At 35.7% G+C, this 63,060-nt stretch overlaps 14 protein-coding genes, 2 non-coding genes and 1 pseudogene across 23 annotated transcripts in view; 6 read left to right on the top strand and 11 right to left on the bottom strand.

Moving 5' to 3' along the window:
- LOC9312596 (ankyrin repeat protein SKIP35) overlaps positions 1–1,298 on the bottom strand; it is a 3,209-nt gene extending 1,911 nt beyond the window's left edge. Inside the window, exons 1-2 of one of the 2 annotated variants that reach the window (XM_021024737.1) lie at positions 1,193–1,298; positions 1–988 (exon numbers count right to left, since the gene is read on the bottom strand). The exon at positions 1–988 is cut by the window's left edge and continues 44 nt beyond it. In XM_021024737.1, coding sequence (XP_020880396.1) covers positions 1–561 — 561 coding nt within the window. In that variant the 5' untranslated portion in view covers positions 562–988; positions 1,193–1,298. The other variant, XM_021024738.1, reaches the window with a different exon arrangement.
- A 3,158-nt stretch (positions 1,299–4,456) lies between these two features.
- On the top strand, positions 4,457–7,996 carry LOC9314373 (guanosine nucleotide diphosphate dissociation inhibitor 2). The gene is made up of 12 exons (XM_021025613.1): positions 4,457–4,772; positions 5,097–5,243; positions 5,334–5,441; positions 5,535–5,707; positions 5,795–5,906; positions 6,003–6,083; positions 6,192–6,254; positions 6,386–6,487; positions 6,799–6,923; positions 7,242–7,452; positions 7,538–7,612; positions 7,724–7,996. Exons 1-12 carry the CDS (start codon positions 4,686–4,688, stop codon positions 7,772–7,774), a joined length of 1,335 nt encoding a protein of 444 aa, XP_020881272.1. The 5' UTR covers positions 4,457–4,685; the 3' UTR covers positions 7,775–7,996.
- A 665-nt stretch (positions 7,997–8,661) lies between these two features.
- On the top strand, positions 8,662–8,735 carry TRNAV-AAC. The gene has a single exon. It is a non-coding gene; the product is annotated as a tRNA-Val (tRNA).
- A 58-nt stretch (positions 8,736–8,793) lies between these two features.
- On the bottom strand, positions 8,794–8,865 carry TRNAD-GUC. Its single transcript has one exon. It is a non-coding gene; the product is annotated as a tRNA-Asp (tRNA).
- Positions 8,866–9,297: 432 nt separating this feature from the next.
- On the bottom strand, positions 9,298–10,596 carry LOC9312597 (defensin-like protein 206). The gene is made up of 2 exons (XM_002878259.2): positions 9,846–10,596; positions 9,298–9,693 (listed from the first exon to the last, which is right to left on the bottom strand). The coding sequence occupies exons 1-2, from the start codon at positions 9,910–9,912 to the stop codon at positions 9,518–9,520; spliced, it is 243 nt and encodes an 80-aa protein (XP_002878305.1). The 5' UTR covers positions 9,913–10,596; the 3' UTR covers positions 9,298–9,517.
- A 5,130-nt stretch (positions 10,597–15,726) lies between these two features.
- Positions 15,727–17,254, top strand: LOC9314374 (F-box/kelch-repeat protein SKIP20). The gene has a single exon (XM_021024590.1). The coding sequence runs from the start codon at positions 15,911–15,913 to the stop codon at positions 17,159–17,161; it is 1,251 nt and encodes a 416-aa protein (XP_020880249.1). The 5' UTR covers positions 15,727–15,910; the 3' UTR covers positions 17,162–17,254.
- LOC9312598 (cysteine protease ATG4b) lies at positions 17,221–20,791 on the bottom strand. 2 transcript variants are annotated; one of them, XM_021024589.1, is made up of 10 exons: positions 20,571–20,788; positions 19,891–19,965; positions 19,425–19,799; positions 19,265–19,350; positions 19,140–19,190; positions 18,641–19,020; positions 18,250–18,388; positions 17,934–17,989; positions 17,776–17,846; positions 17,221–17,553 (listed from the first exon to the last, which is right to left on the bottom strand). In XM_021024589.1, the coding sequence occupies exons 3-10, from the start codon at positions 19,630–19,632 to the stop codon at positions 17,369–17,371; spliced, it is 1,176 nt and encodes a 391-aa protein (XP_020880248.1). In that variant the 5' UTR covers positions 19,633–19,799; positions 19,891–19,965; positions 20,571–20,788; the 3' UTR covers positions 17,221–17,368. The 2 variants fall into 2 exon arrangements, with proteins under 2 accessions (XP_020880248.1, XP_020880247.1); XM_021024588.1 differs by having other exon boundaries at positions 19,425–19,965; positions 20,571–20,791.
- A 2,581-nt stretch (positions 20,792–23,372) lies between these two features.
- Positions 23,373–25,927, top strand: LOC9314375 (putative histone-lysine N-methyltransferase ASHH4). Of its 3 annotated transcripts, XM_021026274.1 has the most exons (12): positions 23,373–23,756; positions 23,836–23,959; positions 24,055–24,166; positions 24,263–24,362; positions 24,437–24,515; positions 24,602–24,773; positions 24,870–24,950; positions 25,036–25,186; positions 25,272–25,296; positions 25,350–25,440; positions 25,555–25,603; positions 25,694–25,927. In XM_021026274.1, the coding sequence occupies exons 1-12, from the start codon at positions 23,739–23,741 to the stop codon at positions 25,763–25,765; spliced, it is 1,074 nt and encodes a 357-aa protein (XP_020881933.1). In that variant the 5' UTR covers positions 23,373–23,738; the 3' UTR covers positions 25,766–25,927. The 3 variants fall into 3 exon arrangements, with proteins under 3 accessions (XP_020881933.1, XP_020881931.1, XP_020881932.1); XM_021026272.1 differs by having other exon boundaries at positions 25,350–25,603; XM_021026273.1 differs by lacking the exon at positions 25,694–25,927 and having other exon boundaries at positions 25,350–25,672.
- Positions 25,928–26,558: 631 nt separating this feature from the next.
- On the top strand, positions 26,559–29,733 carry LOC9312599 (methylenetetrahydrofolate reductase 1). The gene is made up of 10 exons (XM_002876485.2): positions 26,559–27,139; positions 27,217–27,299; positions 27,380–27,553; positions 27,773–27,946; positions 28,045–28,145; positions 28,247–28,358; positions 28,506–28,586; positions 28,683–28,860; positions 29,071–29,405; positions 29,498–29,733. The coding sequence occupies exons 1-10, from the start codon at positions 26,677–26,679 to the stop codon at positions 29,573–29,575; spliced, it is 1,779 nt and encodes a 592-aa protein (XP_002876531.1). The 5' UTR covers positions 26,559–26,676; the 3' UTR covers positions 29,576–29,733.
- Positions 29,599–30,877, bottom strand: LOC9312600 (aminoacyl tRNA synthase complex-interacting multifunctional protein 1). The gene is made up of 3 exons (XM_002878261.2): positions 30,324–30,877; positions 30,013–30,219; positions 29,599–29,923 (listed from the first exon to the last, which is right to left on the bottom strand). The coding sequence occupies exons 1-3, from the start codon at positions 30,795–30,797 to the stop codon at positions 29,780–29,782; spliced, it is 825 nt and encodes a 274-aa protein (XP_002878307.1). The 5' UTR covers positions 30,798–30,877; the 3' UTR covers positions 29,599–29,779.
- A 73-nt stretch (positions 30,878–30,950) lies between these two features.
- Positions 30,951–33,952, bottom strand: LOC9314376 (methionine aminopeptidase 2B). Of its 2 annotated transcripts, none has more exons than XM_021024168.1 (12): positions 33,886–33,952; positions 33,585–33,787; positions 33,327–33,369; positions 33,122–33,229; positions 32,890–32,989; positions 32,645–32,790; positions 32,474–32,565; positions 32,295–32,389; positions 31,935–32,031; positions 31,694–31,837; positions 31,380–31,597; positions 30,951–31,282 (listed from the first exon to the last, which is right to left on the bottom strand). In XM_021024168.1, exons 2-12 carry the CDS (start codon positions 33,751–33,753, stop codon positions 31,172–31,174), a joined length of 1,323 nt encoding a protein of 440 aa, XP_020879827.1. In that variant the 5' UTR covers positions 33,754–33,787; positions 33,886–33,952; the 3' UTR covers positions 30,951–31,171. The 2 variants fall into 2 exon arrangements, with proteins under 2 accessions (XP_020879827.1, XP_020879829.1); XM_021024170.1 differs by having other exon boundaries at positions 33,899–33,949.
- Positions 33,953–37,430: 3,478 nt separating this feature from the next.
- Positions 37,431–39,670, top strand: LOC9314377 (QWRF motif-containing protein 6). The gene is made up of 6 exons (XM_021024018.1): positions 37,431–38,607; positions 38,699–38,818; positions 38,908–39,024; positions 39,116–39,205; positions 39,321–39,428; positions 39,517–39,670. Exons 1-6 carry the CDS (start codon positions 37,723–37,725, stop codon positions 39,583–39,585), a joined length of 1,389 nt encoding a protein of 462 aa, XP_020879677.1. The 5' UTR covers positions 37,431–37,722; the 3' UTR covers positions 39,586–39,670.
- Positions 39,671–39,700: 30 nt separating this feature from the next.
- Positions 39,701–40,372, bottom strand: LOC9312601 (SKP1-like protein 13). Its single transcript, XM_002878263.2, has one exon. The coding sequence runs from the start codon at positions 40,236–40,238 to the stop codon at positions 39,777–39,779; it is 462 nt and encodes a 153-aa protein (XP_002878309.1). The 5' UTR covers positions 40,239–40,372; the 3' UTR covers positions 39,701–39,776.
- Positions 40,373–40,994: 622 nt separating this feature from the next.
- Positions 40,995–42,043, bottom strand: LOC9314378 (SKP1-like protein 5). Its single transcript, XM_002878264.2, has one exon. It carries the CDS (start codon positions 41,803–41,805, stop codon positions 41,341–41,343), a length of 465 nt encoding a protein of 154 aa, XP_002878310.1. The 5' UTR covers positions 41,806–42,043; the 3' UTR covers positions 40,995–41,340.
- A 104-nt stretch (positions 42,044–42,147) lies between these two features.
- On the bottom strand, positions 42,148–46,396 carry LOC9314379 (squamosa promoter-binding-like protein 12). 3 transcript variants are annotated; one of them, XM_021024806.1, is made up of 12 exons: positions 46,281–46,394; positions 46,174–46,204; positions 45,422–45,946; positions 45,139–45,320; positions 44,539–45,035; positions 44,374–44,448; positions 44,190–44,297; positions 43,984–44,101; positions 43,763–43,898; positions 43,541–43,691; positions 42,889–43,455; positions 42,148–42,801 (listed from the first exon to the last, which is right to left on the bottom strand). In XM_021024806.1, exons 3-12 carry the CDS (start codon positions 45,919–45,921, stop codon positions 42,370–42,372), a joined length of 2,766 nt encoding a protein of 921 aa, XP_020880465.1. In that variant the 5' UTR covers positions 45,922–45,946; positions 46,174–46,204; positions 46,281–46,394; the 3' UTR covers positions 42,148–42,369. The 3 variants fall into 3 exon arrangements, with proteins under 3 accessions (XP_020880465.1, XP_020880464.1, XP_002878311.1); XM_021024805.1 differs by having other exon boundaries at positions 46,174–46,396; XM_002878265.2 differs by having other exon boundaries at positions 45,422–46,396.
- Positions 46,397–54,735: 8,339 nt separating this feature from the next.
- On the bottom strand, positions 54,736–56,573 carry LOC9314381 (annotated as a pseudogene).
- Positions 56,574–58,306: 1,733 nt separating this feature from the next.
- LOC110228720 (F-box/LRR-repeat protein At1g06630-like) lies at positions 58,307–60,546 on the bottom strand. The gene is given in 5 exon segments (XM_021026821.1): positions 58,307–58,496; positions 58,498–58,668; positions 58,766–58,915; positions 58,992–59,913; positions 60,385–60,546. Coding segments are annotated over 4 exon segments (1,293 nt in total). The 5' UTR covers positions 59,895–59,913; positions 60,385–60,546; the 3' UTR covers positions 58,307–58,427.
- Between the last annotated feature and the right edge of the window lie 2,514 nt (positions 60,547–63,060).

The following is a 63,060-nucleotide window of genomic DNA, read 5'->3' on the forward strand; positions in this document are numbered from 1 at the left end:
GCTCTGGCAAGCAGAGACACATGAAGCGAGAAACGAAGTCCTAAGAGTAGCTCTTGTAAAGTCATGAGCACCATGACATATGATCTTCTTAATCAATCCGGTGATCCTCTGAAACTCAGGATTTGTACTCAAGAACCAAACTGAATCAAGACCAACACACAACAAGTCATTTAAAGTTTGTGGATCAGCCAACTGAATCAATCTGTCAGCAAGTTCCCAATCCAGTGAGGTAACAGCGCCTTGGAAGAGTCGTCCCAACTCTATTCTTTCTTGCCTATTAAGCTTTTTCAGCTGCTCAATATTTTCCTTTTCAATGAGATCATCATTCTCTTTGAAATTTAGTTTATTTGCACTACAACCGCAGCATTCACCCGAATTAGTTCCAGCTGGATCCTTTCCTATTAAAGGTGCCTCTCTCGAAAAAACCACATTACTCCCCTCGCCTCCTTCAGTTTTCTGAGATGAAGCAATGGTTTCAGTTTTCATCTCGGAACAGAAAGGCTCATCAGGGTGCATCTGATCAGTTAACTTGATGTTATCACACACACCTTCTTTCTCCATCCTTCTTAAATCGTAACTCTCCAAATCAAACTCGAAAAATTATTCATCCAAAAGCTATCCGGACAAGAGACCACTAAACAAAATCTATGTCATTTACAATACTGTATAGCAAATCCAATCCTTGTATGGTCTTTCAGATATCTCCAAAGTGCAGGCTACCCAGTGAATTGCAGGCAACAATCAAGAGATTTGAGAACCAAAGTATCCAAAAATGCTAGAAACAAATCACTAAGGTGTGAATCACAAGAACCAAAAAGGGTCTCATCAGAAGCATCGAAATCTACAAAATCAAAGGACGAAACTCAAAAGCCAAGCACTGATCCCTATCAGAATCCACCCACAGTTCCTTCTAATAAGCGTAAATCCTCGATGCCTTCCTTTAAGCGCACTATCTCTTGAACATGGCATAAGAAATCAACAACAAACCCTAAAAATGAAACAATACATCATCATCAGCAAAATCATCCAATTCGATTAACAGAGAACACCAAATCGGACACCCGATCAGAAAGAAAAAAAAAAAAAAACGAATCGAGAATCAGAAGAGAGCGAAGAACAACGTAATTAGCGTTATACAGATGAAGCAGCACATGAACCATAGAAGACAATAAGAGAGAGGAAATGGTGAAACCTGGACAAGAGTTCCATTGAGAGAGAGAGAGAGAGAGAAAGAGAAAGAGAGGCTGAGAAAAACCCTGTGCATCGGGTTCTGGTTTTTTATTTGACGGAATTTTTATTTACTGTTTTTTTTTTAAATATATTTTTTATAACAAAAATATTCTCTTGATTTATTTACATTTGTCGAATCTTTTAGTTTATTAATTCTAATTATAGATTCTCTCTTCTTTCTATCGCTGTTAATGTCCATTGTAATTCAGAATCTATGGGTGGGGAACTCAAACTAATGACTACAAATCATATGTAGGAGACAAAACGACTTGGAATTTTGATACGAACAATTAACTTGTGTTCTCATTTTTTTGTCCTTTTATTAAAGATTGATTAGAAGAAATACTTTATTTTTGTAATTAATAAGTAATAGAGAATTTATAGTAAATAGTCATGGATTCAAAAAGAATTAAGAAAATAGCCATGAGCTACAGTACTTTGTCTGTTGGATGTCGGAAAGCACGTGTAATTACACATATACCCTTTATAACATGTTTTTTTCTCGAATTACATGTGATAGAATAATATATCTCTTTTTATCATATTATTTTCCGGTTTTACACGTTATTTATAAAGAGCACATGATATTTTTTGAAAAAAACACTCTATTCAGTTTAATATCTTTCTCTATCATGTTATTTTATAGTAATACACGTTTTTTATTATGATCACATGTGATTTTCTTTAAAAAAAGATTCTTATTTTCTAATAATTTACGGTTTTTATTAAGATCACATGTTATTTCTTTGAAAAAACACTCTATTCAGTTTAATATCTTTCGCTATCATGTTATTTTGTAGTAATACACGTTTTTTATTATGATCACATGTAATTTCTTTAAAAAACGATTCTTATTTTCTAGTAATTCACGGTTTTTATTAAGATCACATGTTATTTATTTATAAAAAGTATCTATTCAAGTTTAATTTTTCCGTAATAATGTTTTTTTTTAAAAAAACACTACGTGACAATGTTTTTTCTTAAAAATTCACTATGTTTTTTTAAATAGCATGTATTTTAGTTAAATATAACATGTGAAATTTAGATCTTACGTGCTATTTTGAAAAATATCACGAAACAATGTCGCCTACTGTAGATCTCAAAACAAACGGAGGATGGTTTTGTTATTTCACCTCTTCAGACAAGGTGGGTCTATGCTGTTTTCCGACAGAATTTTCTCTCTCTGCTAGTTTCTTAATTTATGTGTCAAATTTGGCTAGTTAGTAATATTACCCTAATTAATAACTCTATTTTTCTTGAAATTTACAATTCATCCTCAATAATTACTTAAAAATGCATTTTTTTAAAACAAGTTTTTTTCTTAAAATTTTATTAATTAGAAACATAAAGAGTAAAATTATTGTGTTCACTCTGCAAAATAGCTTTACGGAATAAATATACTATAAAAGTATACAACACGATTAGAGTTTACAATAAAACATGATGAAAATACGAGTGCATAAATCTCAAGAACTAATAACTGTTGTTGATTTGTGCATGGGTGGATCTTAGTTTCTGCAAATCAGCAAGCAAGAATTGGATGGTCTCTTCATAGTAAAGACGGTAGTCATCAGCTGCCCATTAATATCAAGTCCATTGGAAACTGAAGCTGAAGCTTCACGAATAGTAGTGCAGCAAGTAAAGAAGTTGTTGAGCTTTACATGATATTCGAAGACAGCCCAACCGTTTGGAGCCACCATATGGAAACCCTCAACGTTTGTAACTTTGTATTTAGTTTAAATTCACCATTTTGCATTAATCAAAGTACATAACGAAATGACACATTGTTTAGAGAAAGAAAAAACAATGACACAAAATTATTCCTCTGTTTTTCTTATTTAACTAATCATATTTCATTTATCTTTAATCCTGCAGCTAGCATTCATCTTCATTTGTGAAAACATATGTAATCTTGTCGGCTGAGAATATATCAGATGTTATACTAGATTTTTTTTTTTTGTGCAAACTTTATATTCCATCTTTTCATAGATATTTGATGTTCAAGAGTTTTAGTTTGTTCCACAAAATTTGATTTTTTAGGTTTTTATTTTATTTTTATTGATTAAAATTAATATATTGTAAACTTCAAGGCGTAATGATTAAGTGTTTTTTAATACTATTGGTTCAAAGTTATAAAAAAATGTTTAGTATAAAAAAATAATTGACAAATAATTAAACAACGATTGCTTCTTAATATATGTAAAAACTTTAAAACATCAATCTTTTACGAATAGAGGGAGTACTAGATTTAAGATTCAATTTAACCATGGCATATGTGTTCTTGTTATAAAACTACAAATTCGAGGTAAAAACTCCAATATAGTATAAACTGAATCGTGTTCAATTTTTTATTCATCAATTACTAAACGCGTTTCAATCATGACTGGTAAACATATAACTATATATTTGTTACGTATTGAATGAATGATGATGTAATAGAATTGTACTAGTAGATGCTAAGTTAGCATTGCTAACATATAGGCTCACAATTATTTGAATAATTTTAATCAGAAAACATCTATAATGCGTGTAAGCTTGCATAAAAACAGTATATACTTTTATTTAAAATTATTAAGTATCAACATCAATCGGAAAAATGATTGGCTTTTGAAATTATTACAACTATAGTTATAAAATTGTTATCATCATCTCGATCTTAATAATGCTATACTTAGTCCTTTATTTATTGTTATTGTAATCTACGAAAATGACTTGTAACTGAGTTGCTTACTTTAAAAAAAAATTGAGTTGCTTTACGGACAAACCTGATAAAGATGTGGGAAGTTCCAAACTGAAATATATTTCTTCATTTTTTGAATAAATACTAATATTTGCATACTTTGCTGATTGAGTTTTTAAAAAATCATTATTGGACATATCTTATTAAAACAATTTGTTTCTAAATCAAGCATTTGGCAACTTCCAATTCTTTAAAATACATTACTTTTATTTTATTCATTGTCGAGTTATAATTTTAAAACAATAACTAACCTGTCATCCCAAAAATATACGGTAAATATAAATTTTTTTTTTGTCATCACGGTAAATATAAATTATAAAGGCATTTTCACTAGCTGTCAAAAAAAAAAAAAAAAAAAAAGAAGGCATTTTCACTAATAAAAATCCAGTTTATATATGTAGCATTGACTCATTTTAAGAAAATTTATAAATGGCTTCAAATTTTTTAAAATAATGTCTTAATTTAGGGAAAAAACAATATTATTAGTATTATTTAAGATATCTGGTATATATTGATATGTTTTTACGATTATGCCATCGAAAATTTATTACCCATTCCAGTTCCACAATCAAGGCATCTATTTTTTTGCTTCCTCTAATAGAATTGGTCACTGATCTCCCTCGACGATCTCCCTCGACGATCTCCCAAACTCATTTCTCTGCGTTCATCGATCTCTCTCTCTCGCGTTTGCTCTACGAAACTTTCGGAATCAGCCATGGATGAAGAGTACGAGGTTATTGTTCTCGGCACCGGTCTCAAGGAGTGTATCCTCAGCGGTCTCCTTTCCGTCGATGGTGTCAAGGTCTCCTTCTTCTTTCCCCGATTCCTTTTCCTTTTCTTCTCTCTTATTTGTTCACGGAACCTTTGAATTCACGATCGCGTTTTGGTTAATTGCTTTGATCCGGATTCAAAATAACGGATCTCGGTGAGATTAGATCTCTGATTGTATGAATTGAGCTCAGGTTTTCGATCTTGATAATGTTTATGAGATGTGATGAAAGTGATTATCGAGTTTGAGCATGGAGATGATTGAAAATGTTTTGGGGCTTTTACATATGTTTTCATGTTTCATTGACCTCTTAATTTTCCCACGATCTGATTATTAACGCATTGGTTTTCTGGATAGGTGCTTCACATGGACAGGAATGACTACTATGGTGGAGAATCAACTTCGCTTAATCTCAATCAGCTTTGGAAGAAGTTCAGGGGAGAAGAGAAGGCTCCTGAGCATTTAGGCGCTAGCCGGGATTACAATGTTGACATGATGCCTAAGGTATTATAGCTAGCTGCCTTTCGTTTTATTTTTATGCTAATTTTATCAATGCCATTTTCTAACTCCTTGTCTCTCAATACAATTGACCAGTTTATGATGGGAAATGGCAAGCTTGTTCGTACCCTTATTCATACAGATGTTACAAAGTATTTGTCATTCAAAGCTGTTGATGGAAGCTATGTTTTCGTTAAAGGGAAGGTAAAAACTTCTCATTTGATGTATCAGTTGCAGATAGTTTACAAAATCATTATGCTGATAACTCTATAATTGTTTATGAAAATTTTCTTGCAGGTTCAAAAGGTGCCAGCTACTCCTATGGAGGCCCTGAAATCTTCTCTCATGGGTATATTTGAGAAACGTCGAGCCGGCAAGTTTTTCAGTTTTGTTCAGGAATATGATGAGAAGGACCCTAAAACACACGATGGAATGGATTTGAGCAGAGTTACAACAAAGGAACTGATTGCGTAAGGCTGATGTTCTAATTCTTTCTAGTATTTTTGACTTTCAAGTGAGGATATACGTGGCTAACCATTTATGTGACACTTTGGCAGGAAATATGGTCTTGATGGCAACACTATTGACTTTATTGGTCATGCAGTGGCACTTCACACGAATGACCAACATCTCGATCAACCTGCCTTGGATACTGTACTGAGAATGAAGGTACACTTTTGTCAGACTTGTCACCCTTGTTATAACAGTTGTACATTTAGTTCTGAAGCAGCTAAGTTGACATTCTTGTCTTAAATGGCTGGCTAGCTCTATGCGGAATCTCTTGCACGTTTCCAAGGAACCTCTCCATATATTTATCCTCTCTATGGGTTGGGAGAACTACCTCAGGTTTTTCTGTCATTCTGATCTTTGCCTTTTGTTTGAATTTTTCAAGTTTTAGATGATTACTTTTTTTTATTGTTCTGTGACTTCTCTCTATATCTTCTCCGTATTCAGGCATTTGCACGACTTAGTGCTGTCTATGGTGGCACATATATGTTGAACAAACCTGAGTGCAAGGTATTTTCTCTTTGTCTTCATGACAACTCTTTGTTTTTTCTTGTTGTGCAAGTCTGCAAGAGGGGAATGCGGTGTGATATTGTGTTGGAGGAACGCTGTACTCATATATATCAATGTTAATCTTATGCCAGGTAGAGTTTGACGAGGAAGGTAAGGTTACTGGTGTTACATCTGAGGGAGAGACTGCCAAATGCAAAAAGATTGTGTGTGACCCTTCCTACCTGCCGAACAAGGTAATATTGCAGTTCTTAGCATGTTTAAATTTTCGATTATGATTTAACTGTGTCCATACTTATCCTCGAGAGCAGGACGATTATAAAGTAAGTAGCTGTCCGTGATACTTGTGACTTTTGCCGTTGGCTTGTTCATTATGTTGGTTGATTTCCATAGTTTTTATATTCATTCACACATTTAGTTCTTCTCTTCGTGTGATGACCAGACTGCGGTCTTTTCCAGGATTTTTGGAAAATCTATTCCTTTTTGTTGTTATTTATACATGAGTGTGGAATGTTTCATGATATGATGATTAATCACAATCAAACAGGTTAGGAAGATTGGCAGGGTTGCTCGGGCCATCGCCATTATGAGCCACCCAATTCCAAACACCAACGATTCTCACTCAGTGCAGGTCATCATACCCCAGAAACAGTTGGCCCGCAAATCGGATATGTAAGTTTTTTAACTTTAACTTTGATAAGTGGCTGAAAGGACTTGAAATACCTAGTGCATTTTTTTTTCTTTTTCTGTGTACATAAGCTCCGTCTCAATATCATTTTGAGATACGTTTTTAAGCTTGCTATAAATTATCCTTCGTACATGTAGCCAGAAAATGAAAGTAATATTATTCAGGAACCCTCTTTAGTCAATAGCTTGAATTGCATATACACAGAATAATTTCGCCGTAGTGATGTTTGTTTCGTCATATGTAATCATTACTCTCTCTTTTTTTGTTGGGTCTAATGTTGTGAAACCTCTACACTCTGACAGGTATGTCTTCTGTTGTTCGTACTCTCACAACGTTGCTCCCAAGGGGAAATTCATTGCATTTGTGTCTACAGATGCAGAGACTGATAACCCTCAAACCGAACTAAAGCCTGGAACTGATCTTTTGGGTCCTGTTGATGAGATATTCTTCGACATGTATGATAGGTACGAGCCTGTCAACGAGCCAGAGTTGGACAACTGCTTTATATCAACGGTGAGCGAGACTCTTTAGATTTGATGGCTGCCTACTTTAAGTTTGATGGTTTTTAAGTATCTAACCCTGTCCTTGGTCTTTACAGAGCTATGATGCTACAACACACTTTGAGACAACTGTTGCGGATGTGTTGAACATGTATACTCTAATCACTGGAAAGGTAAATGTTCTGAAATTCACAACCGATATATGTTGATGGGATCGAAAGACAAATCCCACAGGTTTCCTTTACATCTTTTACAAAAACTTTTGTGTTTTTCTTATGTTGCAGCAACTTGACCTAAGTGTTGACCTGAGTGCCGCAAGTGCTGCAGAGGAATGAGGAATCACCAGATCGCTCTCTCTCTCTCTCTCTAGTTGATTTTCTAAAGCTTGTTTTGCTCATTTCTCTGTTTCCGACTCTTGCTTTCGTGTTCTTTTTTGGTTTGAACTTTGAAGACAAAAATCAGAATGATCCTTCATGTTTAGCAACTAACGACCATGTGTCTCCGTTTAATATTGGATTCCTCGGTTTAAGACCTCATAAATGCTCTTTTAAACTCAATTCATTTTCAGCTGCTTACATTTTTTTTTTTGGGTCCTCTTGGAGGTTTTCAGTTAGAATGATGCTAAATATGTTTGTTTTGCCAACGAAATTTTCAGTTAACCAAGAGTGCCTTAATAGTGGTTCTCTTTTTTATGGTTGATAACTTGATATTATTTTGCTGTTGTGTAAATTAAACAAAATAATAATATGGTTCATCTAAATTCAATTTGATCTACACAGAACAGTATTTCGTTTATGTTTTTGTGTAAATTACTAAATTACATATGTAGTTTGTTTCCTCTTCTTTCGAGGCTTTACTTCGAGATGATTAAAAAAAGAGATATTTACCCTATACCACACTTTTTCAAGTTCTCTAACATTCTAGCACACTTTCTATTCTCAACAAACTTTTTAAGTGACGTGGAAGGTGGAAAAAAGAAGAAGATATCTAGGCAAACTATACAATATGCGCTTCTTGTTAAAGGGCAAAATAGTATTATTAAATTTGAACAGTTAAAAAAAGATGAAAATCACAGAATATGTGTCTTTTGTAAGAAAACTCAAGAAAAGTATCCCATTATGTAACTCGCCCTTAAAAAAAAACAAGAGGCGATGGCAGCAACCGCTCGCCATTCGATACTGACTTGGTTTAATAAATATTCTGTTTGATGTAAGAATAAAAAGGTTTCATAGTGTAGTTGATTATCACGTCAGTCTAACACACTGAAGGTCTCCGGTTCGAACCCGGGCGAAGCCAATATTTTTCTTGCTCTAAAATGTGATTAATTTTTAAATTGTAAAAAAATTAAAAATAACGCCGTTGCCGGGGATCGAATCCGGGTCACCCGCGTGACAGGCGGGAATACTTACCACTATACTACAACGACCTTGTTGATGAGTTACAAAATTATTTATTACTAATCGCGTTAATTGACCTAACAGTTTTGTGGCAAACGAAGTCAAAGACAACGTTCCAATTCTTAACTTTAGACTAGATGGCTAACATTATGGGTCATCGGATACTCAGTTGAAGTATAGGAAATTGTTGTCTTTCCGGTTAAGATATGCTTATTCTTTTTAAGGACAATAATCCAAATATAGTTCATGCTAATCATAGTAGCTGGAAAAATGTTGATCTGGGATTAAAATTTGCAAATGTGATCAATTCAAATGAAAGAAGATTACATACGTAACTGTCGTGGTTCTTGTGTGGACATATTGGGATACCTGATAATCATTCATACTCTTTATAATATTTGTAAAGAATTTCTAGTGACAGAAACTTGAATATAGCCGGGAATGAAATGAGGAACACACACTAAACACAAACACAAAACGAGTTTATTATTATTCAGAACTAATGAAAAGTGCATGCAGGAGCTTATACTTATGGGCAAGCAGTGACAAGCTTTGCCCTTGATGTTTTATTTGTAAGCAAAAGAAACTTGAACATTAACATACAGAGATGAAATGTCCTCACACCGAATGAAAACAAAAGTTACACTTGGTAATTATATGCGAGAGGTTATGTAAACCTCTTTAAGATTTGTAGCAGTGGCAGTGAGCCGGGTTTCCCTCAACACGTCCAGCACAAACTGGTGGACTACTGTAAAGTGCTACACAACAGGCCAAGCAATCAGCATTTGAACCTGTAAATGGCTCCGGCCCGCACTCGCCTAAGAACGTGAAGCATGCAGCATCGCTCTTCACGATTTCTACATTTTGATTACATATTCATTAAATTCATCAGCAAAAGATTATCTATGTAATTGTAACTTCTTGACATATTCATTTAATTCATCAGCACTATATATACATATACACACAAATGAAAAGTATATAATAGAGAACTTCGTTAAATTCATACCGGTGGAAGTCATCAAAAGAACAAGCAAGAGAACGGTGAAACTAACGGAGTTGATGTTTTTTGCCATTTCTTTAAAATGCTTTGCGTTTAGTAAGACTAATTTTTCTCTTTCAACTTAGTAAACTTTACTTCGATGAGACAAATCTATAAGTGTAGTGATCTATTTATAGTCAAAATTTTGTAGATTTGTTCTGATTGTTTAATCTACAAAATTTTATATATCAATTTTTTTATTTAGTTTAATCAACTACTGTTTGAAAAATGATAATGTTGTTGTCATCTATAGAGTAAACACGAATCTTGGCAACATTTTCAATCATATGATAAAAATAATTTGGTTTCATTAGTTCATTAATAAAGTTTAGGGTTCCAGCAGCAATGCAGTTATCATGGCGACACTATCTCGTTTTTTTAAAAGCATTTCCATTTCCGTGAAGGGATGTGATCTTATGTGGCTTTGGCTTCACAGAACCTAAAACATATCGTCTGTTTTTCAATCTAAGTTTCACATTGTTTTTATTTATTTTTCTGGCAAGGTAAAACTAATCACCTATTAGCTCTTTTTTGTAAACATAAACATTTTCATACTTAACAAGGTGAACCACCTATTCTAGCTCTTTTGGAGGAATACTTACGTTTCTAAAAATTCTTATTTTGTTGGATTACTATAGTTTTGTTTTATAAATAGTATAATCTTAATTGGGAAAAGCCAAAAGGCATGAAAGATTTGAGGCTAGGAGAGTACGCCCTCGTTTGTTTCCAGCCTTACAGGCGAAAAATACGAATAAGAGATATCAATGTTCTTCTAGAAAGCACAGCTCATTTCTCGTTTTTTAATTTATTCTTTTTATGAATACAATCATTTTCTATGCAACAATTGTATTACCGAATGGTTACAAAAATCTCTTGTAATGCTAGACTCATTTTAAAAAGAAAAGTCTTTTTTTTTTGTTCATTAATGAACACTATAACAACATTTGCACGTTTTCAATTCTTATTCCATAAAATTTATCTTGGAGAAATGAATCCAGTTTCTTCAACGAACTAAAACAGAAATATATTTTCTTTTGTTTGGGTTATAAATATACTATGTTCTTTCAAAACATAGTGGATATCAACTGTTTTTTCTCATCCGTCTTAAACGATGATATAAAGACGAGACCAGACCTGATTTTCGGTCCAACGTTGATATAATTCAACTATTCAAAAGTTACTTCATATTATGGGAAGTAAAACATGAGACTAACTAACCATGATAATTTGGTTGTAAACACACAAAATAAAGTGAAAAATACTAGTCATCATAAACAGAAAAGCTAATGAAATGATAAAACTACTAAATCGAAAAGATGAATGAAACTATAAAACATTATATAAAAGATTTCTTTGTTATTAAGCTTGGAAAATAATAAATAACTGTAGATAGACAATGTTTAAAACCAGGGCACAAAACCTTTTTAAAGATACGTTTGTAAATCTTTCTTATCAAGAAGGAAATTTTTGTTTGTAAAGAACACGTTTTTGCCCAAGCATCCGTGGTCTAGTGGCAGAGGAAGCTTTGGGAAAGGGTGAAACTCCCAAACCTGAGTTCGATTCTCCCTGGAAACAAAAACACATTTGTTTGGGAAGTCTGTCAGTTGGACCTTGGCCCAATTGGTTTACCTGGTAGCCAGAAATGCAGGCGGCCTGACTACCCCCTGGCACTTAGTCGGAAGGCATTCCAAACTCGGGATAGGCAGAGTGGTAGCCCGTAAGTGTTGGGTTTTGATTTGGTCTTAGTTTGTTTATTGGTTTTGAATAAGTCTCTGATGTATAAGGAGTCAACAAGTTGTTAGACTTAGTTAGACGTGGTTGCTAATTTTCTGCTTCAAGTAATTGTAGAAGACTGAGTCTTCCTCTGTAGGCTATATATATAGCCCTTTCATTTGTGATAATAACACGATCGTAGCATTCCCAGAAAAACCTGCAACTTCATTCTTAACATGTGGTATCAGAGCCATTTTCAAATGAAATATCATTGAGTGAAAAAAACGAGTGAGTGAAAGAGGAGTGAGAGAAAGAGGAGTGAGAGAAAGAGTGAGTCGTTTAAAGAGGAGTGAGAGAAAGAGTGAGTCGTTGAAAAGAAAACGAGTGAGTGAAAGAGTGATAGAAAGAGGAGTGAGAGAAAGAGTGAGTCGTTGAGTGAGAGAAAGAGTGATTCGTTTAAAGAAAAAGAAAACGGGAGAGAAAGAAGAACAAATAAATGTCAACATCATCCAAGAAGTTTGTGCAGCCGGCTATTCCGAAATTTGAAGGCTACTATGACTTTTGGTCAATGACGATGGAGAACTTTCTAAGGAGTAGAGAGATGTGGAGCCTGGTGGAAGAAGGGATTCCGACAATGGCAATCGGGTCATCACCAGCGAATGAAGCTCAGAGAAAAGCTGTGGAAGAGGCAAAGCTCAAGGATCTTAAAGTCAAGAATTTTCTGTTTCAAGCCATTGACAGATAAATTCTTGAAACAATCCTTGACAAAGGAACTTCAAAAGCGATTTGGGAATCAATGAAAAGGAAGTATCAAGGTTCAACAAAGGTGAGACGAGCACAACTCTAGGCGTTGAAAAGAGAGTTCGAGTTGCTCGCTATGAAGGAAGGTGAGAAGATAGACACCTTCTTGGGAAGAACCTTGTCTGTGGTAAACAAAATGAAGATCAATGGAGAAGGCGTGGAGCAGAGCACAATTGTGAGCAAGATACTCAGATCATTAACCAGGAAATTCAATTATGTTGTGTGCTCAATCGAGGAATCAAATGATCTGAGTACGCTAACTATTGATGAGCTACATGGAAGCTTGTTGGTTCATGAGGGAAGGATGCAAGAACCTCAGGAGGAGGAGCATGTCTTGAATGTGTCTCAAGACGAACGTTCCAGTTACGGAAGAGGACGAGGTAGCTTACGAGGAGGCCGTGGCAGAGGTCGAGGAAGAGCTACTCTAAACAAGGCATTCGTTGAGTGTTTTAAGTGTCATAAATTAGGACATTTCCAATATGAATGTCCTGATTGGGAGAAGGGAGCAAATTATGCAGAATTGGAGGAGGAAGTACTTTTGATGGCTCTTGTTTCATTCGAAGAAGAAGAAAATGCAGATGAAAATGAAACTGGTGGAGATGGTGGTGCTTCCGGTGAAAACGGTGAGGCTCTTCAAACTGGTAAAGAGAGAGGCCGCTGTCATGATCTCTCCAATGATGTAGAAAGTGCAAAGGTATATGTGAAATTTGTAGAAGCATGTAAAGAAGAGGAATGGCTGGAAGTGATGAGGTGTGAGTTACAAGCTATTCAGAAGAATGAGACATGGGATCTTGCAAGTTCACAGGTGGACGTGAAGAAAATGGAAGCCAAGTGGTGTGAGTTACAAGATATTGAGAAGAATCAAACAGGGTCGCTTATGCCCCATATGATGTACGTGGCCGATTTGATTTCTCAGTTCATGGCAAAGTCAAAAGAAGAGCATATGCTCGCTGCTAAGAGTATGTTAACATACTTGAAACGTACGGTGGATTTTAGACGTACACAACACATCGATGTGAGGTACCATTATTTGTGTGATTTGGCAAAACAAGAAGTGGTGAAGTTGGTGTTTTGCGGAACAGGGGATCAAGTTGCAGACATCATGACAAAACCGGTGAAGTTGGAGGCATTTATCAAGCTGAGGGAGAAGCTTGGAGTGTGCAACAGGGTAAATTGAATTCTACCGATTTCAGTTTAGGGGAGGCAATGTTGGGTTTTGATTTGGTCTTAGTTTGTTTATTGGTTTTGAATAAGTCTCCCATGTATAAGGAGTCAGCAAGTTGTTAGACTTAGTTAGACGTGGTTGCTAATTTTCTGCTTCAAGTAATTGTAGAAGACTGAGTCTTCCTCTGTAGGCTATATATATAGCCCTTTCATTTGTGATAATAACACGATCGTAGCATTCCCAGAAAAACCTGCAACTTCATTCTTAACAATAAGGGCCTAACCGTTAACACGGTGGACCAGTCCACTATTTAGCACCTCGGTGCGTTCCTACCAGGGCCGACCGGATAGCCGATAGGATTTATTAAAAAAAAAAAAAACACGTTTATAAGAGACGTACGTATCTTAATGGAATATCATCATGGGAGAGAAATAAAAAAAAAGAAAGGTAGGCAGATGGTAGGAGTTAGGGATTGGCTGAAATGGAGCATGTCCTTTAATGTTGCCACACCTTATGATCCCACTCTCATTCATTGCATTATTTTGGATAATGTTCAATACCTCTTCTCATCCCCGCATCGCATCGTTCGGGTTTGTTTCGTTTTGGCTCAGTCAATGTTTTAGAGCAAAGTTATACTTAAATTAATATAAAAGATTGAACCTCGAAGATATCTGAATTTAAAAGGCTCTTCTTACAAATGAGAATTAAGCCACCGTAAAACTGCAAAAAATTCGTTATTCGTTAAATGGGAAATGATATTTTTTAGGCATGGGCAAAATATCCAGAACCGAAACCCGAACCGAAAAACTCAAAAAATATCCGAACCGAACCTGAACCCGATTTTTAAAAATATCTGAATGTGTCCTAACCTCCTATCCGAAAAATACCCGAACCAAACCCGAACCGAATCCAATATCCGAATGTATCCGAATGTACCCGAATACAAATATACACCTAAAAATATTAGTTATATTTATATTTATAATACCCGAAATACCTAAAATTACAATCATAAATTCGAATATATTAGGTATTTTTGAGTAATTCGGATACATTTGGATATATTTGGTTAAAAAGTAACTAATGATGTAGTTTTCTTTTGGGTAATTTTTGTATTTTTAGATATTTTTGGTTATATTTGGGTAAAGAGTAACCAATGTATTTTCGAGAAATAGGATATTTCAGTTAGATTTGGGTATATATGAGTTAAAAACCCGAACCCGAAAATATTTCGGATATTTTTGGTTATTTTTGGGTATTTTGTTTTTTTTTATTAAAATATTCGAACCGACCCGAACCAAATTTTTAGAATACTCGAATGGGTCTTGACCCCTATCCGAATAGACCCGATACCCGAAAAAAAAGAACCGAACCCGAAGGCGTACCCAAATGCCCAGACCTAATATTTTTTATTTGAGATACAATTATTGAAGTGGATGTAAGATGATGATATTTATTTTGGGAAAATTGAGGGGGACGTAACGACGACGGTGCATGGTCCATGTGTCACCGTACTGATAGTTCGGATAAGAAAGAAGATAAGTCATCGTATCCACATGGACTTTCTTCTAGAACCATTTTTTATCCAATAATTATCTACAAAATTATTTTAAACATGATAGATCTTCTCGTACGATTTTGAGTGAATCAAATCCCTCACGGCATTTTCACATAATCGAATGCCTACCTTTACTTACATCTAAAAATACAAATAATAATTTGAAGAAAATATGCGTGGTCCTTCAATGAAGAGATATATATATATATATATGAATTATTACTAGTCATTCAAAAGATTTTTTCAGGAGATTATAGATTCATATGCATATTGATACAAAAATAAAATTTGCCATATTCGCCGACTAGTTAAATGCGTTTACATTTGTCGTTTTTTGTAAGCACAAATTTTAAACATTGTCTGTTTTGGATTTTCCTCCCTACCCTATAGTTTTTGTGTGATCCAAATTGAACAATACTTGTATTTTAAAATTATGTGTAGACTACTTGCCTAGTGTCTAGATTACACTATTGTTTGAATTCGTAATTTTACTGTATTCTTGTTTGTTTGTTTCCGGAAAATATAAGTGATGATACGATAATTATTTTTATAGAAAAAAAAAGATTATAATTATCTTTTTTTTTTTTTTTCGTCTAAAGATGATAATTATCTAGGGACCGTCTTGTTCAGTGTCTTATCTCCTCCTTATAAAAGCCTCTTCGCCACTGCTCTTACCAATCGCATCTTCTTGAGTGTCTCTTACAGTTTCCGATCTATCAAAATCACAGAATCTTTATCTTCATAATTAGTTTCAAGAAGCTTCTTAGGTCTCGTAGCTAAGCTAAGTAATAATTAATGGGAGTGTCAAAGAAGAAATCAGGTGAGATTAGGGGAGATTTAATCCCAGGATTACCAGAGGAATTAGCAATAGAGTGTTTGGTTAGAGTTCCTTTTCTGTTTCATTCTTCCATGAATTCTGTTTGCCGATCATGGAAATGCGTTATCTCCAGTCGTTCTTTTATCAAGGAACGGATAAGTTTCGGTAAAGCTGAATCTCTACTCTGTCTTGTTCAACCTCTGACTTCACCACCGTCTCCGGTGATGATTGACGGTGGTGAGATGAGTGAGAAGCAGAAGAAAGAGGAAGAAGAAGGCGAGTCTCAGATGACGCAGCAGCCGCGTGTTACTGGAACGCCACTTTACGGTTTGAACGTTTATAACGCAACGCTTGACACGTGGCACCGAGTCGCGATTCCTGAACGGATTCCTTTGTTCTGTGAGTGCGTTGCGATTCAGGACGCTGGGAAAGTGTTGTTAATCGGCGGTTGGGATCCGGAGACGTTGCAGCCTTTGAGAGATGTGTTTGTTTTGGATTTCTTCGCCGGAGAAGGAAGCGGACGGAGGTGGAGAAGAGGGAAACCGATGTCGGCGGCGAGATCGTTTTTTGCTTGCGCGTCTATTGGTTCGACGAAGGTTTACGTCGCCGGAGGTCATGATGATCAGAAGAACGCTCTCCGATCGGCGGAAGTGTACGATGTGGAGAAAGATGAGTGGTCGACGATTCCTCCGATGACGGAAGGTAGAGACGAGTGTCACGGATTCTCGATGGCGACGGATTTTGGATTTTGTGTGTTGAGTGGTTACGGAACGGAGACGCAGGGCCAATTTCGATCTGACGGCGAGATTTACGATCCGATTACGAATTCATGGTCGACAATCGAAAATGTATGGCCGTTTCCTGATTTAAGTCCGAGAGGTCGCACCGCCGCGGCTGCTGCTGAATCCGCCGGAGATTTTAGAGGTTGTCGGTTATGGTGTTTTATTGATAGCGAGAGACAGAGTCAGCCTCGTTGGGAAATTGAGGACGATTCGATGAAATGGAAGGTAGTTATGGAGACGATTCGGCTCCCGGTGACGACGATGACGTCGGTTTTCGCAGAAAGCTTGAGTGGCCAAGCGGTGGCAATGATTGGCGGTGGCGGTGAAGAAAGTGGGACGATGATGATGAAGACGACGGCGGAAAATAATGGCGGGAAGTGGAGCCACGTCAACACTCCCTCTGGTTTTTCGAGTCTTCCTTTCTCGTGTTCTTCAATCTACGTTTAAAGATTCTAACTTGAAGAATCATGAATCTCGGTTGTAGAATATTTATACTTGATAGTTAATACAAAAATTAAAGGAAAATGGGTATTACTTTAATCTGGATTTTTCTTTATTATACAACATCAGATCATTAGTATTCGATGTAAAAAGAATGGTATTTTGACAATTGAACAAAGTCACACAATGAAATAGAATGGCTAGTAAAAGAGTTCAAAGTAATTGCCAGTCATCTTCATGTTCCTCACCAGAGATCTCTGTAGATATCACTGTGCTGCTGCTGGTTTCTGCAATTCCACAGTCATTTGTTCTGTGAGATTGAGTCACAGTAAAGAGAGGAGCGCCATTAGAGTCCCCCGCTAGCTTCGTTGCTCGGATACAGAAATCATCGAAATCATCTGTTAAAAATGTAGGAAGAGATATCAGTGTACCTAAGGCAAGTGCTAAAAGTTCGGTTTTTGAAAAACAGCCGCGTAAGGGAAAAAAAAAGTAACCGAAAATCAAACCGACTTTGTTGTTTATAGACTGACTGGTAACAATTTCTATAAAACCCCGAAAAACCGAACCAAAACCAAAGCCAATCGTAAATAGGATTGTCCACTCTTAGAAACTAGTAATACCTTTGTCCTGGCAATAGAATCCAAGAGCTAGTGACGGGTCGAGTGACTCAAGCGGAACATAACGGAGGGTACTGTAGCAGATTTAGTAGGAGTAATAAGAAGTATGAATCATATAGAGACAGAGAACTAAATGAGGCAAAATGATCAATCAAACTCACTTGCAATGGTAAGACGATGTGTCAACATCTTGATTTTCTTTCTTGACTGTCACTACCTACCAACCATTACCGATAAGGCTCAATCAGTGAGACTGAAATATGATATGAAGCACATGGACTGAGTAATATCAGTCCCCAAACCAATTAGACCATAGATATGTAAATGAATGTGATGGAGACAATATAAGGAAAATATATATGGACCACCTCAAATGTCTCAAACTTCAAATCAAAGTGTTAAGTTTTTTTTTTGGAACTACAATAATTCTAGTTTGATTCTAAAATAAAGATTTACAAGGAGTGTGTTCAAGAAAACCTGTTGAACATCATGCGGATCAAGGTAGAAACCTTTGTCTTCTTGAACTCCAACTATGTAAGTTGATGCACCTGGTTTGCCGCCCAAAATGCCGAGGCTTTGAGGGAATGTGAAAGTGGCTATCAGAGACGGAATGTACCTGAAAACAAATTTAGTTTCTTTCTTCAGAAAGATTTTGATGATTGCATAGCCAAATTCAATAATAAGTCACTCAAAGTTTGCTATCATTATGTACCCTCCAAACTGTAGATGTAGATTTGTGTGTGCATGAAACTAAAAGCAATCAATTTTTCCTGAAGACTGATAAATATCTTAGGAGGAAAAAGAAAAGCTAAATTCTTGACGTCTATAGCACCTATCGCCTAGAATTTGGTTTGATAAAATCACAAACCTGGGGTTCACTTTGTCAAGCCCGAGAACCAGAGGGACCAAGAGAAGAATTGGCGGCCACTCAGTGTCCCCTTCTGAAAATTCCAAACAAGTTTTGGTGACATCTTCAATACAGAGAATTGGAGCTCCACCTCTCTCTCCATCTTCACTGCCAGAAACGATATGAACAGCCATGGAAAACGACTTGTGTTTAACATCAGTTTCTTCTTTGTTCTTCCGAGCTAATGATTCCCATGATCGACAAACAGCATATGGTCCTACCCATGACCCAGCAGCCAGGCCATAGGATTCTCCAGCTAGTATAAGATTGTGAATCGAGAATGCTGAAGCCTCAGTATCACCAAAAAGTTCTAAGATCTCTAAGTATTTCTCATTCGGAGGCTGCATTTTCAAACCAAAGAAGCTCATTTTAAATGACCTGGATTCATGATCAACCAGATTTATTTATCCTAGTTGTTATATATTCAGTTACTAGAACATATACTGGATAAACAGCTAACCTCGGAATCCTTTTTCCTCCAAGACCTTCCCAGCCTTTGGAATAGCAACGCCTGTTAAAGATACAGAATTTTAGACCATGCATTAAGAAATCTGAAGCCTCCAGCAAAAGGATAGTAATAACTACCTGTGCAAAGAGCATCTGGCCACTTCGAAGCATGCAACCCCAGTTTACATCACTAGTATAAGTTGTGTCTCCAATAGGCTCAAAACCTGTAAATAACACAGTGAGTATTCTGTGAACAGTTTTACGCTTGTTTGAGTTTTGGAGAGGGGATTATACAAACCTCTACGATATGTCATTAGTATTAAGGATGAAAAATCTTGTCTGAATGCAGCCAATACACGGCCAGCATCTGCTTCTTCGAAGGATTCAGCCTCTGAGATTTTATAACAGACACCCAGGAGCCATATCTCACTTGTACTGCTGGAAATACCCGTCCTACTCGGCCCTAATACACGGTCTTGAAATCTCCTAATTGCCCCACTTGCCATAGAAGCTGTTTTTAAAATAACTGTCCAACTATTATGTGTAGTGCAAACTTGCTTATGCTCGGAAGTTGAAGCTTCCCTACACGGTTGAGAAACTGGGGAGGAAGACTCAACCACATCCGAGCATAACGTCAAGTTTGACTTGTCGTCACTAGACGGTGAATCTGAAACTAGAGATGTCGGGGATATATCACGCTTTTCACTTGTGCATGATGAAGAACATTTTGAAGGAACAAATCTATCACATATAGCCTTCATTACCTAGTGATTAAGTACCAAATGCAACATGTCTGTCTCATAGAAGAAAACTAATACTCAGAATCTTCCTTCCTTTGTCTGCAATAAGAAGCATCAGAGATAAAAATAGATCAGGCTAAAATTGAACAGAGTTACCTCTAAGAATTAGTCCAAAGTGAGCTAATGCATTATCTTCTAAAATCCATAATCAGAAACCAACAAAACTTCAACAGGTTTATATCAGCCCCAAATCTTTCTTAACTCGAATTTAATCCCTAAGTTTGTTCTCACTAATTTAGTCTCACATTTCAATACGCCCCAAATCTTTCTTAACTCGAATTTAGGAATCAAAGCTGAACACAACGATTAAAGATAAAGGTACTCGATTCCGATATGCAAAGTCTCAAAAATGAACAAATCCACAGCAGCAATAGAAATTCGAGACCAAATCATGCAATAACTCAAAGAACTCTGACGCAATTTCTCCAGGGCGGATCTACAGTAATCTCAATTGATCAATCAGTCAACTATAAAATTGGCAACTAAATTCTCTCGTATATACACCAGAAAGCATAAGATTCAAAAGGAACAAGGCTAAGAGCACGATTATCCACTAAACAAACGCAGAGAGTTTCATAATCCGATCCAGGGAACGAAATTTTCACAACTTTTCGAATTTCTAGCAGAGTATAAAGATAGATCACCTGAAAAAAATACAAATCGGATCGTTGAGGCTGACTTGATACGACGGAGATACGACCTCCGGCGACGAAGACGAGAACGAGAGTGCGAATTAACGGAGACGAAGTTTGAATTGCGAAAGATCGATTTCGTGTAACCTTACGAAATAAAAAGTTTCGTGTTCTCTCTCTCTTCTCTATTTTACGTAATTATCTTAAGCTTCGAATATGGATGATTACATTTTGAATTAAAAATTAAAATAGCGCATTACCATAATCTCTCTGGGTTTGATAATGTACAGTTTGTACATAATTTACGGATTAAGTATTACTAATATTTAATATTAGGATTCAGGCTAGTGTAATAATAATCTATCAAAAAAAGATTAAAAAAAAAAACAAAAAAACTCTATAAATGATTGACGGCGTATGCCATTAAAGAATTGTATATTTTCTTCTTATTGTTATGTTAACTTTTCTTCTTTTTGTTTTTGGATTTTGTTATGTTAACTTTTTTGTTATGTTAACTTTTTTGATCGCCAAGTTGTGGGATAAGGCAACTAGAACTTGTATATATTCTCTATTACTCATTTTTATATAAAGTAACTTTGTTAAAAAAGAAGAAGACGCAAGAAAGAGTTAGAGAGACAAGTTTTGGTGTGTTAGAAGAAACAACATGGCTTTTGGTCTACAATCATCGGAATAGTTGTATTCGTGATTTTTGTTATCGTCCTCATCTTGTCTATTGCATATTGTCACTATACCACCAAAAAACGTATTGAACCTTCCAGTACTAATGCGTAACTTTTATCATGAAGCAACTATTTCTTATTTTTGATAGATTATCAATTATTTATTTTAGGTTAGTAGGTAACCTATATAATATAGCATATCAATATAGCTATTTCGCTATTTAAACAATTATGTATGTTTTTTTTTCTTTTAGATTTATGATATTGTAAGCTTATTATTATTTATATTTAAATGATATTTCAATAATATTGGCATATGTTGAAATCTCCGACTTTTTATTTCTCCATTCGCAGTATTATTTGTCATTAATTCGTACTTGTCAAATGTATCAGTGTGTTTGATTAAATAAGCAAACACCAAAAAAAAAAAAAAAAACTCTTATTCTTCTTCACAAAGTCTATTGTAAATTTGATACAAAGTTTAGGCTAATAACATCGTTTCACAAAAAAAAAAAAAAAAGTTTAGGCTAATAACATCAACATTACTACAATGTTAGATGACTTCCTTCTATTTCATTTTTTTCAGTCATTATTTCAAGGACTAACTTTTCTTGAATATAATGAAAGAAATAAGTCTTGCGAATTAATTGCTTTGAAATCCTCTTATACTTTGATTTTTGCTAAATCATTAACAATACTAAGAACCAAACCGGAATTAGAATCGGTCAATACCAAATCGAAGTTTGCGTAAATCACTAATCAGCAACTCAATGATATAGCAGCAAACCAGAGTTAAACCAGAGACTTAAACCAAATACAGCAAATCGAATTTTGTTCAATAATAATAGTGAATAAAAAAATTCCTTCTTCGTTGGATATCTTGATATACAGAATATCAAGAAATATACATAATTTCGCTTATGACTTTAAAGGATTGTATATATCCATCATAGTGTTATGTTAACTCTTCTTATTTTTGTATTTCGATTTTGGTATGTTAACTTTTTTTGGTTATTTTAATTTTGATTCGCCAAATTGTGGAGATAAAGCAATTATGATTTGTATATATACTCTATTACTCTTGGTATGCAAAAATAACCTTGTTAGAAAGAAGAAGACACAAGAAAAAAGTTAGAGAACAAGTTTTGGTGTGTTGAAGAAACAAAATGGAGGAGAAATTTGGTCTACTCCAACTCCTCGGAACAATTGGATTCGTGATTTTTGTTATCATAATCATTTTCTTACTTGTATGTAGTCGGTATACCGCCGACCGAGGACGGGTTGCACCATCCAATTCTAATGCATAACTTTTTATCATGTTGGAACTATTTTTTTTTTAATTAATTAACAATTATTTATTTAGGTTAGTATGTAGCCTATATAATAGCATATCAATATAGTTATTTTGCTATTTTTTTTTTACGTCTAGATTTATTATTTATTGCAAATTATGAGAACTGTTACATAGACGATTCTACAACGGACAATTCCTTCCGACCCTTATTAGATCCACGACAAACGACACTTCATTCTCCACGCTCTTGACGGACACCTTCAATGATCCATGACCTGACGACACTTCTCTCTCGGCGTAGAATCCTGGCGAACGGCTATAATTGTACTTCGCTGGAGATCTCCTGCACACTTGCCTCATTTAATCTGCAAATTTATTAATAAATCGCAATATCTGGGACTCGAACCCCAAACCTCTTGGTGTAGAAGCATTAATTAACTCTTAGTCAACCAATGGACCAAGGGGGCTTCCACTGTTATTTTGCTATTTAAACAATTTTTATTTATTTATTTATAGATTTCATGATATTGTAACCCTGTTACTATTCATATAATTATAGGATATTTCAATACTTTTGTCATTCGCTGAAATCTCCGACTTTTTGTTTTTCCATTGGCAGTGTAATTTTGTCACCAAATAAATTAAACCGGCGACTTAAACCAAATAAATTAAACCAGCGACTTAAACCAAATAAAGCAAATCGAATATATTGTTCAATAACAATAGTGAATAAAAAATTCTTCTTGCGTTGAATATCTTTGATATACAGAATATCCAATTTACGGTAAAAAAAAAGTAATTATTTTGTTACTAATTGTGAATGATGTAATGTTCTGGAATAAATTCTAATAAATTAATGATTCGACGTAATTATTTTGTTACCAAATAAATGGGTTTGATTGTATTGTGCCAGTCCAATAATCGAAAACCCATATCTGTTTTAAACGGTTTATTGGAAAGAAATCGATATTACTATTTTACCCTTTTAAGCCGATTTATTGCCTTTTGCGCAGAAGCATTTCAAAATCCACAAAAGGAAAAACAGCAACTGCCGCTCTTTCTCCGTTACGTTTTTTCACCCTCTGCAAATCGGATCGCCACTACTAATTCATCATCATCTTCTTCTTCTTCTCTTCAACTATTAGGGTTTTGAAAAGTTTCAACATCAAAGTTAGAACTTTCCCAATTAATCCGGTGTATATTGCCATGTCTTCCTCCAAGAAGGTTACGTTCGATCAAAATCTTCAGTTCTTTTCTTTATGACTTTATGTTTTCGTATGATCTTATTTTTCTCTGATTTTAGGGTTCCGATCGGAATCAAATCAGGAAATCGTTGAGGAAGTTGAAAAAGCAGATTGGGGAATTGGAGAAACTTGAATCTCCTCCGGAGCCGTTGAATAAAGGGAAGCCTATCTTCATCAAGCGCAGTATCCTTTTCTATTGTTGCATAAGATGCAATTTTTTTTTGTTTTACTTTTCCACAAATCTTATTTGTTTTCACATGAGCGAGCCTGGTTTTAAGATATATACTTGAAGAAGAAATTCAAAAAGAGAGTTAAAGATCATGGCATATTCTGTTCTTGCTCCTTGGATCCTGGCTCTTCAACTATTTGTGGCAGTGATTGCAATTGTGGGTATGTTCCAAATACTCGTCTGACCAAAGATTCTTGTCTGCATTGGTGACTTCTGATTGTTGACGTTGAAGTTTGTTGTTTCCTTGATGTATATAGGATTCTACTCTCAAGCTGTTCTTCTAGTTGCAAATGCAGTAGTGAATGCACCAACAAGCCGTTCCAACAACGACATATCAAGAAGATGAAGTTAGTTCAGGTTGGTTTATTATTACAGAGTTGGCTTACAAAGATTGCATTTTTTGGTTTAGTTGAATAAGTTGTTTCTTGTAGACAGAGAAATGTGGATATGGGATTGTAGCAGATGAAGATATCAATTCAGGAGAGTTTATCATTGAATATGTTGGGGAAGGTGATGTGATTACATTTGGTTACTCATATATAGTTGTGATTACTCTGCTTTTTTATCTATCTTCTTATTTCCATTTCTTATTGTAGTTATTGACGAAAAGATTTGTGAAGAAAGGCTTTGGAAGCTGAATCATAAGGTCGAGAAAAATTTCTATTTGTGTCAGATTAACTGGAACATGGTGATTGATGCCACTCATAAGGGTAATAAATCAAGATACATCAATCACAGCTGCAACCCTAATACAGAGATGCAGAAATGGTTTGTTTATAACTTATTATCCATCTTCTCACTTTTCTGATGTTCAAAACAGATGATCAGAGTTATATAATTATGAATCTCTTTGTTTCCATTTAGGATAATTGATGGAGAGACAAGAATCGGCATATTTGCTACCCGTTTCATAAACAAAGGCGAGCAGTTGACATACGATTACCAGTAAGAACATTTCCTTGCATCACAATTCACATCAATAAAGTATTTGATAGTAAATTTTAAGTTGTGATACTAAGAAACATAGCAGGTTTGTTCAGTTTGGTGCAGATCAAGATTGCTACTGTGGTGCAGTGTGTTGCAGAAAAAAGCTAGGTGCAAAACCTTGCAAAACTAAGAGGACAACCTCGGAAGAAGCTGTGAAACCAGTGGCATGTAAAGTAACATGGAAAACGCCCAAGGTAAAATTGAACTTTTCCTTACTTTTTAGTCATCCTGTGATTTGGCATGTTAAACAGTAACCTATCATTTCAAACATATGGTTAGGGAACTCGAGGGAGACGCATTGCCGGTTAGTATGAATTATTTGGATCTATTTTCGACAAGCCAATTTGGATGCGTCAGGAAAAGCTTGGAACAACATTAGCCAGAGGAAAATATGTTGCCGGGATTGCATTGGTGCGGTGATCTGGTTAGCACGTCCTATGAACCAGAAGTATAACTATCTTTCTTTTTCCTCGATCTGCCAATTTCTTCCACATCTAAGAACAATATTCCAAGCTGTTGTCATTAAGGGGCAGTTTTTGACAGTAGTAGTTGACATTTTCAGGTGTTTTGGAATCATTACACAATATGATGAGTTTTCAAGAAAGCACTTGGTATCTATCAACTTGACTTATGCCCAACTCTGTTTTTCACCTTCCATCTCGTTTTACGAAGTCTAAAGAATTAACATTATCTTTGTCCAGGTCATGTATGAGGATGGTGTTACCGAGATTATCGACATGTGCAGAGAAGTTTGGATGATTGTAACTGCTTGATATTGCTCCACAGTCTGATTACATTCCCTATATATATGATTACACTTGAAATGATGATCTCTTGTAGTAACCAACCAAACCGTGTCGGTTGGTAGGTAGTTTTAGACATTATTGTTGTATGTATCCAACTCGAATCAGTAGTTCAGTGCATTGTATGTGGAATCTTTGGACCAAAGAATGAAAAAAGTGTTTTGGATTTTAAACCGGGGTTTGGTTACTTAAGAGACAAAAATCTCATACCCGGTTTATTAACTGACTACACAACTAATCACCCGGTTTGTTCTGTCTATAACTCGAGTATTTTAAGCACGTGATTCTCCTTGGCTGCAAAAGCTATATGGGTGCAATGCTATCACTAGGCTACTGTCCGTTGTAGCGCACGCGCCGGTGACCGATAGTGGATTGGCGTTACCGGTGGTAGGTGATGTGGGACCGTAGCTCACCTAACTAACCAAATTTTCTTTTTTCTTATACTTTAGTTGAGAAAATAAGAAAAATATGAAAACAAGTCTTTTTAAAGGAAAAGGATAAAATTACTATAATGGAAAAGATAAATTCCAAAAGTGGGGAAATATGTATTTAGCACAATAAAAAAGTTGGAGCAATGTGAGAAAAAAAAAATGTGATACCATAAGTTCTGTACTAAATTTCGATTAATTTTTTGAAAAAAATATATTTACTCTGATAAATATTTAATTATAAAAATCAAAAAAGATGTGTAAAAAAAAATAAAAATGTTGATAAATAATTTTATCTAAGTTTTACCGGTTAGCACCAAAGTTGTTGGATCTCTCGTCATTTTGAGAGTTTAGTATAAAAGAGTGAGTAAAGGAACCAGAGAGACCAAACTTGCCTCTCCACCACCACTTTCCGAATCTGGATTTGGATTTGGATCTCATTTCGATTCGACAATGAAGGTGGTTGATAAGATCAAATCCGTGACGGAGCAAGGCCAAACAGCTTTCTCCTTCGAGTTTTTCCCACCCAAGACGGAGGATGGCGTCGAGAATCTCTTTGAACGAATGGATCGATTGGTCTCTTATGGACCTACCTTCTGCGATATCACTTGGGGTGCCGGAGGATCCACCGCCGATCTCACTCTCGAGATCGCTTCTAGGATGCAGAATGTTATCTGCGTCGAGACTATGATGCATCTCACTTGTACCAACATGCCGATTGAGAAGATTGACCACGCGCTTGAGACGATTAGATCTAATGGAATTCAAAATGTGCTTGCGCTTAGAGGAGATCCGCCTCATGGACAAGATAAATTTGTTCAGGTCGAAGGAGGATTTGCTTGTGCTTTGGATCTGGTGAATCACATTCGAAGCAAGTATGGTGATTACTTTGGAATCACTGTTGCTGGTTATCCTGGTAATCAATTTTCGTTAATGGATTGTGTTAGTTGTTGTGATTTTGATCTCTAATTGGATTTGTGTGTTTTGAATCAGAGGCTCATCCGGATGTTATTGAAGCTAATGGACTTGCTACTCCTGAATCTTATCAGAGTGATCTTGCTTACCTGAAGAAAAAGGTTCAGATTTTTAAATCTTGGCTTTGCATTTTGTGTGTTGTCTTGATCTGATGGATTTAGTGAATTGTGGCTCGCTACAGGTTGATGCTGGAGCAGATTTGATTGTGACTCAGCTTTTCTATGATACTGATATATTCCTCAAATTTGTGAATGATTGTCGGCAAATCGGGATTAATTGTCCCATTGTCCCTGGAATTATGCCCATTTCCAACTACAAGGGCTTCTTGCGTATGGCTGGTTTCTGCAAGACCAAGGTACGTATGTTGTGACCTCTTACATTAGTGATGATATGGCTTGCTCTGTAGAAAAATGTCATCTTTGTGCTTAAAGGCTTTAAGATGAGATTGAGTTTACTGCATCTATCTAGTTGCTTGGTGATATATATAGAACCTTGGTGATGATGCCTTATGACTAATGTTTTGGGATATCATTTTTCTTCGATTAATATTCCACTCATGCTGTTATTGCTATAGATACCTGCTGAGCTCACTGCTGCCTTAGAGCCTATTAAGGATAATGACGAGGCTGTCAAAGCCTATGGTATTCACTTTGCAACAGAAATGTGCAAAAAGATTTTGGCCCATGGAATCACTACCCTTCATCTCTACACATTGAACGTGGACAAATCAGCTATTGGGATATTAATGGTTTCTTTCTCATTTCCTTCAAAATCGTTTTCTTTGTAGTAATATTTAACACAGTATTGTGTATACCAGAGAACTTAACAGTGGTGCTCAAATTGCAGAACCTTGGTTTGATTGATGAGTCAAAAATTTCTCGTTCTCTACCTTGGAGACGCCCTGCAAATGTTTTCCGTACTAAGGAAGATGTTCGCCCAATTTTCTGGTAACCTGCATTTTGTTTCTCTTGCTCTGATTATTATTCACAGATCTTTAACTTCAATTTGCCTAGGGAATAATACTGTTGCTTCTTCTTTATCTTTGCAGGGCAAATCGTCCAAAGAGCTATATATCTAGAACAAAGGGCTGGAATGACTTCCCACATGGACGTTGGGGTGATACACGCAGTGCATCATACAGTACACTTTCAGATTATCAGGTACCACAGATTTCATCAGTTTTTCTTCTTTATTTGCTTAAGATTGTATTTGCATATTGTTATTTAACCCTACCATTATCACTTGTAAGGAGATGCTTGCCATCTTCTTTCATTGATTAGTGCTGATATAAATGCATGCGTTGATAGTTCACACGCCCAAAAGCACGTGACAAAAAGCTTCAGCAAGAATGGGTTGTCCCGTTGAAAAGCATTGAAGATGTTCAAGAGGTAGTCTTTCCTTTAGGAACACTCATAGAGATTGTTTCAGTCTCCTTTTCTGCATACTCACTTGCACATTTTCTTGTCAAAACTTTCACAAATCAGAAATTCAAAGAGCTCTGCATTGGAAACTTAAAAAGCAGTCCATGGTCTGAATTAGATGGACTCCAGCCAGAGACAAAGATCATAAACGAGCAACTCGGGAAAATCAACTCCAACGGTTTCCTGACCATCAATAGCCAACCATCAGTCAATGCAGCCAAATCCGATTCCCCAGCTATTGGTAAGAAAACTCATACCTGTGATCACAAATCATACCATAACGTTTCAAAACAAAATTCCTATTTGACTTATGATTTATCTATCATTTCTTAATAACCTGTTAAAACCCTCTAGAGTTTCTGTTCTTAGCTTATCACATAATGTTAAATTGCATTGGGAATATCTACTTGGCTTATAACAAAAACATATAATTGCAATTGATACTTTGCAGGATGGGGTGGTCCTGGTGGTTATGTCTACCAGAAAGCTTATCTGGAGTTCTTCTGTTCAAAGGATAAGTTAGACACACTTGTGGAGAAATCCAAAGCTTTTCCTCTTATTACCTACATGGCCGTGAACAAAGCAGAGAATTGGGTATCAAACACCGATGAGTCCGATGTGAATGCAGTAACTTGGGGAGTGTTCCCAGCTAAGGAGGTTATTCAACCGACGATCGTGGATCCAGCCAGTTTCAAAGTCTGGAAAGACGAAGCGTTTGAGATTTGGTCAAGAAGCTGGGCTAAATTGTACCCAGAAGATGACCCTTCTAGAAAGTTGCTCGAGGAGGTAAAGAATCTTCTTCACTTTCCTTCTCTTCTTTTCATAGACCAGATTGGTTAAGCTGTAGTGATGATGGGATGATTTAATCGAATGTGCAGGTGAAGAACGGCTACTATTTGGTAAGCTTAGTGGACAACGATTACATCAATGGTGATATCTTTGCTGTCTTTGCTTGATGTCCGAGAAAACCAACGGCAAAGAGAAAACATTCGATTTCGCGATTTGTTTTGTACCTTTTAAAGTTATTTTTGATTCGTAATAACCTTATTTTGATGAATCAACAAAAACATCAGTTTGATTGCAATGAAAAAAATGGCCTTGGCGGTCTGTTCTTTCTCTCTTGTGACAAAACAACATCTTAGAACAGCTTTTAAAAGAAATCAAGAAATGTTGGCATTTCGTAAAGACTTGGAAGTAACAAGACCAGAAGATGTCCGCATCAAATGCTCCTTAAGCATCGAAACGCCAGACTCATCCGTCTTCAAAAGCGGTTGCACCGATTCCCACATCTTCTTCTTTTGAACCTGCAACAACAAAGAAAACACAGAACTTGAAAATGCCATGACTTACGACTTCATTACTGAAATGATTAGTGGTTTGCAAGCTAAGAGACCTTATTAGGAGGTGCAGGTTCAGGAAGCTGCTCGAGATCTTCTTCGTTACCAAACCACACTCTATCTCCAGGAACAGAGCCTTCTGGTGGAACAAGAAGCTCAACATTCTCATGAGCTGCGTCTGATGCAGCCAGAAGCATACCACATGACTTAACCCCTCTCATATTCCTCGGCTTCAGATTAGCCAGCACCACCACTGATGCACCCTGCACAGAGCCACAGTCTCGAAATTGAGCCACTGGTCAATCTAATGGGGAAAATTCCGTACGATTCTCATACAATCCGATTTCATAGGAACGATGAAGCTAACCTGCAGGAGATCAAGAGGAACATATTTGACGAGACCACTACAGATGATTCTAGGCTCAGCTTCACCGATGTCGACTTCTTCAACATACAGAGAATCAGCTTCTTCGTGTTGCCAAGCTTTCACAATTCTTCCTACTTTGATATCTAACAGATTCGCCGTCTCCTTCACATTTTCCTCCTCCTTGTGAGATTCGCTCTTCTTCTCCGATTCATCAGCTGAAACCGTCGTGCCGGCATCGGAAGCCGCCGTACAGAAAGTAGCAACTCGAGGCCAAGAGCTTCGATTACGCTGCTGATGGTTATAAACGGCGGAGACTCGAAGTGATGAGGAGATTGCCGGTACTGTCGTCCTCTTCGACGAATACGACAAGTAACGAGGGAATTCGCGACGGAGAGGAAGCGATGAGATTTGAACGGCGAGAAATCCAGCCTTCACTTTCAGACCACCGGAAAAAACAGCTATCGTCGCCGCCATGGCAATGCCTCGAGTAGCTCAAAAGTCTATTGGCTAAGATCGGATCTCTGTCCAGAGTTCTGGTCTCTTCTCTTTACCATATATATGTATTTAATATTTATATATGGTCTTGTTAAATTAGCTAAGGTAAAGAATTTATCCAAAGCAAGAAACTTTACCAATCAAATTTCTAGTAAGATTGATGAGCAAATTCATGTTCAAGGCAAATTCATGTTCAAGGCAAATACATAGTTTTTTTTTTAACAGAGGCATTGAAGCTTTTTATAAAAGGATTCAAAGCTTGTGTTAACGACGACAAAAGAAACAAGCAAGTGTACAATCTCAACAACAGTATGAGATAATAAAGCAAACAGAGCAAAAACAGAGGATCTGAATCAGTAGTCGTCTCCCTTGGAAAGAACCTCTTTGCAAGTAGGTCGCAGTAAAATGGTGTGTTCAAACTGTGAAACGTAGCTTCCCTTCACATCACACAGAGGAGGATACGGCTGAAATCAACAAAGAGCAAGATTTAAGCGTTTTTAGACCTCAGGATTGATCCGAGAAAAATGAATCATCATCTAGACTGTGGGTGTGAGAAATTACCTGAACAATGCCAGAATCACACAGATTCTTTAGAGCCATTAAGTATTTGGTTTCACCAATGCGGTCCAGATAGCGTCTGCAGAAGGCCAGAGTCGAGAAATTCTTGTTAATGGTTGCAAGGAGTTGTTTTGCTCTAGGCAACCTCAAGGGGACGTGCCTAGCGTCAAAGTTCTTCATGTAATGACTACATTCTAAGTCTTCTCTCACATATCCTTTCCCTGCAATAAAACAGAAACAAAGGATCGAAACATTAGTGAATCATAAAGATGCGGTAGCCTTTTCTTTCTATGGTTGAATGTCCAAATTTCTTTTACCGGTTGATCCAAATGTTTCGATGGCATAAAACTCGCCCTCTTCCATCTTTGTCTGCTCGCCTCCTTTAACGATAGGAACGGATTTCCCAGCATGTATCTGATAGGGTCCAATGCTATGCCCATTCAAGTTTCTGATACTTTTGACTGCCAAAAGGGCATAACATATTACGGTTTAGTATTACACTAACGTCAAAATGTGACATTGATGTAAGAGCGTAGATGTGACATTGGATATCAGTACCTTGGAAGACCTTTCCATTGATTTCAACCTCATAAGACTCCATGACCTCCTGAATTGCAGCACCGATATCACAGAGACGGACATCGATCCCAGCTTCCTGAACCAGCCAAAAAAAACCACCAAGGAGGTTAAGAGTAATAACCAAATAGTTCCTAACAAATCAAAGCCTGAACGAAATCAATTTCACACTGAAGAGTTTGGAAATTATAGAATTCCACTATAGAGACGAAAAAGACCACATGGATTAAGACAACATAATTAACCAAGCTGAATAGAACAAAACACTACAACATTGCTCCATCCTACTGGTAAATGTACATTCATAAAGCAATGCGTATTAGCAAAAAGGACATTCCGTACCTTGATACCGGTATACGTAGCTTCACGAGAGGCTGCTAAGAGAGGATCGAACATAGGGTTGAACGCAACTGTAAATGCACAGTCAATAATATGCCCTGCAAAAATAAGAGATGTTAATTTTTATCTGACAATTTGCATCAATGAAAAACAAAAGCAGAAAACAGATTCTGCCATCATACCATCAATATGTGTTCCAAAATCCAATTTCATAACATCGTCATACTGAAGTACAGTCTTATCTCCAGAGTTTGGTGTCCAATGAGCAGCGACCCTGAATGTTAAAAAGTCATTAGAGAAACATCACTAAAGAAGAAGAACAAAAAAAGTTGAAGGCACATGTCATAACCAACCAATTCAAAGAGCATCCTGTAGGGAATGCAATACCAGCTTGAAGACCATTCTCAGATATCAACTTACGAACAGTATTCTCTAGGGTCTCACATATATCAGTCATCAACATTCCAGGCTTCACTATGCTTCTGACATATTTACGAACCTGAAAAAGATGGCCAAAACGATCTTTCAGGCCGCTGCAAAAAAAAAGAGGCCACAAAAAAACTCTAATCGGTGGTCATTTAGTGAAAAAGAAGTGAACCTGGCGATGAACTTCTGCAGCTTGGCGAACAGAGTTGTATATTGGCTTTTCCAAACGCTCCAACTCTCTCTTCTCTTCAGATGTTGTTCTCCACAGATTCCTAAAAACAGAGATCAACGAAGAGTCTTGACATGAAGAGACTGAAAATCCAATAGATTCAAGAGTAGAGAAGGCAATAAAAGATATCCCTAAAAGCTGTCAACGAATGTAAAGAGAATGGTATGAAACTTACTCATCCTTATACTCTTGGATTTCACCTTCAGGAAACTCTCCAGATGGGAAGAGCTCAACGACAGGAATCGAAGGTGGATTAGTCTGTTGAGGGAGTTCCTTCTTCTTCCTATAACATAATCAAAACCATCATTAAAGCAAACACGAAAAAGTTACAATTCAGAAGAAACAAATAGACAAAAGAAACAAAAAAAAACATCTCTTACTTGCTTTTATTTTTCTTCTTCTTCTTCTTCGTTGAAGCCTCAGCTTCAAAAATCAAAAACAAAAGTCTTTTATTAATCAACCATTCTCAGAACAAAAAGATCAAATCGAAAACTTTGAAATCCTAAGACCAAGCTCAGATAGACTAATCACTGGAACATTCGTAAACTCCAAATCAATGACACAAAAGATCCATTTTTTCTGAAATTAAAGACGCAAAGACAAAACCATTTGATCAATCAGAATATTAATATATTCACCTTTGCTTCCTTCTTCTTCATCGTTGTCCTCTTTAGCATCTTCTGCGATCTCAAGCTTCTTCGAAAGCTCAGATTCCAATTGTTCATCTTTTCCATTAGAGGATTCAGCGCCGCCATTCTCCACCACGGGAGCTACAACAACAACAACATCAGGGCTTTCGCTCGCCATCTTCAAATTCGATTCTCACCTTAATAACAAAGCACTAACCAAAGAAAAAAACAAAAGTCGATGTTGAGAATCGCAAGAGACGAAGAAGAAGAAGAAGAAGAAGAAGTAAACCAGTCTTTCTCTTTTGTTTACCCTTTACTCTCACCTCCGATACTTTGTACGGCAAACCCTTGAGAGATTTTTTGAGAATTTGCAAAATGAGACAATTAGACTATATTATTTAATATTAAACCCCCTAATAGTATTTCGTTTCTTAATGGGCCTTACCAAGTTTTCTTTATGGGTCGGGCTTGGTTTCTTGTAAATATTCTCTAAACGAAAAAGGATTTATTTGCATCTTCTTGTTATGTTAACTTTCTTTCTTGTTTTTTTGATAAAATGTTAACTTTCTTTTTTGCTTTTGATTTTTTTGTTAAGTTAATTTTTTTTTTTTATGTCACTTTGATTGCCAAGTTGTGGAGATAAGGAAATTAGGACTTGTATATATACAAATAGAAAACCTTGTTAAAAAAGACACAAGAAAAAAGATAGCAAGAACAAGTTTTGGTGTGGTGAATAAACAACATGGAGTTCAGTCTTCCAATAATAGTCGTATTGGCCATAATTGTAGGCTTTTTGTTTGTCACAGTTATCTCTGTTGGTGTTTGGATTTACAATTCTTGTAAGCAAGCACGAGAAGACGCCCAGTTTGTTGATGTCAGGTCCATTTAGTTGTTTCGCCATTTCACAATTATGTTTTTTGTTTTGTTTTGCATGCTTTTATTTATTGGTTTAATGATATTGTAACCCTATGAAATGTTTTCTCAATTATTTTATCATTGTGTTCTGAAATCTACAGAATTATGTTGTTACTCCTCTGACCTCTCAATCACATTATCACATCACGCAACAAACTAATTAAACCAATCAAAAAAACAAACTAGTCTTCTTCACACAAAAAAAAAAAAAAAAACCGAACAAACAAAGACCTTCAAAATCGTTCAACAAACTTGAAGAAACAGCCTTTGGTAAAAAAATCGTTATCCGACATATAATAAAACATATATATAGTAATCGGATTCAAGCACTAAGAATTAAGTTGCAACAATTTTATCTCTACGAACTCTTGAAATTCCTCTTCACTGCCTTTAAAGAACTTCTTCAATGTACTAATTAACAAATTCCTAAAATGAGTCGATGAAACTATCTCGGGGAACTCTTTTAACTTCATCTTCACTGTCTTTGACGATCTTCTTCAATGTAAGAACACCTTCTTTGAGTTCTTGTTCGCCGACAATCACCATATCCAAGGAATTCCAGAATCCTTAGCGCGATAGAAATGTTAGCCTCCCACGCGCAGCTAATCTCTTTGTTATCCGCTTGTCCTTCTTTTGTTCACAAACAACTAATTGTTACGTAATAATAGAAATAGTTACGTATAACAACGTATAACTAGGTTATTGTTTGGATTTTCTTTTCCTGCAAGCAAACACTAGAGGACGCCCAGTTTGTTGATGTCAGATCCATATAGTTGTTTCGCCATGTTATTTGCATTTTCTTGTAATCTTGGTTATTGTTTTCGCCATTACACAATTATTATGTTATTTTTTTGTTTTGTTTTGTTTTTTAGATTTAATGATATTGTAATTAACCCTATGAAATGTTTTATCAGTTATATTATCATTGTAATTAACCCTATGAAATCTATAGATTTGTTTGTTACTCCAATACTCACTCACAATATTACATCACGCAACAAAACCAAACCAATCAAGAAAACAAATTAGACTCTCGCGTGCAACAAAAATTAACCAGACCCTTGTTATTATTCACAAACAAACCGAACAAAACAAAGATCTTCAAAATCGCTCAATAAACTTGAGAGCCTTTGCCTAAAAAACTTCATCCGACACATAAAACATAATTATAGTAATCAGATTTAAGCACTAACTTCATCCGACACATAAGAACTTTTGTTTTGTTTTGTTCACATGAACTTCAATGATATTTTTCGTTGGCGTAAATGGTAAACCAGTCTTTCTCTTTTGTACCCATTTACTCCTCTCTCTCCTATACTTTGTACGCTAAACCCTTGAAAGTTTTGAGAATTTGCAAAATGAGACAGTTAAGACTATATTATTTATATTAAACCCCATCGTATTTCGCTTCTTATTGGGCCTTACCAAAAAATTTTGATGGGTCGGGCTTGATTTCTTGTAAATATTCACTAGCACTATCACACATTAAATTAGAGGATTTATTTGCAATCTTATTGTTATGTTAACTTTTCCTTTTCGCTTTTGATTTTTTTTGTTAAGTTAACTTTTTTACTTATGTTCACTTAGATCGGCAAATTGTGGAGATAAGAAAACTAGGACTTGTATATATATTCTGAGGACCTTGTTGAAAAAAACCACAAGAAAAAAAGATAGCAAGAACAAGTTTTGGTGTGGTGAATACAACATGGAGTTCGGTCTTCCAATGATAATCACAACTTGTGTATTGTTAGGCATTGTGATTGTCTCCGTCATCTTGGTTTGTTTTTGGACTTTATGTGGCCGCAAACAAAAACCAGAAGACTCCAATTTTGTTTGATGTCACATCGACATTGTTGTTCCATCTCACAATTATGTTATTTTTTTGTTTTGTTTTTTTTTTTATTCCCTAGATTTAATGATATTGTAAATACTCGCTCAATACTGTATATAACAAGAATAACTTCTGGAACTTGTTGCCGTGTGCCAAACGTCCAATAAGGTTGTCACTCCCACCAGAATCAATTGAACAAACCTTATAAGAAATATTTCATTAGATTGTTCATTTTTAAAACCTAGTATGAGCGATTGTTTATTTTACTCTCTCACCTCCGATACATCGCATGGAAAACCTTGAGAAACTATGCAAAATGGGACAATTATACTATATTATTTATATTATATAACAAAAACTTGTGTACAATATCTCTAAATGTGATTGGTATGCCTATCACATTTATTTGCATCTTGAATTCTTAATTCTTGTTATGTTAACTTTTCTTTTAAATTTTTTTTTTTTTTTTTTATTGTTATATTAACTTTTTTGGTTATGTTAACTTTGATTGCTAAGTTGTGGAGATAAGGCAATTAAAACTTGTGAATATACTCCTCCTATGAGATCAATATATAAAGTAATTATTTTTGTCTATCAACTTTGTTAAGGAGAGACGAGAAAAAAAGTTAGAGAGAACAAGTTTGGCTGTTTGGGGCCGGGGTGGTGAAAAAACGATATGCCGGTTCATTTGGGTCTTCCAAGTATAATCCTAATTTCCGCAATTTTCATCATTATGTTTGTCATACTTATCGTGGTTTGTTTTTCGCTTTATTGTGCCGCCGACCAAACACGTATTGAACCCGTGACTAATTCGTAACTATCTCTATTATTACGTATCAACTATTTTTAATTTAGGATGAAGATTTCGGTTAGTAGCCTATATAATAGCAATACTCATATAATTTATTTCGCCATTTATCAGTTATGTTTTTCTTTTTAATCATATTGTTACCACATTCTACATATTTAAATGATGTTGTTTCAATAATTTTATTATTTGTATTTTGAAATCTAGAGAGTTTTTTCCATCTATCCTTTCAATCGCAGAATAATTTGTTCAGAAATTTGTCTTGTCAAATATTTCACACACAACAAAATCAATCGAAAAAAAAACTTCTTATTGCTTGAATCTGATTAATGGCGTGAGCTTGGTTTTCTATTACTAATTGACAAATTAGTTACTTTAATATAATTACTATGAAAAAGCAAAACTAACCTGCCGTTACAGAGAGACAAAGAGAGTTGTCTTAGATTTTGACCAAAGCCAACGGCTCATTTTCTAAAAAAGCCCGTAACGTATCTTCTTCTCCGAGTGTTGGCATAATTTCAAAAATCCAATTCTAATCTTAAAAGGACAGTGACGAATCCTCTCCGGCGATTTTGAAGAAACTCGAAAAAGTTATGGAGGAGAAAACCAGCGGACCTAAGCAAAATCAGCCATCAACACCGGCTCCTCCGCCTTCAACGCGGCGGCCAAGAGTTAGAGAAGTAAGATCTAGATTCATGTCTCCGGTTACTTCATATTCTTCTTCTACCTCTTCCTCTGCCGGCGATCTCCACTTTTTGACGTCGAATTCTCCAGAGTACCACCACCTTCAACATCAACACCACCAGATTCAACGCTCTGTTTCGGCTCAAAGGCTTAGACGTCAGTTAAAAATGGCAGACGGAGATGAGAATCGCTCATCAGAGACGGCGGCGCGTAGCCTAGACTCGCCTTTTACACTCTGGCAAAGCGGAAAAACATCGAGACAAAGTCACTTGAAGCCGCTTAAGGAGAATTCTCACCGGCTCGAAACTCCTACACCAATTGTTCCTCCGCCGTCTAGATCACGGCTAAGTCAACAACGATTACTAACAGCTTCCGCCGCAACGAGACTTCTCCAATCAAGCGGCATATCAGCCTCTAATGAGAAAGAAGGAATCATCAACACTCAAGAGAAACCTAAATATAACGGCTCAGATCATTTTCCGACACTTTCTTGTACAACTCATCCTAAAGTTTTCAATAATTCGGTGCCTTCTTCTTCTCTTAATCCATTTGTGAGTTCACCATTGTCCAACTGTAACGGTCGTGAGAGCAGTTCATTTTCACGGTTAGGCTTGGCATTGCCTCCGGTGGCACCGAATTCGAAGGTTCCAGCTGATACTAAAAAGCAGAGGAAGGTTTCAGAGCAATTGGAAGATGTGCATTCTCTGAAACTACTCCACAATCGTTACCTCCAATGGAGATTTGCAAACGCCAATGCACAAGTGAAGACTCAAACTCAAAAAGCTCAAACTGAGGTCAGTTTCTCTGATGGCCTGCTTTTATGGTAAAAAAATTTGAACTAAGAAGATTACGTTTATGTTTAATGGTGTTTTGTTTATCTTGTAGACCATGATCCATTCCTTTGGTTCCAAGATATCAGAATTACATGATTCTGTGCAAAGGAAACGCATAGAGTTTCAACGTTTATTGAAAACTAAAGCTCTTCTTGCGATTACAGAATCTCAAGTAAGCTTAGAGATACTTTTAACTTACACATTATTGACTCTCACATAAACATATGAGACTTACGAGAAAATCTTTTCACATTATTACAGACTCCATGTTTGGAGCAATGGTGTGCTATTGAAGAAGAGTATTCGACTTCGGTGTGGCAAACAATCCAAGCTTTGTCCAATGCTTCATTACGGCTTCCACTAGATGGGGATATCATGGTATTATACACATCTTGTATTCAGTAATATATATCAACTAGGAAGAGTCATCTTCATGTATCAACTTAGAATTTTGCTTGTCAAAAACCAGGTTGATTCTAAGCAGTTAGGAGATGCACTTGTGGCTGCTTCAAAGATTATTGACGGCATTACACTAAATGTTGGAAACTACATGCCAAAGGTTAGTAGAATAGTATTAATCTCGGGGTTTATTTTGGTTCAAGATTTTTTGTTTATAATATACGTATACTAAGACTAAAGGTGTTAAATTCCCTTGCTGATACATAATTTTGCAGGCAAAGGAGATGGAGAGTTTGGTGACAGAATTAGCAAGAGTGACTAGTAGAGAAAGATCATTGACAGAAAATTGCAGAGTGGCTCTTCTTAAAACGCAAGCTTCACTAGTACAAAACCTTTCTTTTACATATATCATCTTCGTTTGTTTTTGCCTTGTATAAGAGATATAAAAGATCTTCTTTTTATGTTTTGCAGATTGAAGAATGTTCTATGAGAGGTCAACTTATCCAGCAAACACCAAAAGAAGAGTCACCTACTAAGTGAACACAACTCTTGTTCTAGTGATAGAGATTTAATCGAATGGCTGTAGCATTATTAAAAGACTTTTGACAATAAATATCGTTCTATATATTGCTCAAGCATATGAATCTCCAAAGGATAGAAAAGATAACGAAGTCACATTGATCAAGAAAACAGAAAACACAGTAATTAAAGAAGAAAGAAAAACTAAAGAATCATTCAAAAGCCCATTGATTCTGCTGACGAATCTCCTCTTCTTCCTCCGGTGTAAAATCGTTCCTGATGCCAAAAAGTGCACGAATCTCGTCTGTATTCTTATCAGTGATCGTGTCAGCAACAGTTTGGCAACCAAGATCAAACAAATCTTTAATGTTTAGGTAATTCGCAGCCAAAATAACATGAAAAAGAGTCGACTGTTCCATCGCCTTCATGAATTCTGCGTCCCACTTCTTGAGTTCGTCCCACTCCTCGGTTAGTGATTCAGCAGCAACTACGTGTTTCTTGCAATACTCGATCACCTTCGAGAGGGTGGCTCCTGTGACGTTTGAGACAGGGATTCCATCACCGACGCAATCGTCTTCAACCATGTGTGCTATCGTCTGCGACTGGACCGCGACTGCTTCTTCTACCTGAAAAGATTCACCATCGGAGCTCTGCAACATAACCATCTTCGACATCGTTTCGTTCTTTTTTGTGGTGGCGATTTTTCTTTGGAAGGTTTTTGATGATGGAGAGATATCATCAAAAGGTGTGTATTTATAGAGAGTCCTAATTGTTAGAGTCGGTGTGATTCTTGAATCCTTTCAAAATTTGGAAAATTGAAATTGTTTGTGTCGAAAAGGAAAATTATTAATTTAGCCTAAATGGAAAATTCTGTTGAGTAAACCAATCCTAAACCGGTTCCTTGATGGATCTAGGCTCAATTGATCTAATTTCGGTACAAAAAGGAAATCAGATCCGAATCTACGTGTCATAATGAACGGCTCTGATACAATACAATTATGGTCACGTGACGTCATTGGCGTCCGCCGTCCGATGTGAATAGTCACGTGAGTTATTATCTGTCCCCTCTTGACGTAACCAAATTTTAATACCATAATGATTGCATTTTGCGCCTCCTATTGAATCATCACCTTTTTTCTTCTTCATTAATTCCACCAAATTGTTTCTTTCTTAGAAAGTTAGACTCGAGTTTTTATATAATTGTAAACTTGAGTAGAGATTATATAGGCTAAATCAATTTGATGATAATCTCAAAAGTAACAGACGTTTACCATATTCTTAATAGAAAATGAAAAGAAAACCCCTGTTTTGTCGCAAAGTGAACAACAACTTTACACAGTAAAAACTTTTTAGAATGTTCTATTTTAGAATGTTCAATCTTCACAATTTACATCGGTTAGTTATGATACAAGTGTATAAACCAAAATAACCGAGTTCAATATCGAAATAAAGTGTCATGTACTCTGTTTCGGATTAGAAAACTCAATTACAGTAAGAAAAACGAGAAAAAGATTTGACTTCAGCATATATTCAAGAATTGCTTAAGAAGAATTTTGACAACATCGATCTTAAGATTTGGTTAAACGTACCAAAATCCAACAAACGATTCGTCTCTAAAGCAAAGATAATGATTACTTACACATCAAGAAATCAAAAGAAACACACCGAACAAACAAGAAATAGATCAAGAAACTGAAAACACACACTAAAGAAGAAAGATATAGACGAAGTCATCATCAGCTACCATTGCATCAAGAACTTTGATGATCCGCTCTCTCATTCAAAAGCCCACTGATTCTCCTTACGAATCTCAGCTACTTCCGCTGGTGTTAAATCGTTCTCGATGTTGAAGCGTGTGCGAATCTCAGCTGGAGTTTTTCCTGAGAGCAAATCAGCCTGGAGCAAAGCAGCGACTGTTTGACATGTGAGATCAAGAAGGCTTGGGATATTGAGATAATTCGCAGCAATCATAACATCAAAGAGAATGGATGGTTCGATCTTCTTCATGAAATCAGCGTCCCACTCCTTGAGATCTTCTTCTTCGTTGCTCTCGACGTGCTTCTTGCAATACGCGATCACAATCTTGAGGATCTTACTTGTGACGTTTGGAAGCGGGATTCCATTATCGGCGCATTCGTCCTCAGCCATATTATTTATCGTCACTGATTTGCGTGCCACGGCTTCGTCGACCTCGAACGATTTACCATCGGAGCTCTTCAACACGATCATCTTCTTCGACATTGTTAATGGGGCGAGTTTTCTCTGGAAGCAAATTTGATCAAAGAAGATTGAAGAAGAGCTATTAAAGAAAAATGAAGTAACGAACTTATGAATCTATGCGTCTTGTATTTATAAGCTCTAATTGTCAGAGTCGGTGGGATCAACATTTTTCAGAAATATGTAATTTCATTTTCAGTGGAGTAAACCAAGCTGAACCGGGTTGAATTTAAGATTGGCCCAATTTTGTAGGTTCGGCCCAATACTTGATCAGATTGGTCACAAAGAGAAAAAAAAAAGAAAGGAAAGGAATTGGTTGGTGTTTTTATGTGATTTGTTGTGATTCTCCCTTAAAGATCAAAGAGAGAGAAAAAAAATGTGACAAACACACAATTATGCAAAAACATACACACATATTCGGGGTTTGCCATCAAAATAAGCTACATACATGTAATCATGTAAAGATACATAATATAGATTCTCGTAAAAATAACTTAAAAGTTACATTAAAAAAACACACTAATAGATTTCACAACAACACATCTTCAATTAAGAAGATTCTTCTTCAATGTATAGAGAGGACCTTTACTAGCTTGTTCCATATTCAAGTAATTCCCACCTGAACGGCTGAAAGACATATAGCACTTCCGGGCAACTCTTGAACAAAAGGGCGACACAAACGCAAACCGCTGCTATCGCTACCATCGAAAGCATCGCTGGCCTGTAGGCAAGAGACTTGTGTTGCGTGGTGACAAACACACGTTTGTGATCACAGAGCTTACATTGGTTTATCTGACTTATCGACAAGCTTGAAGAATCCATTAGACTCCTCTTTTCTTGTTTGTGCTCAATGTTGAAAGACTCAGGAATGTTGACCACCACGTGTTCTTCGGCGGTTGGTTTCCGATTGAGTTTCCGTTGCACCAGATGAATATATGAGAAGTGACCTCGTAAACGTGCGTAGTCTTCTGGTGTGAATCCGGTATTGTCCTGGGAAATCTTCCAAGCTTGAATACCAATCTGAACCAAACAAGAAGTTTTTTTTATCAGACAAAAACAGATTTTGAGTGTACAGAAGTTGAAGAGGGAAATCAAATTCAAACCCACCATTTCGGGATCCTCAGTAAGAGCATCCAACACATCTTCTGACCCGTCTTTACCAGCTGCAATGTGAAGCGGTGTTAAACCGCCTGGACCAGCTGCATCGGGTCTAAACAAACCGGATGATGTCTGGTTCTTCTTCTTGGGAATGAATCTTAGAAGCATCTCAACCATGGGTTTTGAATTTTTCCTTACGGCTCTGTGAAGAAGACACAGTTCTGATAACGCAGCATCAGGAGATGGATCAACAGTGCCTTCTTCGAATAGTATATTTAATAGCTTCTTGATCACAGCATACCATTCCCGGTCCATTGAGTACTCTACTAGAAACTTAAACCGTATTAAAGGAAACAGATCCTCTGGATTATGATCTGATGCTGCAAGTCTTGACTTGAGTTCACTTCTGTGAAGAAGCCAACCGATTTCGTGGATGAAATCCATTGCTTGCATTGCAGAATCAGTACCGGTAAACTCTAATGTGCTTTCGAGTCTTCGGATTTCAGAACAAACATCTTCGTCCTCAGATACTATGAAAGGGAAATAACTACTGCTTAGCCCGCCTTGATCTTCAATCTAGATTATTGTCAAGCAAAACATTGCCTTTAGATCTCAATGCAACAAGAGAAAAAGCAGAACATGAATTTGAAAGTACACTTACTTCCATGAAACCTCGACCACTTGCAATAGGCATCTCACAGGAAAATTTGACAAAATCAATCTCATTATTCACCCTAAGATCATCTCTCTCTTCCATCACTCCTTGTGTTGCTTCCTGAACCAAGTATGTTCCTTCTACAGCACAAAGTAACCTGTAGAAATGGCGATTAGCATCAGCGGAAAATATAGGGAGGGTCAAGCTTCAAAGAGTATATATACATACCTTGTGCCATGTCGACGGAGATTGATGCCTTTTACTGTAAATTGAGCTTTCCTTGTTACAGCAAGCGGTCTAACAGTAATAATTTGGCTATAATCATGGCTTCTCAGAGGTAAAGATGTGTCAAGAACAACCTGACCTGTAGCACGAAATAAGAAGAATACTCAAATCTCAAGAAAAAATAAGGACACTGTAACATAAATCCAAAGATTCTCAACACTAACCATCAAACGCAAATGCGAGTTGGTTTTGCACCCTAAGATAAATCCACCCATCAGTCCATAAAGGATCATCTGAGAGATCTAGAAGCCTCCTCAAGCTGAAACTCAGATCACAACAAAGCTGCCAGAAAAAAGTAACGGGAAGTGATTCCATGAGACAGATGATAATTTGGGAAGACCAGAGAAAGAGGTGACAAAGTGATTCTTACTTCTTCCCAAGAAGCTTCATCTTGACGAAGATAAATGGTCAAAACGATACAACCAGGTCTAATATAGCTCTCCATGTCAGTTGGAGTATGAGCTAACCAGTTAAAAATCTGAAAATTCGAATATTAGAACACATCAATATCACTTTCCAAATCACACAGTGATGCAACTGTAGAAGTTACATACCTGTCCTCGTAAGGCAACTGGAAAATCATTCGGCTCTTTCCCAAATAGTTTGAACACAATCCGGTCAGTACGGCTCTGAATATGCAACCAAAACGTAACAAGAAACGTTACAGTGAATTATATATAAGCAACGAAAAATGAATGGATGAAAGGTGAGATTTATACCTGAGCATCTCCACCGGAACTTGAAGGTGATTGGTCAGAAGCTGAATCTGAATTCCTCCTACTAGTTTGAGGTGGACTAGACTGACGCGAGTCTTGATGATAATCAAGAGAACTAGTTGCTGGATTTGTGGGAGGAGCTGATGATCTCTCTATATCTGTAGTATCATCTGAGTCTATGTAGATATCATTCAAATCAAAATCATTCATTTTGACTTGTTTCTCCGGCCTATCCGGGGCAGCTGTCTCTTGAGCACCATTGGCAAACACTTCTTGCCAATGTGTTTCAGGCACTGAATGATGCTTTATATTCTCTCGAGGGGCTTGCTCGAGTGAAAGCAAATCCGACGAGTTTCCAATATTTTGAGAAGCCTGGACTCCTCCTCCACCCTGTAGAAGCCCAACTAAATTCTTCCCTATATGTTCACCAGCTTGGCTTACAAGACTCTTTAGAAGTTGAGACAACAGATCCTGATCACCCGTTTGATCTGATTGATTCGCTGCAAACCAAACACGAAACAGAACACAGAATAACAGCTGGTTTCAGCGTTCTTCTAGGACTAAAACTCGAATGTCCAAATGAAACTTTCATGAAGAACTTACAATGTAAATTGGAGAGTATCTTCAAGAGAGTAATCAACAGATAATTGCTTGTTTGACCATCACTCAAAGGATTCCCATTGCCTATAGTATCAGGATTTGCTTTCCTTCTACGCTTATTATGCCCAGCCAAACGTCTACGACAACTTCTCTTTCCTTCATCAAACTCTTCAAGCACATGAAACCTGCAGACAATTATTTTTTACTATAGGATTAAACCAAATCGCATTACTGACACCGGGGCATAAGACCCAATACTAAAGTTGAATCCTTTTCTAAACCTTACCTACTACACTGCTGACAAAACCTCTGCATAATTCCTCCAACAAGTGCACTAGTAGCTTTAGAATGCATCTCACAAACCTTATGACGTCTATGATAATCCTTAACCTTGCTTAAATCAACTCCACAGTTCTCCACCTGACAAGAAATCGCCCGACTCGGAATCCCTCCTCCAAGTTTCGTCTTTTTCGCACCATTTCCCTCAATATTACCACCAAGATTCAAAGTAAGTCTATGAGCATCATCATCACCATCCCTCAAGTTATCTTCTTCCATTGCTATCACAGTAACAGCTCCTCTTTTCTTCTTCTTCTCCATGATTTCGACAATTGCTTCATCAGAACACGTAGAAGAACTGTTCGATGAGCCATGATTCAACTGTGTAGCAACGAATAGATCACCATTCCATTTCCAATCATTCAAATCCCACTCTACACTCCTTTTACCACTAAACCCATATTCTAAACTGTGACCTTCTTCTTCACCTTCAATTCTAGCTTCCATCACAAACTCGATTACAAGAAGAGAACTGAAATTGGAGAAATCAAAATCAAACCCAATTCATAACTTAAAGATCGGAGCTTGAAGAAAAGACTCAGACACATGCCTTTGTCCAAAATCAAGTCCCTTTCTCTATCGGAAGAAACCTAATTCCTCTTTTTTTAAATGAAAATCCAAGCAGACAAAACTGACTTATAACTAACTATAAAGGAATTAAAAAAAAATATTCTCCCCAAAAAAAACAGCTGGCAACACCTGGAATCAGAAAAAGCACGGTCACCGGAGATAAAGAAAATTTCCCGCCGTTAACGGTAACGGAACATGAAGTGACGGAGATAAAACGATGATTAAAGAGAAGGAGAAGCGTTTGTAGCGTGAAGGATATGGTTTTATGGTTATGAATGATGCTAGTACCAAAAAAAAAAAAAAGTTAGATTTAAAGCATCTTCATTTCGACACAGAGAGAGAAACTGAGAGAAGACGAAGAAACATTTTATTTTTTTAATTTTACAAGAAAAACATTGTTATGTAAAGAAAAACTAGGGGAGGTCCCCGCGCCCAGCGCGGGGTTGTATGTTGATTAAGACCAGAATTAATAATTAATATTTAGGGTTATCAAGTTAGGGATATTTATTGAATTAATTTTGTCAAGAGTCTAATTTTTATAACGACATTAATATAGAATTATGGTAAAACGCTATAACTTTTGATATATATTATTAGTAATCAACAATTAATAGTGTTTTTGAATCACAAACAATTATTAGTGTTTATATCTTGATATATATAATAGAATTAAATATAAAAAATCTATATATTTAAACCAACAATATATTAGCAACGCCCCGACCGCCAGTGTCCATGGGTTCCCACGTCCAGTCTCGGTCTTTAGGCCCATCTTCTTTGTTTTGTCGTACTCTTGATTTTATGACATATTCATGCTTACTTGTTTCTTTCATATTAGCAACGCCCCGACCGCCACTGTCCGTGGGCTCCCCACGTCCAGTTTCGGTCTTTAGGCCCATCTTCTTTGTTTTGTCGTACTCTTGATTTTATGACATATTCATGCTTACTCGTTTCTTTCATATTTGTAATGCCACGACCGCCACTGTCTGTGGGTTCCCACGTCCAGTTTCGTTCTTTGAGCACATCTTCTTGGTTTTGTAGTACTCTTGGTTTTATGACATATTCACGCTTCCTCGTTTCTTTCATATTTGTAACGCTCCGACCGCCACTGTCCGTGGGTTCCCCACGTCCAGTTTCAGACTTTAATTTGGGCCCATCTTCCTGGTTTTTGTTGTATTCTTGATTTTATGACATATTCATGCTTTTAGATTGTATGTCACTGGAGTTTTTCGTAGTTGGAAACAAATAATTGAAAAATATAATCTCTTACCATATCTCTTACCTATCAAGGAAGTCATCTTGCTCTTTGAAGTAGTTATGTACGTAAAATTTCAATGGTATAGAAACAGGCATCTCCTTTGTATATATCGTGTCATATTTATCGTCCCTATTGTAGTATCTTTGTCTCTACCTTCGCCACTGGTCGCTGCGTAACCCTTCAGTTGATCTCTTGTTTATAAAACCCATATAAAAAGTTGTAAGAGAAATATCATTTTCTTAACTGTATCGTATATGTATTTGTAGTATATTGATCTGAGATTGCAAAGATGTATGCCTATCAAGAAGCTCTTAGCAAAGTAAACACTGAAGATAGGTATTAATAATGAGAGGGTTACAGAGAGCAAGTATCTATCCATTAGAAACCACTATGTGCAACTGAGAATAATTCATATATGTACATACATACACATGTATACAACGTATTGAAGCTTTTAAATTTAAATATCGAATGCTACAAAACTGGAAAATTGCTTGTGGAGAAAGCAATATGAACATGGCCACATATATAACAAATAACCGATTATGCTTGTCGTAGATCATTCTCTTTCAAACCAAAAGTTTTACCTAAACAACATATCAAGTGACTCACAAGAGATACATAAGAGCCATATCCTAAAAATATCCGGCAAAGCAAAAACGCTCCAGGTTCGAGAAGGAAGTCATTGGAAAATTTGAGTATATACCAAACTGGAGAGTAATTCGGCTACAAAGAGAGATGTGTTGGCTTTGAAGAAAAAGCTATGTGATGCTCTACCTTTTATTTATGAATTTTATGCTATGAATATATGTTTTTGTTAGGGTTCAACTTCAGTCTCCGGATTAGAGACTTATATTCATCCGACAAACAATTCGATGTCACAATCAACGCTACAAAATTGGTGGGTTCTCTCTATTAACAAACAAAAAAAAATTATGGGGTATATATATTTTTTTTTGTTTTGTTAGATCCATACGACGAAGAATATGACGAAGAACACCAAAAATTCTCATCAATCCGGTACGTTTGATCTTATTTTTATTAGTTTAACAATTACGGTTATGTCCGAATCTGAAATAACCATGGCTCCAGACTCCTTCACACCATGGCCACATATCACCGGAGTGGAGACGATTTCAAATTTGGAGCTTCTCTTCGCATATAAAATCATACATATGGTCTCTTTGTTTCGGGTTCCCTCTACAATAATTAGTACATATTTCAAAACTGAGCTACAAAAGAGCACATTGGATTTTGGTAAACATCAAGATTGCTTCCTACCTTCCAAGAAACATGATAGACTAATTCACATCCAAGACCAAACATTAGCCACATAAAGCCTGAATCAAATTAAACGATCTTAGGATGCTCTTCATAATCCGTAAGTTAAAGAGACTTGCATTAATATTGCAAATTAGACTCTAGAGGTCCACAATGGTTAATCAGAGTGTATCAAAGACGACGAATAAAGCATGAATTAGAATATCAGCAGAGAAAGCACACAAATATTCAATAAACGTAATCAATCACTGAGAATAGCATGGACCCAACTTTTGAAAGATTCATAAAAAAGGAAGATTTTTCCTATGCAACAATATTCAAACAATGAGAAGATCAATGATTGATGACTAACCATACAACCGAAGCAAAGCCATAAACAGAAACGAAAGTACTAAAGAGCCACAACAGCAGTGATACGACATTTGTTTCCTCGCACTGGAAACAATGACGTGCTTCCATAAATCCAATCTAGTTTTTATGGAAAACAAACCTGCATTCATAATAAACACTACTATTAATTATTATTTTTTATGCAAGAATTAAATGGCAGTATAAAAAATTCAATGGTTAGTGCCGAAAAAAAAAGCAAGGATTAGTTATGATATCAAATCAAAATTAAATATCAAGCAAGGTATTTACATAAAATTAAGGCAGTGGAGGATCTAAGAATTTTTTATATGACAATATCTACAACTAAACAAACAAAATTTATATATTTTTAAAACAGAATCATTATTTGTTTTTTGGTAAGATTAAAACCGAATCATTATCATATTAGTAAAATTATCATTTATTTATTATTATCCACGTTAATTTAAAAGTTTAAGAGAATATCTGCTTTTTCTCATAAAAGGATGGAATAATAACATAACTCTTTTAGATTTATAACTATATTTGACATTATCATATTAAATCTATTAAGATAAATATATTTCTTTTTGAAAAATATAAATAAAATGATAATATAATTATTATAGATTTAAAATTATATTATTATCCATGTCAAAATTTTAAAACATTTTACTTTTTTCTCACATAGGAAGATAGAACAATAACGTAACAGTTTAAGATTTACAACATAAAAATAATATCAGAATTGGAACGCCAAATCATAATCAACACAATTAACACAACTCTAATGGGAAATTAGAGTTATCTTGTGATTAAAATACTAAACAAACAAAACTAACCGAAACAAAACAAAAGTCTTCCTTTCAAAATCATTAACGTGACGGATTGCTGACTGATTAAGTTGAAGTTTTAGGCATTTAAAGATCTAGAAAGATGATTAAGGTTAAACATTTTTATTTATTTTAAACAACGTTTGAATGTTGACAAAAAAAGAAGAAGAGAGTGTTGGGACCATCGGGAGAGACAACGTTGAGCAGCTGCGAAAGAAGCCAACGTTGTCTATTATGTTCCTCACAGTGTTTGATTTGACTTTTGATGACATTACACTCCTGTCCACTTGTTGTCTCGAAAGTTCATGCAATGGAAAATTATTAAACAAAACAATTTACTTTTATGTATAAATCCTAGGGAAGAACCGATCAAGCTAAGATCAATGGTTGTGGTTTTAGTACCGTATACTTCTCAAATATACCCGTTGAATAACGGAAATCCGCAAGACGGGGAGGAGACGAAGTCAACCTAGCTGGCAAAGGAGCTAACCCAGCTCCTTTGGTCTTATTTATGGTCATATGTATTTAGCAAAATATGGTATACAAACCGAACCAATCAACAACAAAACCTGGTTTTAAATTGTTGTATATTTCTCAAAAGTCAAAACCCATAATAACCAATGGAACAGAAGAAGCTAATGCAGAGCATACTTACGCTTGGAGTAAAGAGTGATGCAAGCTTCCATTGGCACACCCGAAAACGCATCAGAGCATGGAAAGAAACCTAAAAACCAATAAATTAAAAAATAATTAAATCTTAGTGCATGGAAAACGAATCCTATACATACCAAAGTCCGAATCTCAATGCCTTAGAATGACCTCGATACCAAAAACTTTAAGTTACTACTTCCATATATGTAATATTTTAGTTTGGGGAGAGAGATTGGCAACGAAGAGTAATTCCTGAATTTAACAGCCAAGTTTGTTATCCCTAATCTAAATAGAGGAATACTTAAATTGTATTAACGACAAAAATTAGCCTCCTCTGAAGATTCATCCCTGAAATAAGTCATCTTTCTGACTTTGTGGCAACTGTGTTATCAAAAGTTGAGTGTTTCTTCTGAAAAAAGACATATTTGAAAATAATAAGAACATGTACCTCAACAAAATCGGGAGGTACCTCATCTTTTTACAACAAAAAGAAACATACCAAACCATCGATGATTACCTTCTCAAAAGTTGAAACCAAACTTTTTGATTATAAAAATTGATTAGTGGTGAAAATAGTGAAACCATAAATACAAAAAAAAAAAAATCAAATTTGTACATATAAACTATAAGATCACCTGTTTATTCATTGAATTAGGTCCAAATTTTCCATACACCAGTTCACATCGTCCCCTCCATACATCCACCCTACAATAAAAAGAAAAATTAAAATTAGGTAGAAGCAAAAAAAAGTTTGAAAAAAAAGAACAAAAAAAACAAGGGTTAGTTATGATCTGAAATTGAATACAAAAATATTTGTAAAACTGCCATTTATTCATTGTTATCCATGTTTATTTAAAATAATATTTACTTTTTTCCGTAAAAATATGAAATAATAACAACTATTTTAGATTTACTACTATATCTGATACTATCTTATAAAATATATTAAAATTTAAGGGAAAATTCCTTTCTGTTTCAAAAATAAGGCGGAACAATAATATAATTTTTGATTTACAATAGATAGACATGCATGGTATCCATATGCGTCATGTCACGCTGATCCATATTTTTTTCCAAAACTCGATCTAATTGCTATTATGTGCAAAAATCACAGCCGTTCACGTTCATGTTCACGTTAGCACTCCATACCTTAATTCACATGTAAACCTCTCTGCCTATCTCTGACTTCAGCTCTCTCATCTTCGAGTCTCCCCAAGAAAGTTTTGACACCACACCAACATTTCATTCGTCAAAATTAAATCGAGTTTGCACAAGGTTACAACCGATTAATAGGTGGTCTTCTACATTTTATTTACGATTTTATGCTATGAATATATGTTTTTGTCAGGGTTCAAGTCAATCTCCGGATTAGAGACTTATAATCATCCGACGAACAATACGATGGCGTGATAACCGTTTCTAAATTGGTGGGTTCTCTTTCATTGATCTACATATTATTTTTTTTGTTCGTTTTTTTCCAAATATTTAGATTGAAACGACGACGAACACGACGATCATACCAAAAATTTCATCTATTCCGGTACGTTTGATCTTTATTTTAATTAGTTTAACAATTAATAGCCGTATTCACACGACGAAGAACACGATGAATTCAATTAAAGCTTCTTAACTGGTACTTCGTTGTTCCTTTTTTTTTTTTGGTTAATTATCATGTTTATTGTTTCCAAAATTATTTTTTCCTGGTTAATTCCGAAATTCAATTTAATTTTTCCAAAATTAATTAGATTTCATTAAGGGTAATTAAGTAATTACGTAAAATCAAGAACTCAACAAGAGCCGAGAGTCCGACACGTCAGCAAAAACACTTCTCAAATATTGTTATATATAGATATAAAATAGAAATAATGGTGGGGACCACTTCCCCATATTTCGTGTCTCACTCGATTTCGCCTTTAAAAAAACAAAATTAATTAGAAAAAATTACCCATAGGTTATAATACTCTGCTTCCCGGACCATTTGTGTTGTGGTGTGCGCTCGTAGATAGAATTTCCTACGGTGAGATGTATGTTAAGCGCAGTTATCTATTGTAACTGTGTGATATGGCAATGTTTAGTTAGCTGACAAAGCAAAAAGGCAAAACAGAGAAGAAGATAAAGTGTCGGCGGTGTGAAATCGGTTTGACTTTGACTGTTTAGGAAACAATAGGATTGCGTGGGTCCAACAAGGTCAAAACAACCTTCATCATAAAAAGTTTAAATGATGCTAGGCCCATTTCTAGATCCACTTAATCAAATTAATTTTACCGTAGTTGAATACTTGAATTTGAATACAAAAGATCGGAGATATCATCGTACGACAAAACAATTGAAATATTAAATATATAAAGGGAAAAAACCCGAAAAAACTGCCATCTATTTTTTTTTGGACGTTTAATACCTGTGTTTTTAAATTTGGAATAAAAATACCTCATTTAATTTCGATTGCCTTTTAAAACAATCGTTTTTTTAAAGTTGGTAATTTCGAACCCGAGGCTTAACAGTCGTCACTGACCGTAACAGAACAAGTTAACAGTGTTAAATCTTAACCCCACATGTTTATATAATTATATACCATCTGTTGCGAATTATTACGAAAATGTTAATGTACCTTGGTGGTAGCGTGGGTCTTTTTGAAAGCTACCAGAGCTGGGTTCGAATCCCCAACTTGTTTTTTTGTTTTCCCTTTGTTTTTCACTTCTTCCTCTCAGATCTCCAATGTCAAAAGAATCAACTAATCATTTTTAAGAATCACATCGGAATTAGAAACAAAATCATGATCTTATGGGTATTGTGATAACCCATGAACAATTCGAAAACAACCTTCAATCGGATTGGTAAACAACTTTAAATCTGAAAAAAATGAGAGATTTGTGATATTGAAAATTGGAAATCAAATTACAAATCTCTCTCCTTTGCATCATCGGAGATCTAAGAGGAAGAAATCGTCATCACCACCGGAGAAGAATCGAAAACCAACGCGCAACCATCAGCTTATGAGGTTTACAACCTAGCTCTTGAGAATCACAGAAGAAATTAATTTAAAAAAAAAAAAAAAAAGGAGAGAGGTTGAAGAATCGAACTCAGCACATGAGGTTTACAAAACCAACGCTCAACCACCAGGCTACATTAACATTCTCATAAAGTATTGCAAACAGAAGGTATATATTTATATAAACACGTGGGGTTAAAATTTAACGCTGTTAAATAATTCCGTTACGCCCAGTAACGACTGTTAAGTCTCGGGTTCGAAATTACCAAGTTTAAAAAAACGATAGTTTTAAAAGACAATCGAAATTAAAAGAGGTATTTTTATTCCAAATTTAAAAACACAGGTATTAAACGTCCAAAAAAAATAGATGGCAGTTTTTTCGGGTTTTTTTCCAATATATAAATAGAGTTACAATTCATTAATAAATGAATAAAATCACCATTGAAGAATTCATTAAAAAGTAGAAAAACAACGGATACATGATACTAACAGTTACTCATTAGAACTAGGCGTAACCCGTATTCGATCGGCGGCGACACAGCAATTCCATAACCAAAGTAAGATGAATACGGTCACAAAAATACCGAATATTCCAACACAATATATTATACCCACATGATACATATTGTTTCTCTACCTCACCAAAACTTGTTTCTTCTTAACTTCTTTTCGTGTCTTCTTAACAAAGCTACTAGACAAAAGGTTACTTTGCAAAAAGTTAGTTTGTATATTCATCTCATAAGAGGAGTATGTATATAAGTCCTAATTGCCTTATCTCTACAACTTGGGAATCAAAATTAACATATCATAGAACGAAAAATCAAAAACGAAAAAGAAAAGTTAACATAACACAAAAAGATGCATATATACGGTTCTTTAATGTGCTAGGCACCGCCAATCAATTATTTACTATATACTAGCCTCAAATCTACTAAATATGAATACTTCCCGTAGGTAAGTCGAAATAGGGTTTTTACTGTCTACTTTCCTAATTTAAACGTCAAAAGAAATGGTCGTTTTCCAATTTTTACCAATTCTTCTTGTATTAAATCAAAAAGGAATATAGCAGCAGGTGTGTACCAAATAAATCCGTGTTCTTTCTCTTGTACAACCGAGACTCTTTTTTTTTTACTGTAGTTGAATTAATCTAAAAACTAATAAATTTGTATCTTTCATAAATTATTTAGAATTATCAAACTTGAAACTGAATGACTAAATAAATAATTAAATAAGTAATTAGAAAATGAAAAAGAAACAAAAGGATTCCAAAAGAGATTCATCGAATGATATGATGATTAGTAAGAGAGACTCCTAAAACAGAGAAGAGGAGAGACAAAAAAAGATAAGTGAAATCGCCTTTGGAGAAAAAAAAATCACAAAGGTCAAAAAATAAATAATGAATTCTACTATAACTCCTGATACATTTTATGTGACTTTGATCTGGCACTTGGGTGAAACCGAAGTGTCAAGAAGCATCATTAACTCCTTTTTGGTTTTCAGTATAATTATGTCATTATCCACCACAGCTTCTTTAACATTCACTAGGCATTCCGTTTTCCCAAGAAAACTCCTCAAGTGTTTCAATTCTTGACTAGTTCCTCCATAACCAAGTATATGCAACACCTTCAAATGGTTGAGAGGCATGAAGACATCCCCTGTGTAACCATTCAAACCCTGAAGAAGTATCAATCAAGAAGATGTATGCAAAGGATCAACCACTAAGTTAATATATCTATTCATGGCTTTTGCTTAACATACCTGGATGATTAGAGTTTCAAGCTTTGGAGATAGCTCAAGCAGTTTTGGCAGCAGTTTCCAACCTCGTCCTTGTTTAGTGCTCTTACTCCCAAACGATAAATTAACAAGATTGTTGAACACGGGTAGAAGTAGTCCATGTATAATACATCGACAAATCACCAAACATACACACTTATACGCACTTGAAGAATGTCCAAGCTGATCTTCAAAAGTTTTAAAGAAAGAAAGAAAATAGGAAAACTTACATCAACAGAATCAGGAGAAAGATGCAAGGTCTTGACGTTGCTTATCCCAATAATGAGACCCGATATATATCAGGCCTCGTGCTCTTTTTAGGATAACGTATATCCAGCCTAGCTTCAACTAGGGCCTCCAAGTTAATTGGTGTATACTCATTCAAGGCGTAGTCGAAGTAGTCCAGGAAGACAAGACTTGGAGTGTCAAATGACAGACCACTCATAAAATCAATTTCAGACTCAGCGTCATAGTGAACTGATAGTTTCTTGATGCTATGATTCGATATGCAGAATGGGGTTCCTATATAGTCCTCGTGACGTACAGATAACTCCTCGAGCACTGGACAACTAGTAAGAAGCAGACGACACATATCATATTCAAAAAATATTGAATTGATGAAGAGAATCTTAAGCGCTGGAAGACACATATCTGGAGGAAGCACTTCAACTCCAATAAAAATTTGTGTTCCAAGTGTCAGTTTAACCAATGTCTTGCTCGTGAAGAGCTGACAAGGCAGAGAGATTTCAATCTCAGTCTTGAAACTTAGGTCCACTTCCAAAACACCACGTTCAACAACATCGTAAATCCAGCTACCTACATAAGCCATCTCGCTGTCATCTCCAATGTGACGTTTTAGAACGAACTTCTTTATGGGAGAATCACATTGTGTTCGATCCAAAAAGTTTCTGAAGCTCTCACCCCTCTCTCGTTTATCGTTATGGGGGAGCAGCAAAACAGAGCCATCAAAATCGAAACTATCCACCAAACACATTTCGCCACTTTTTGGAAAGAAGAGATGTTGAAGCAGCTGGTTTCATAGGAAGTAAGGACAAGATGTTGCAAAGAACCTCGTCAGGGAGCCAGCTGATTGCATCTCTAGAGCCAGTGTCCAACTTTTTGGTATCCATAGAGAAAAAAGTGCCTGAAAGACCAACAAGCATATATTTGTAAACTACAACCTTGTAATCCAAGCAACCGTGGTTTTTCTACAACCTAGTGGAAGCTCAAATTGTCCTGGATGCTAAAGAAGTCGCACTTTCAGTTTGATCAACCAGAGTATATAAAAGATGAAAGAAGATGTTTTCTCACAAACAATAAGATATAATTTCCACAATTATAAAGAGCATGTGATTGAGAAGCGTGTAGAAAACAAAGAGGTTAAAACGAAGTATGCCAAAAAAACATATGAACTTGAGGCTAAAGAGAAGTTAGATACAAACCGTGACGGTGGAGGACGGCGCGCGGAAGAGAGACGGAGATTGTCGTGTTCGATTCTCAATACCCGAAATAAGTAAATCCGAAATTATATAATTCAGAATAGCTAATCCTTTTGCCCTTATTTAAAACGACAGAAGAAATGATCGTTTACCTTTATAACATTGTCGTTTGGAAATTTCACTTAGCTTCCTTTTTTTTAACTATAATTTTTTAGTTTCCTAATTATCTGATAAGTTGATGTTAGGGTTTCAAAACTTACTTCAGCAGAATCGAATATATCCGGCCTCTCTATCTTTTTTAGAATGACGAAGATCCAGCCTAGCTTAGACTAGGGACATCAAATTAAAGGTGTGTACTCAGATAATTAAGACTTATCGACACACAATTGGTTTGTAATAAAGCTTATTTCTTTCATTATATTTAATTAGAAAAGATCGTCTTGGTAAAAGAAACATTGGTTTATACTTTATAGCCTTGAAATAAATAAATAAAAATATTTATAAAAAAAGGAAGTAGGAGCCTAAAAAAATTATTCATCTAACATATGAAGTTAATTATGATGAGCCTATGCGTCTGTGTATTTTTTTATAAGCCCTAATTTTCATAGTCGGTCGGATCAAAAATATGTGCCTTTAAGAATCTTTGCTTGTTTTTTCAATTCTCGGCTTTACTACTTTTGCGTATGAGATGTATGACGCACTGATATATATTTGAAAAATATATTACACATTTACACCTTGTGACAAAATTATACCACAACGTATAACAAAAAAGAATATTACAACTGAATAAAGAAATTAAAAGTCGGAGATTCAAAGTATGACGAAATTAATAAAATATCATTGTGTCCCTATATGGATATTCACCAAAAATGGTCAGTATTCAGTAAAGTCTGGTTACCATCAACTTACAAAAGCTAATGCAGCAAGTACTTCTGGTTCTATCCAAGCTAGCTAATACATTATGCAAGTCTATTTGGTCATTAAACACTTCCCCAAAGTTAAAGAACTTTTGGTGGCGTGTCTTACATGATGCCATTCCTGTTGCAGCAAATGTTGCTCGTAGAAACATCAAGATCTCAACAGATTGCATTTTCTGTGGTGAGGCCAAGGAAACTATTTTACACTTGCTGTTTCATTGCCGGATAGCTAGAGAGATTTGGGAATTGGGAGTTATCACCCCTTGGGACTCAAGCAGGTCAGTATGATAAAATTAATTCTTTATATGACATCTTACAATTTGTTTGAGTTGTCAATTTTCCTAAGCTTTTGAGTTTCTAATTATTACGACATTCGAATGCACACAGGGATGGTTGCTGCACTGTACCTCTAGGACACACTCGCTAATGAAAAGACATACAACAAGCAACTAATCCAGTAGCCTTTCTAAAGATAGGAAGATACCATACTTTCAGTCGTATAGCTTTTAAAGACCTTTTAGACGTGAAAAGAGTTTGGATATTATAACCTCTCTTTATCCCTCCATTTTCTCAGCTATTGTTTTGAATGTGGAACAACTGATATATAGTACTATTACGCGTAAGAGACAATGATGTCTACAATATTAGCAGCATCAATGCCTACCAAGATTTAGCAGTGTCATTTGATGAACTTGTAAGTTTAGCACAGACGGACAAATTGTAGATGTAAGCAACCACACCAAGAAGATTAGGTCGAAAAATTACTTATCTAGTTATATGTTGAGAATATAGAAACTTTATAAATATATACTATAAAGTGTGACAAAAGATTAAAAAAACTAGTCGACTTTACATGAGTTTAATAAAGTTACATAGTATAATATGAATAAACTAGATGACTTGTGCGACTTTGGAATGGCAATTTGCTTTTAGTGAAACTCCAAGAAGCATCGTTATATCCTCTTTTCGTTTGCAATCTTATGCCATCATCCACCACAGCTTCTGCATTACGTTTTTTCCCAAGAAAACTCTTCAACTGTTCAAACTCTTCATCAGTTCCTCCATAATCCAGAATATGCAACTTCACTTGGTTCCGACGCATGGAGACATCGCTTCTGTAACCCTTCAGATCCTGAAGAAACATCAATCAAGAAGATGTATGTAAATGATCAACCACTAAGTTGTTCATGTATATGTAATTGTTCATAGGTTTTGCTTACTGAGTATACCTGGATGTTTAGAGTTTCAAGCTTTGGACACTGCTTAAGCATCTTTGCCAGCAATTTCCAACCTCGTTTATTCTTAATCCCAAGAGATAAATTAATCAGATTGTTAAATACCGGTAGAAGTAGCCCATATTTACAGCATGAATAGATCACCTGAAACACACAATCAATCACAGTTGAAGAATGTCCAAGAGTTTTTAAACGACAGAAAGAAATTGCCTAACTTTACCTCAACCGAAGCGGAAGATAGATGAAGGATCTCAACATTTCTTATCCCCATAATGAGATTCGTTACATCCGGCCTCTCGACATGTTCAGCCGGATAAAGTTCCAGCTTAGCTTCAACAAGGGAATCTAAGTTAACTTGTGGATACTCATACAAGGCGAAATCAGAGTAGTGAAGGTACTCCAGATTTGGCAGGTCAAATGACAGTTCGTCCTCACGATGAAGGTCGTAGTCAACTGATAGTCTCTTAACCGTCGGACTCGATATGGTGTGAGGGATTGCATTGTTTTTGTGATGGACTGATAACTCCTCGAGCACCGGGCAACCAGCAAGAAGCACATAACAGAAATCTTCATATTCAAAGAAAACTGTATCGATGAAGAGAAACTTAAGAGATGGAAGTAACACATCTGAAGGAAGCTTTCCAAGGTTGAGCGCTGTCCCTAGTGTCAGCTTAACCAGCGTTTTGCTTGCGAAGAGCTGAGGAGGCATAAAGTGTAGACCCCAATCTATTATCTGTAGGTCCAATTCAACAACACCACGTCCTACAACATTAGATATCCAGCGTCCCACACAAGCCCTTTGACAGTCACTGTGCGCACCAATGTGGCATTTTAGTGAGAATTTCTTGATTGAATAATCACATTGCAAAGCCAGTGTTCGATCCACACAGTTTTTGAAGCTCTCTGGAAATACATGTTCACCCTCTTCCGCATGCAGATGGAGGGAATCATCAAAATCAAGACAATCCGCCAATCTATACATAAAAGTCCACTTTTTCGAGAGAAGAGATGTTGATACAGCCTGTTTTGTCGGCAGAAACGACAAGATTTTGCCCAAAACTTCGTCTGGGAGACAGCTGATTGTAACTCCCGAACAGGGCTTTTCAAAGTTTGTGGCAGCCATAGAGATTAACAGCTAGTGCCTGAAAACATGAAGTGTGTCAAACAATGCACCTACCATAAAAAGCTATGATATTTCTATGACTTAGCAGAATCTCAAAATTTGCGTCAATGAAGATCGAAAGTACATGAATTTCGGCAACCAAGTACAAGATGAAGCGGAATTGAAATTGTTTCAGGAAACAAAAAAATGGTCAGAGACGGCGAAGAAACTAAAGGTTCAAGCTTTTTCATTTTTTGGATTGGATTAAAGGTTTGTGCTTTTACGCTAGAATAATTCAACCGCTGGATAACCCAGAATGCTACAAACACAAAATTGAATGGATGCTAGAGAGAGAGAGAGAGAGAGAGAGAGAGAGAGAGAGAGAGAGAGGGAACAAATATATAGATTTGAGCAAGCACACCACATGAACACGAAAAGCGGAATTAAGGATATTTCAGAGAGAGATTATATAAAATAAAAAAAGACAGAACATTCAAAGACCAATACGAACCCGGGCGTGATGGTGGCGAAGGGCAAAAACAGATGCAGAGACTGATGGTCGTTCGGGGATATAGATCGGAGTCGCCGATTCAGAACTAAGTGGTTTTTGGGGCTATCTGTACCGTCAATTAGAGAAAATAAATAATACAGATAATTTCCTTTGTCGATGTAAAAAAAAAATACAGTTTCTTTTTTATTTAAGACAATGGATAGTTTTTAGGAAAATTTGCACCTCTAACATACAAAATAATAATTAAAAAAAAAAAAACAGGTAAGTAACAAAAAAGGGAAGGAAAAATCTAAAATATATATATATATATATATATTTTAAACATTTGTAATCGTCTGTTAACTATACATTAAAACTAGGGAATTTTGCCAAATATGCCACATTTTGGGAAAATCTTAGCAAATATACCACATTTGAAATGGATTTAGCATTCATACCACATTTGGTGTTTGTGTGGCAATTCTTGGACAATTTTGCCCTTCTCTGTGCGTCAGGTATGTGTCAGGGGAAAGAGCTACAGTATACGCCGGTTGGGAAACGGGGACAACTTTGTGTCAGAGAAGGACAACTTTGTCTGAAAGACAACTTTGTGTCAGAGAAGAATGACAAAACATTGCATTAAATGCAGTTTACATTTACTATGGACAATAATTATGAAATAGAGTGAATGATGTCCCCTAAGGATAAGTCCAGATCTCTTGATTGTCCATTGCCAGATGATGTGGTTTTACCAGCCAGAGATCTGGATTTACTCGGGAACAACTTCTCTTGATTGTCCATCGCCAGATGATGTGGTTTTACCAGTCAGAGATCTGAATTTACTCGGAGACAACTTGATCTTTATTTTATTCTGCCAGAGAGCCGAAGACGAAGATCTGGATTTACTCGGGGACAACTTTGTTTTACCGGCCAGAGGGAAAAAAAAAGGTTCAATAATCCGGGTAAGTGAGGACAATATTGTTCGACTAATCTGTGGACCAAAATAGATGCCGAGAAATCTAAATAAAATTCAAAACCCTTAAACGAGAACAATTGGTAGACAAAATGTGGAATTCATGATAATAAAACAAAATGATGAATCGGGGACAAGATCTAAACGCAACAGAGAATTCTCATTCGGGGACAAGATCTGGACAACAGTAGAGAATGTTTATATGAAAAAAAGTTTTGTCGTGAATGAGAGAAAGAACTAGACAAAGAGAGAGATAAAGTGAAAGTGAAAGAAATAAATAAAGAAAATAAAAATGTAACAACAAATAAAGAAAGAGAAAATTGTAGTTACCAATGTAGAGAAATAAAAGAAGGCGGAAAAGTCAGAAGGGCACATTAACTACAGGTTTTGGTCTCTCATGTTGGAGGGTAAAATGGTCTTTACCAACAGCAATTGTGGTATAAGAGAAAAATGAGATATATACATTTTTGGATGACTTTAGCAAATAAATCCTTGAGTTAGAATGTATTTACGGATGAATGCCATTGGCATTAATTATTTAAATTTGAAAATATTAATTAAAGATATTACCAACACGATTTCGAGAATCATAAATTCATATCTTCCTTAATTTTCTGAGTCATTAATGTGATAATCTTTAGGAAATATTTCTCTGTAAAAAAAAAAAAATCCACATTAATGAAGGCATTAAAATCGACACTAACAATTAAATTATTTAGATATTCAATTATTTTAAGATTCTTATATCTTATTTGATATATTTTTTTAATATCTCATTCTTTAATTACTGCGTTTAGAATTTATTGGTTGTTACCTATTTTTTGGTGAAATTTATTGGTTGTTACTTAATAAGTAATTATGGTGCGTTTATTTTAGTTAATATCTAATTTAAAGGATTTGTTTTCTTTTATTATTAATAAACGAATAACATGTATAGAAATAAAAGATTTTTCTTGCGACTCCATAATAAAAATATTAAACTCTTATTTTCTACATTTCTTACACATAATATCCTCTTATTCAATAACAAAAAATATATATTGCATATTTTTAAAAATATTTATAATATTTAAATTATATAAAAAGTTTGTAATATTAATATTATTTCAACTCTATACAAATTTAATATATATGTATATATATCTTATGGGAACCATTTAAAAGAAATTTTTAAATTGACTTGAATTATATAGCTTTTAAATAAAAGTATTATTAAAAAGAAAAATAACTAAATGATGTTTAATTTCACGGGACGGGTAATATGATGGGACGGATTTGGGTTGATATTTATAAAAGATAGTAGGGAGACTCACAAAAATGCCCCTTTTTCAATACCCCTTTTCAAAAATGCCCCATTTGGCTGTCCATTTTTAAAAATACCCCTTTTTATGTACAAAATGACTAAATTACCCTTCTTCTAATAAAAGATATCATAAATATATAAGGAAATATAACAAAATTAGGTCCACAAAATACAAAATATTTTTTGGCGGGAAAAGTGATCCCTCAATTTTTCCCGCCAAAACACTTGTAAAAAACCTTTAAAATACCTTGTAAAATTTTCCCGTAAAATTTTTTCCCGCCAAAAATTTTTTTTTGCGGGAAAAGTGATTCCGTAATTTTTTTGGCGTTAAATTTTTGGCGGGGAAAAATTTACAAGGTATTTTAAAGGGTTTTTACAAGGGATTTATAAGGTGTTACAATGTATATTTAAAAGGTTTAAC

The sequence above is a fragment of the Arabidopsis lyrata genome (assembly GCF_000004255.2).
Source record: "Arabidopsis lyrata subsp. lyrata unplaced genomic scaffold ARALYscaffold_5, whole genome shotgun sequence".
Classification (NCBI taxonomy): Eukaryota; Viridiplantae; Streptophyta; class Magnoliopsida; order Brassicales; family Brassicaceae; genus Arabidopsis; species Arabidopsis lyrata.

Bases quoted from the DNA above. Each gene is read 5' to 3' on its own strand.
- LOC9314373 (XM_021025613.1), top strand. From the start codon at position 4,686: ATGGATGAAGAGTACGAGGTTATTGTTCTCGGCACCGGTCTCAAGGAG. The intron at 5,442-5,534 runs GTAAAAACTTCT...ATTTTCTTGCAG, and splicing joins ATGTTTTCGTTAAAGGGAAG to GTTCAAAAGGTGCCAGCTAC. The intron at 5,907-6,002 runs GTACACTTTTGT...ATGGCTGGCTAG, and splicing joins ATACTGTACTGAGAATGAAG to CTCTATGCGGAATCTCTTGC.
- LOC9312597 (XM_002878259.2), bottom strand. From the start codon at position 9,912: ATGGCAAAAAACATCAACTCCGTTAGTTTCACCGTTCTCTTGCTTGTT. The intron at 9,694-9,845 runs GTATGAATTTAA...ATCAAAATGTAG, and splicing joins TCTTTTGATGACTTCCACCG to AAATCGTGAAGAGCGATGCT.
- LOC9314374 (XM_021024590.1), top strand. From the start codon at position 15,911: ATGGGAGTGTCAAAGAAGAAATCAGGTGAGATTAGGGGAGATTTAATC.
- LOC9312598 (XM_021024588.1), bottom strand. From the start codon at position 19,887: ATGAAGGCTATATGTGATAGATTTGTTCCTTCAAAATGTTCTTCATCA. The intron at 18,389-18,640 runs GTTTGTGATTTT...ATTTGTTTTCAG, and splicing joins CTTGACAAAGTGAACCCCAG to GTACATTCCGTCTCTGATAG. The intron at 17,990-18,249 runs GTTTTCTTGAAC...AATGGTTGGTAG, and splicing joins ATCCGCATGATGTTCAACAG to GTAGTGACAGTCAAGAAAGA.
- LOC9314375 (XM_021026272.1), top strand. The intron at 24,167-24,262 runs GTATGTTCCAAA...TGATGTATATAG, and splicing joins GGCAGTGATTGCAATTGTGG to GATTCTACTCTCAAGCTGTT. The intron at 24,774-24,869 runs GTTTGTTTATAA...GTTTCCATTTAG, and splicing joins AATACAGAGATGCAGAAATG to GATAATTGATGGAGAGACAA.
- LOC9312599 (XM_002876485.2), top strand. From the start codon at position 26,677: ATGAAGGTGGTTGATAAGATCAAATCCGTGACGGAGCAAGGCCAAACA. The intron at 27,300-27,379 runs GTTCAGATTTTT...GGCTCGCTACAG, and splicing joins TTGCTTACCTGAAGAAAAAG to GTTGATGCTGGAGCAGATTT. The intron at 28,587-28,682 runs GTAGTCTTTCCT...TTCACAAATCAG, and splicing joins GCATTGAAGATGTTCAAGAG to AAATTCAAAGAGCTCTGCAT.
- LOC9312600 (XM_002878261.2), bottom strand. From the start codon at position 30,797: ATGGCGGCGACGATAGCTGTTTTTTCCGGTGGTCTGAAAGTGAAGGCT. The intron at 30,220-30,323 runs GTTAGCTTCATC...GGCTCTGTGCAG, and splicing joins TTCCTCTTGATCTCCTGCAG to GGTGCATCAGTGGTGGTGCT. The intron at 29,924-30,012 runs GTCTCTTAGCTT...TTGTTGTTGCAG, and splicing joins AACCTGCACCTCCTAATAAG to GTTCAAAAGAAGAAGATGTG.
- LOC9314376 (XM_021024168.1), bottom strand. From the start codon at position 33,753: ATGGCGAGCGAAAGCCCTGATGTTGTTGTTGTTGTAGCTCCCGTGGTG. The intron at 33,370-33,584 runs GTGAATATATTA...TGATTTTTGAAG, and splicing joins TGAAGAAGAAGGAAGCAAAG to CTGAGGCTTCAACGAAGAAG. The intron at 32,566-32,644 runs GTTGGTTATGAC...TTTAACATTCAG, and splicing joins ACAGGATGCTCTTTGAATTG to GGTCGCTGCTCATTGGACAC.
- LOC9314377 (XM_021024018.1), top strand. From the start codon at position 37,723: ATGGAGGAGAAAACCAGCGGACCTAAGCAAAATCAGCCATCAACACCG. The intron at 39,025-39,115 runs GTATTATACACA...GTCAAAAACCAG, and splicing joins CACTAGATGGGGATATCATG to GTTGATTCTAAGCAGTTAGG. The intron at 39,206-39,320 runs GTTAGTAGAATA...ATAATTTTGCAG, and splicing joins TTGGAAACTACATGCCAAAG to GCAAAGGAGATGGAGAGTTT.
- LOC9312601 (XM_002878263.2), bottom strand. From the start codon at position 40,238: ATGTCGAAGATGGTTATGTTGCAGAGCTCCGATGGTGAATCTTTTCAG.
- LOC9314378 (XM_002878264.2), bottom strand. From the start codon at position 41,805: ATGTCGAAGAAGATGATCGTGTTGAAGAGCTCCGATGGTAAATCGTTC.
- LOC9314379 (XM_021024805.1), bottom strand. From the start codon at position 45,921: ATGGAAGCTAGAATTGAAGGTGAAGAAGAAGGTCACAGTTTAGAATAT. The intron at 45,036-45,138 runs GTAAGTTCTTCA...TTTGGTTTGCAG, and splicing joins GATACTCTCCAATTTACATT to CGAATCAATCAGATCAAACG. The intron at 44,298-44,373 runs GTATGTAACTTC...TCGAATTTTCAG, and splicing joins CAGTTGCCTTACGAGGACAG to ATTTTTAACTGGTTAGCTCA.